The sequence below is a fragment of the Eretmochelys imbricata genome, chromosome 8 (genome assembly GCF_965152235.1).
Source record: "Eretmochelys imbricata isolate rEreImb1 chromosome 8, rEreImb1.hap1, whole genome shotgun sequence".
Lineage (NCBI taxonomy): Eukaryota > Metazoa > Chordata > Testudines > Cheloniidae > Eretmochelys > Eretmochelys imbricata.
This window is the reverse complement of record NC_135579.1, coordinates 11,161,057-11,233,145: the sequence shown is the minus strand read 5'-3', so window position 1 is coordinate 11,233,145 and position 72,089 is coordinate 11,161,057. Positions and strand designations below refer to the sequence as shown.

At 42.2% G+C, this 72,089-nt stretch overlaps 1 protein-coding gene across 1 annotated transcript; it reads left to right on the top strand.

The window, feature by feature from the left end:
* Positions 1 to 25,725: 25,725 nt before the first annotated feature.
* TGFBI (transforming growth factor beta induced) lies at positions 25,726 to 62,614 on the top strand. Its single transcript, XM_077823850.1, has 17 exons — positions 25,726 to 25,871; positions 31,264 to 31,362; positions 44,207 to 44,271; positions 45,904 to 46,061; positions 47,159 to 47,323; positions 48,424 to 48,570; positions 49,384 to 49,525; positions 51,033 to 51,245; positions 51,964 to 52,101; positions 52,417 to 52,562; positions 52,994 to 53,130; positions 53,946 to 54,076; positions 57,528 to 57,652; positions 57,981 to 58,083; positions 58,966 to 59,045; positions 60,224 to 60,248; positions 61,573 to 62,614. Exons 1-17 carry the CDS (start codon positions 25,750 to 25,752, stop codon positions 61,611 to 61,613), a joined length of 2,037 nt encoding a protein of 678 aa, XP_077679976.1. The 5' UTR covers positions 25,726 to 25,749; the 3' UTR covers positions 61,614 to 62,614.
* The last annotated feature ends 9,475 nt before the right edge of the window (positions 62,615 to 72,089 follow it).

The following is a 72,089-nucleotide window of genomic DNA, read 5'->3' as shown; positions in this document are numbered from 1 at the left end:
GAAGAAAAGCTAATACATGGTCGTATCCTGATCCTTGTTGAGAGCCATTTGCACTTCTCCGGTGGCACAAAAGGTTCTTTAAAAAGTCTGCCCTAAATAGTCAGTTGAAGATTCATGGGGAAATGCTCTGATGGGGTAGCTGGCTCTGTGCCATCCCTTCCTGCTTCTCCCAGTGGACTGGGAGAGGATGGTGTGTGTTGGAAGTGTGGACTGGCATAGCTGGAGTATACCATGCTCTGGTAAGAGAGCTGTAAGACGATGTCATCATTTAGACTGCTCGAAATTACGCTGAGGGCAGAACTGGCACCTGTCTGGCCCCAGCCACCTTCAACCCCTTCATGCACTCGTCCCTTCATGGGTATTGAGCCCACAGTTCCCATAGGCAGCTATCTTAGTGCTTCTCAGGAATTTTACATCAGTATGTTTGTTCGTCTGAAAATGTTGATTTGTCGAAACTGAAACTGGTTGTGGGAAAAAGTTGGCTTCAGTGAATTTTCTGATTCAAATTTTTTGACTAAAGTAATTGAAATTGTCAAAATGTCTCCTTTTGATTTTCAAAATGCAAAGGTTGGGGCTTTATTTTTGCTTCTAAGCACATTTTTGTTTCAAAATATTAGTTACCGTAATTTATAGTAAAAGAAGGTTAAACATTTTTAAAGGTCTAAATTGAGACCAAATGTTTTGATTAACCCATCAAATTTTTTTTTCTGCTTAGCAATGTGTAACTATTGTCAAGACTTTGACTTTTCATCCCAATTTGGGACAGGAGAATTTTTTGAAACCTCACAAACTCTCTCACAGGATGGAAACTCTCACATTTCCCTCCTAGCTCTAATTTTACTCCTAAATATCTCTATTGTTACATAATGAATTGAGCGATCTACCCCTTTACAATTAGACTATTGTGGAGGTGGGCACTCCTGCGTATGCTAAAAACAAAACAGAAACCCCAAATCAAAACAAACCCTAAGAAATACAGGAAACATTAGATTTGTGTGTCTTCCAGAAATTACTCTGCAGTGAATTTCCTCTTTGTCACTGTTTCAGTATGAGTCTGCTTCCAAGTTCCGTGCATAGTACTGACAGAGTTAGGACTGGAGGATATTACGAGGCTTCTTAATTATTGTAATTTATGTTGTAGAGGAATAGAATTCCCTGCTTTTAACACCAATCTACAGTCAAGCTTTGGATTAGTCAGCAACTGCAATATCATCCAGGAATATGGGAAAACAAACCAATTAGAATTTAAGATATTTGTGCAGAGTTATGGTCCTAATCAACCTCCTTCTTGCTGCTTTTGCAGGATTTGGATATACATACCTCTGTGAAGTAGCATGTGTTGTAGCAAATAGGAAATGTGAGAAGATATAAAGGTAGGGTGACCAGATGTCCCGATTTTATAGGGACATTTCCGATATTTGGGGCTTTTTCTTATATAGGTGCCTATTACCCCTCACCACCGTCCTGATTTTTCACACTTTCCATCTGGTCACCCTATATAAAGAACTCATCCAGTATTTCATCCCAGAGACATTAGTATTAACCCCCTATTATATTCTGCCTCTATATTTCTGACTCTGATCTTAAATCAGTCCTTTTCCACTTGCTTTACCAAAACCTTGGATCCAATCATGCAAACCCTTTGTATGTGGAAATCCCCGTTGACACCAACAAGAGTACTGTGCATAGTGGCTTTCTTGTCAAAGATCTGAACTTGGGCTATCATTCAAAAGTCTTCAGTACGTGCTGCAAAATGTTTCACTGGAAACGATTTGAGATTCTAAACAAGCTGTGATTGATTACTTCCCCATGAAAGGGAACTTCCAGGGATGTGCACTGGAAGAGTAGAGTAATTCTGGGTAAACTGGTTGGGAGTCTGTGAACCATGAAGAAGGCTGAGAAAACTTAAGTTCCTAGTTTTGCAGACCAATTACTGGTAATCAGTAACTGGAAAATATTCCTCCAACCAAACTGTCTGCGTACTGAGTCTGACTCATCTAAAACCAGACTACTAAGACGAGTCACCTCTCATATTAAAAAACCTGGCTAGCCCAACACATAAATATTCTTTTCAAGTAGCCACATTACTATATCCATAAAGCATGTTCTTCTAAGCTTGCTGTGGGTCATTTTCCATGAAAGCACAACCAAGGCATGATAATCCCAGCTACTATATAACATCTGCTCTACATTTTCACATGGTTTATGTTAACTTATTGCAAACTATATATATATGGATGCTAGCCATAGTTAAAATGCCAGCCTCACATAAAACAACACAGAAAAAATAAAAATTTTGCTTATTACTATAGTGCAATCAAATTTGATGTATTAATTTAAAAAGCTAATTTGTGTCCCAAATTCATGCCAGGCATGTCTAACATTTAAAAAAAATCCACATCAAATTTTTTGCCATAAAAGACTGGGGGGCCAGATGCATACTGAGTAGTATTTTACTCCCTCAGTTAGCCATAGATTTCAGTGGGACTGAAGTACTACTCAGTGTGAGTAAAGATATCCGAGTATTTGACTACTCCATTAAGTTACCTTATTTAGTGTGAACACTCTGGAACCTCTCCAATTATTTTGTGGCTTGTAGGGGTTACGGCATCAGTTTGAATTTATCACGTCTCCACTCACTCCCCTCTTTTTAATTTTATTCTTTCAAGGGCAAATCCTTTTTTATTTTTCCCCTTAAGAGAAAATGTTTTTCTGGCTGGAGGGAAGCCTGAGTTCTATATTAGGGGGAAGTTAAACTCCCACTGAATGCCAGGCTGCCACAAAGAGGGCATTATGGACTGGATTTGTGTTTTCATTAGAATTTTTCTCTCTCCCTGTCTAGTCCTGTCACTCAGGTGGTCTCCTTTTTTGCTGTACTCTACTTTTCACCCTGACTTTTCCAGCTTGAACTTTTTCTCTGCTGCTTTATTTCAGTCTCTCTCTGAAGCAGAATGCCAACCAAATAGCATTTGAGTTAGAGTCCAGTTTTGAACGGTACCCAACCAGCGTGTAAAAGGCAAACTGGGCACTCTTCTAACATTACAAAATTAAAAATCATCGTTAAAAAAACCATACAGAGGAATTAAGTCAGACCTTGAGCCAGATCCTCAGCTGGTGTAAATCAGTATAGCTCCATTAACTTCAATAGAGCAAGGTCATTTCACGCCTGCTCAGAATTATGATGATGATGATGATGATTTTATTATTTGTGTTTTGGTAGTACCTAGATATCACCACTGAGATTGGGGGCCCCATTGTGCTAGGTGATGCACAAACAGAGTTGGGACAGTGGTCCTTCAAGCCCGTATGTAACCATTTGATATAATATACTGATCCAATATCTTGCACAGATGCTGTAACAAACTGTCATGGCAATGCTCCTTGATGACTGGTTTGTGGAGAGCCACAATCCATTTGGTGACCAGCTGCCAGTCTGGGCTTCCAACACTGAATGCAACTGATTGATAACGGCCTGATCCTGCACCCTTTAAGTTGTGTGAGAGAGTACGGTTCATGCAAGGGTTCAGTTGTGCTTGCATTGGATGAGAGTCACCCCAGAGCACAGGTTGAGCACAAGGCCTGTGCATCCAGTAAGTCCCACTCAAGCATTCAAAACTGGTGGCTAGGCCTTGTGTTGGCCTGCACAGGGGTGAATTTTACACAAGTGAGCTATCTGATTGCCTTCTAGGGGACTAATCACATGAATACAATTACTCATGTGACTAAAGGTTAGAAGGGCTGGACCTCAGAAGATCGAGGCTGAAAGCCTGGCCCCACTGAATTCAGTAAGAGTTTTGCCATTGACTTCAGTGGAACTCGGATTTTACCTTGGTTTCTACTTCAAGTTCTGCTGAAGATTTACCTTGTAACTGTAGACAAGTTGCTTAACTTGTCTGTGTGCATCCCCTGCATAAAATTGGGATACTACTTATTTTCCTCAAGAGGACATTGTAATGACATTCCTTAATATTTGTTAGACCTTTGAGGTCCTGGAATGGGAGGTGCTGTATAACTGCAAAGCATGATTAAGTTTATATAGTAATTAAACTGCTGTGATATTTTTCTCCTCCTTTCTCCTGCTCTGTTTTCCATACCGTTAATGTTAACTAGTCTTTTTCTGGTATGATAACATGCTCTTAGACATAATGCAGAAAGCAGCACAGTGGGAGCTTGCATCACAGTCTCGTGTTCCCTTCTAAATGACTCCACTTTGGGATGAAAATTAAAAGCAGCCCTTGCCAAACCGACTTCAGTAGCAGCAAGAAGTTAGCTGTAGGTGCTCAAATGGATTTGACTCACAGCCTGCAATTATGATATGCAATATGTTTCTCATTTTCTTAAGCAAGGCATTTATTCGACACTAGCATAGTGTGCTTTATGCTGAAAGGCAAGAAAATCGAAGTGAAGCTTAGAAGGTGGAATAACAAGAGGAAAGAGTGTCCTTGTTTAGTAAGGGACCTTTTTTACAATTCAGTCTCCTTACTGTTTTTCCTTGTAGGATCAATTTTATGTAACTGGTTTTTGTTTTTCCTCCCTTTAAGCTGACTGGGGGCCTTCCATTGTAAAAATGTTCTGTTATTTAACTATTTTTTTCCTTCAAAAATCTTCAGCTGTGAATGGTAATTATGTAATTGGATTTTAATTATTATACGCAGGCACTTGCCTGCTAAGGATGAGGGATCACAAATGTTTATTTGGAACATGTTAGCAGCTCTTGCTATGAGCTAATCTCCTAGCAAATGCTCACCATTGATGCAAATCTTTGTGCCATGCTTTGGATCCTATAATGCTGCTGGGAGACAGGTATGCCTCCATGTTAAAGCAGAGCCAACGTTTTGCAGTTGAACAATGTATTCAACATATCGTTCTTTACTTGTATTACAATAGTGTCTGGATGCTGCAACCAAGACCAGGCCCTCATTATACTAGTCATCTAATTGCCTATAATACACAGCATTCCTTGCCCTGAAGAGTTTACAATATAAATTGGGAAGCCAGACAAAATCTGGGGAAAAGGAAGTGTTGTTGTTATATCTATTTTACAGGTGGGGGAAGCTGAGGCACAAAGATTCAGTGGCTTGTCCAAGGTCACTTAACAATCCTGTGACACCGCCAGAAATTGGCTCCGGATTTCCTGATTCCCAGTTCAGTGCCTTAAGCACAAGACTAACCTTCCGATTGATGAATCATAGGATTGGAGGGGACCTCGAGAGGTCATCTAGTCCAGACCCCTGCACTTGTGACAGGACTAAGTATTATGCCTGACAGGTGTTTGTCTAACTTGCTCTTAAAAATCTCCAGTGTGCCCCATTTTTTGTTTGCAAATTATCCATGACTAGACAGACTTTTACAAATCTGTATGTTGTTCTAAGTTATTCAAATAGTGGCTTATCAGAACATATTCTGCCTCCGGGTTATATATCAACTATTTTTCACCATGACTATTACAGTGAATATTTTCTATTTCTAATTTGTGCTGTCACGTGGAATTGTTTCTGCTCCCTGGATAACTCACATAATCCAGATTATGAATGCAAATACATGATAATTCATAATGCATCATGAATGCAAATACATGATAATTCATAACACTGTCACTTTTCCTGGACCTTCTGGCTAACGACAGCATAAGATTCATGGAAAGTGAATCACGGGGTTACGAATGCTGTCAAAGCGAAGGTTCACAAAGAATTACCTCCACTCTACTCCAGTCTTTAATTGCTCAGATGTTATTCATTGATGGTTTATATCTTTTGTCCAAACTTGCTCCTAAAAATGGGATTTATATCCAGAGTTAGAGTGAAATTATGTCTTGGATTTTTTGGGTCAGAAGTCAAATTTTCTGGGTAAGTCAGAAAGGAGAAAAGTATGATGTCTTTCCATAACTATTGCAGCAGCACAAGAGGTTGCTAGTGGGATCTTACTCTCTAGCCTCACTTCCCTGCATGACCATGTAGAATGGAGTCACAATCAAGCTCTGATTTATTTTCTCTCAATCATTTGTCCAAGAGCTTTATTCAGATTTCCCACCCCCCTCCAAATCCTGTATTATCCCCTTCAATCCTGCGGATTGGGATTACTCATAACTCACATAATTAGTGATAAACTGAGCAGTTATCTTCTTTGTATTCTTGTGGTGTTATTTTTTACCTGATATTTTCTCCAGCTTCCAATCCAAAGCACCAGTCACCTCAGAATCTCTGCATCCCCAAGAGATACAGACTACTCTGAAGCATGAAAGTTGAGCTGAAATGCCACACATACCATATAATGTATGTGTGAAACAGTTGACAGCACTATTCAGCATTGGTCCCAATTCACCAGACCATCCCTATTTAGCCAAGTACCTAAGAATGTGCTTGAAGTTAAGCACATGTTTAAGTGCTTTGCTGAATAGGGATGGACTTAGGCACAGCTCTGCATAATTGGCCTTTCTGATGAAAAGGTGATGGAAAAATTGTGTAGTAGACATTAACATTGTCCTAAGTTTATACACACAAATCCTGATTTATGTACTTATAAAAAAGAAAAAATAATTCACATTGATAGTAGCCACGTTTGCTGACGAGTGACTCTAATCTTCACATTTGTGCAGAAGATCTGGGAACAATGTTAATGAACATGGAGTGGAAATCTATCAACTGCATGAAAAAACTTGTACAGATACAGACAGACATCATCTTCCTTTCCAAATGCAAACAGATGGACATCGCACCTAAATGACTGAAGGTAAAAAATCCATTACAATCTACATACCACGCAGACTATGCTGACAGCTTGTGACACACGCTCTCAAAGAAACTGCGGAATTACCTGATCAACATCCTCTACAGCAAACAGGGAAAGATTAAGAATGAGCTCTCAAAAATGGATACTCTCATAAAAAACCAACCTTCCACACAAACTTCCTCGTGGCTGGACTTTACTAAAACTAGACAAGCCATTTACAACACATACTTTGCTTCTCTACAAAAGAAAAAGGACACTAAACTTTCTAAACTACTACATGCCACAAGGGGCCACAGCAATGGTTCCCTCAACCCACCCAGCAATATTGTTAACCTATCCAACTATACTCTCAGCCCAGCAGAAGCAGCTGTCCTATCTCGGGGCCTCTCCTTCTGCCCCTCCACCCCCACAAACATGATATAGTTCTGTGGTGACCTAGAATCCTATTTTCGATGTCTCCGACTCAAGGAATATTTCCAACATACCTCTGAACAACATACTAATCCACAGAGACCTCCCTACCAACACTACAAAAAGAAGGATTCTAGGTGGACTCCTCCTGAAGGTCGAAACAGCAGACTGGACTTCTACATAGAGTGCTTCCGCCGACGTGCACGGGCTGAAATTGTGGAAAAGCAGCATCACTTGCCCCATAACCTCAGCCGTGCGGAACACAATGCCATCCACAGCCTCAGAAACAACTCTGACATCATAATCAAAAAGGCTGACAAAGGAGGTGCTGTCGTCATCATGAATAGGTCAGAATATGAACAAGAGGCTGCTCGGCAGCTCTCCAACACCACTTTCTACAAGCCATTACCCTCTGATCCCACTGAGAGTTACCAAAAGAAACTACAGCATTTGCTCAAGAAACTCCCTGAAAAAGCACAAGATCAAATCCGCACAGACACACCCCTGGAACCCCGACCTGGGATATTCTATCTACTACCCAAGATCCATAAACCTGGAAATCCTGGACACCCCATCATCTCAGGCATTGGCACCCTGACAGCAGGATTGTCTGGCTATGTAGACTCCCTCCTCAGGCCCTATGCTACCAGCACTCTCAGCTACCTTCGAGACACCACTGACTTCCTGAGGAAACTACAATCCATCGGTGATCTTCCTGATAACACCATCCTGGCCACTATGGATGTAGAAGCCCTCTACACCAACATTCCACACAAAGATGGACTACAAGCCGTCAAGAACAGTATCCCTGATAATGTCATGGCTAACCTGGTGGCTGAACTTTGTGACTTTGTCCTTACCCATAACTATTTTACATTTGGGGACAATGTATACCTTCAGATCAGCGGCACTGCTATGGGTACCCGGATGGCCCCACAGTATGCCAACATTTTTATGGCTGACTTAGAACAACGCTTCCTCACCTCTCGTCCCCTAATGCCCCTACTCTACTTGTGCTATATTGATGACATCTTCATCATCTGGACCCATGGAAAATTCCGTCATGATTTCAACAATTTCCATCCCACTATCAACCTCAGCCTGGTCCAGTCCAAACAAGAGATCCACTTCCTGGACACTACAGTGCTAATAAACGATGGTCACATAAACACCACCCTATACCGGAAATTACTGACCGCTATTCCTACCTACATGCCTCCAGCTTTCACCCTGACCACACCACACGATCCATCGTCTACAGCCAAGCTCTGCAATACAACCGCATTTGCTCCAACCCCTCAGACAGAGACAAACACCTACAAGATCTCTATCAAGCATTCTTACAACTACAATACCCACCTGCGGAAGTGAAGAAACAGATTGATAGAGCCAGAAGAATTCCCAGAAGTCACCTACTACAGGACAGGCCTAACAAAGAAAATAACAGAACGCCACTAGCCGTCACCTTCAGCCCCCAACTAAAACCCCTCCAACACATTATTAAGGATCTACAACCTATCCTGAGGGATGACCCAACACTCTCGCAAATCCTGGGAGACAGGCCAGTCCTTGCCTACAGACAGCCCCCCAACCTGAAGCAAATACTCACCAGCAACCACATACCACACAACAGAACCACTAACCCAGGAACCTATCCTTGCAACAAAGCCCGTTGCCAACTGTGCCCACATATCTATTCAGGGGACACCATCACAGGGCCTAATAACATCAGCCACACTATCAGAGGCTCGTTCACCTGCACATCCACCAATGCCCCTCTGCCATGTACATTGGTCAAACTGGACAGTCTCTACGTAAAAGAATAAATGGACACAAATCAGATGTCAAGAATTATAACATTCATGAACCAGTCGGAGAATACTTCAATCTCTCTGGTCACGCGATTACAGACATGAAAGTTGCAATTCTTCAACAAAAAAACTTCAAATCCAGACTCCAGGGAGAAACTGTTGAATTGGAATTCATCTGCAAATTGGATACAATTAACTTAGGTTACCTTGCATAATGACTTAGCCACTCCCAGTCTCTATTCAAGCCTATTTCCCCTCCCCCCCCCCCCCCCAGATGTTCTTGTTAAACCCTGGATTTGTGCTGGAAATGGCCCACCTTGATTATCATACACATTGTAAGGAGAGTGGTCACTTTAGATAAGCTGTTGCCAGCAGGAGAGTGGGGTGAGGGGAGGTATTTTTTCATGCTTTGTGTGTATAAAAGATCTTCTACACTTTCCACAGTATGCATCCGATGAAGTGAGCTGTAGCTCACGAAAGCTTATGCTCAAATAAATTGGTTAGTCTCTAAGGTGCCACAAGTACTCCTTTTCTTTTCTTGTTACAAAACAGTTTGCGCAAACACTGATTTGAATTTTGAACCATTCTGCAACTTGATAAACGCTTGCAAATGGGTCTTTGTTCACACTGATGTTCACCCCACTTTGTTATTCATACACAAGCCTGAATTAACATATGGACAATGGTACTTGGGCATGAACAAGAGTGCTAATTATTTGCTATTCTCCTGTTTAAATGTTCAATTAGTCAGGAAGAAACATAGCAATGTGGCTAAGGGTTTATCTACAATGGATATGTTTGCTCACCAATATATCAGCACCAGTCCAATCAGTCAGCTGGGTAGGGGTGCTGCAAATGTTTTCTTCCCGGAGTGGCAAAATACCTAGGGGCTGGCCCTGAGTCCAACCCCCCTACTGAAGCTGTGTTGTACCGCCATAAAAAGTGACTTCCATTAGAACAGCTTCTCCTGGTTTCAGAGAGGTGTGAGCTGAACCAGTTATTTGTATTTGTATAAAGGCTTTGGATTAGGCTAGTATGGGGTAATATGGCATACTGACTCCTCTCTCAAACTGCATTCTTGGCCTCTAGAATCCCAGCTGTGCTATTAAAAAGCCCCATTAAATCACTAGTTGTTATAGTTGTGAAGAAAACCTCTCAAATGTGAACACAGTGTTACCAGTGCAGTAATATATCTGTATAGAGCTTGAAAATTAGCTCTGAGAGATGTGATCTGCCCCATTCATTTCAGCAAGGTGCCCAGTAATGACAATTTAAATGTAAATATTATTCACTCTTTCATTCCTCATGTAAGAAAGGAGAGAGAGAGGATCACAGATCCGCAAAATTTACTGTAAATGATGTGGCATTTGGGTGCCACACGTGGGTGGCATTTGGGTGAGTTGATACCACTTACTTTTTTCTCATCAGGAAAGAGCCAAGCCCAAGATGCCCAACAGAGCCCATGTGCTTATTCAAGCCTCACCAAGGGGGAACCAAGGCCAAAGAACCCAGTGGAGCTTAGGGAACGTGCACAATCATTTTGGGCACAATTTGTGGGGAGAGGTGTCTCACTTTTTATCAAAATGTCTTTAGCCTTTCAGATCTTGCAGAGTTTTCTGACTGCAGCAGTGGCTAGTCTGACTCTTCTATTTATTTCGTCTTCACAATTCCCATTCTTCAGTATTAGTCCTCCAAGGTACACAAATGTTTCCACTTGTTCTAGTTTTTTATCTCTACCTCTTGTCTTCTGGTTGCTACACTTTTTATCTTCTCTGTGCTGATGAGCTTCAATCTGAATTTTTTGCTTTCCTGCTCTACCTCGTCAGTTATTCTCTTTAAATCCTCCTTGGTCAATGCTATGAAGTCAATATTAGTCTGTAAATCTAAGGTTAGTCACTGTCCTACCACCTAAAATGTCCCCTTCCATTTCATGTCTCAGTGCTATAGACATCACTGCTTCCATTACCGAGTTGAACAAATCTGGTAATAGCATGCATCCATGTTTTACTCCTACAGTTGTCCTGAGCCGTTCCATCAGCTTCTTGTCTAGTCTCACTGCACTCACCAACTTGCAGTAGATTTTTTCTGCCAGCTTGATCAATTTTTTGCGGATGCCATACAGTCTCATAACTTGCCATAGGTGATCTTTTCTGTCAAATGTTACCAAAAACCTATTTGAACTCTATAAAGTTGTTGTAACAGGTTCAATTGTATTCTGTGTACTTCACAAATACACTGATCTGTTGGACTTCATCCTAGTCCAGATTTACCTGTTCCTCTGCAAGTGCCAGTTCCACATACATCTTCATTCTCCTTTGCCACATCTTGACTTCTGCTTTTCCCGGCACACTCAGTTAGGTGATTTTTCTGTAGTTCAATAGGCTGACTGGAGAAATAAAACAGAAAGCAAAGGAGACAAATGACTGGATGAGTGAACAATGTGAAGAAGCAGTCGACTATGTGAAGAGAAATGTGACACGGGTTGTCTCTCAGGATAAAAGAACTGAGTGGGATATACGAGTTGAAGATGTTGGCGGTGAAAGACAAATGCAGGCAAATAACTGAGGGCTAACAAGCAGAGAATAAGCCATGCAAAGAATATTTTGAAGACCTGTACAATGTGCAGAACACAGGAGATGAAACAATCCTGAAGATTGCAGGCAGGTTGAGGAATGCCTGATAAATGCGATGCACAAGCTAGTCCACAAGATTTACAAACAAGAGCAAGTGTTGAGTAAAGGGGGAGGGGAGCAATCCGTGAAAAAGGAGATAAGAGTATGTGCAAGAACTACAAAGGAGGATTCATGAAAGCCACAATTTCCAGAAGTGTTCTCTAAGTTTTTGGAGTAGCAGCCGTGTTAGTCTGTATTCACAAAAAGAAAAGGAGTACTTGTGGCACCTTAGAGACTAAGTTTTTGTGCCTCAGTTTTTGCATACCTACGTGAGACACCTTGTGCCTGACTGCTGAGAAACCATAACTCCCATTGACTAGAAGTCAGTGTGGCACAGCTTCAGCTGTGTTAATTGTTATAGCTCTATAATGGAATTATGACAGTTTACACCAGCTGGCCCCTATGTTTGCAAGTGTCCAACCCAGAAATTTTAGGAATAAGGCTAAACAAATTAGCGATAAGACAGCCTATTGCCCCACCAACTCAGATGCTTTACATTAATGCTAGTGGAACTTGTGTGTTGAAGCCACGTGACTAAATCAAGGAGATTGAGGCTATGTCTACACTACCACTGCAAATCGACCTACGCTATGCAACTCCAGCTATGTGAATAACATAGCTGGAGTTGACGTGCCTTAGGTCGAGTTACTGCGGGGTCTACACGAGGGGCGGGGGGGGTCGACGGGAGAAAATCTCCCATCGATTTACCTTACTCTTCTCGTCGGGGGTAGAGTACAGGGGTCAACTGGAGAGTGATCTGCAGTCAATTTGGTGGGTCTTTACTAGACCCACTAAATCCACCGCCGGTGGATCGATCGCAGAGTGTTGATCCCTGCTGTAGTGTAGACAGGCCCTAAGTCAAAAGAGCAGACTTTACATTCTTAAGCCCATCAAGCATAGATCTGAAGGTGGTTATAGTAAAAGCATACTGCAAGCAATCCACTGCTATTTTCTGCTCCTATAAAGCTGCCACAATGCCCATACATGATGGGGACAAAGTTTGAAATGGCTTTCATAAGTCAAAGGACAAGGGGGAAAAAAATCTTTCCAACCAGAACACTAGCTTCATGTTAACAAGCAAACATGACCATTAAAAGAACATTTCTGAAAGACTTGAGCACAAGCCTTGGCTTGGCAGGTCAGGCCAACATCTGTGCCAACGTCTGATGAGCTACTGAATATCATTTTTTTTTCATCTAATGTGGTGGTGGCAGTCATGGTTGGGGAGTGAGCCAAATGGATTTTACATCAGTCCCTTGTGCCACCTGGCCAAGGAACAAGGTTGGAACTCTCTGTGGAAGAAACCATTTATCCTTACTGGCAAGACAAATGGTTCTTAATTATACCTGTTAACTAAGATTGAAGGAAAAAATATAAATGTAAGCCATTTTCATATTGGCTGGCATTTATTTTGATCCAGAAGTGCTAGAAGGTGCCTCACACTGTCTCTCGAGATATTGGGAAGAGCTGAATGGATAATGCAAAACCTAAATGGTGACATGCTGTGGGTAAGCAGTGCAGCTCAGATTTCAAATAACACTAGATTGATCAAAATTCACTAAACATTTTGTCTAATTATTTTTTGAATAATGAAACCATTTGAGAAAATGGTGATGCATTTGCAGGCCTTCCACAAACAGCAAAAGAGGGGAAATTAATCACATCAATTATGTCTCATGAATAACTCATTCACCTCTAATATAGTCAATTCCATGACAGTGAATATGCCTTACAGTTCAATCAAAAGAGTATCATACCAATGGTATGCCGGGTTCACTAAATATAGGAAATAAATGAACCTCTGGAGACACGGTTCACATAAACAACCTATTGCCTGGATGCTTATTGAAATCAGTTCCACACCATACCCCATCTGTTGTAATCCAGGTTTTCCTGGGAGTAAAACAGTTTTGGCAACAATGCTGACTCTCCCTGTATAACAGATTGTCTAATGCCACTGAATGTTGTACACATGGAGCTAAATCCCATAGTCCGTACAGTGGGCCATAACTCCCTCAAATTAGTGTTTACAACACCAATAGGAATTTCTGAAAGTTGTACCTGGCAGAATATTTTTTGGGGAAAATCCTGTTGTCTTTATTCAGGCAAAATTCCCACTGAAACTTCTGGCAGCCTTACCTGGGTAAGGATAGTAGAATTTGTCTCATACAAAAGAATATTCTGCACTCTGTTAATGTGTGTGGTAGCTAACTAATACGCATGGTGTTAAAAAATCTGTTGTTTTAAAATTGATATTAAAATCTTAAAATTCTCCACAACAAAATAATTTATTTATCCAGCACATCTAGGTCTTTTGGGTCAGCACCCTTCCTCCCGGAGCTAAGATCTTTGAACTTAACAGTAGAGACTAAATTTTTCACTCACTGTAGCATAATCCTGCTGTCCTTTTGGTGAAGTTTGATTGATAAGGAATAAATGCTTCCAGCAATATTACTTTAGTGACCTTACTGGGGTGGGAAAAAAAACACACACACACACACACTGTTCTGCCAGGAAACAGTAGCTGTCATTAAGGAACAGGGAGCAACTTGTCAGTAGGTTATGGCAACATGTGATATGTTTGCTGCTGCAAACACCTGGAAGTGGTTTAGCAGAAAGGAGTCACTAAGGTCTGCTCCTCATGATACTGCTTCTCTTTTATTTATTTTTTCTTTTGGAATAAGAACATAAGAATGGCCATACTGGGTCAGACCAAAGGTCCATCTAGCCCAGTATCCTGTCTTCCGACAGTGGCCAATGCCAGGTGCCCCAGAGGGAATGAACAGAACAGGTCATCATCACGTGATCCATCCCCTGTCACCCATTCCCAGGTTCTGGCAAACAGAGGCTAGGGACACCATCCCTGCCCATCCGGGCTAATAGCCATTGATGGACCTATCCTCCATGAACTTATCTAGTTCTTTTTTGAACCCTGTTATAGTTTTGGCCTTCACAACATCCTCTAGCAAGGAGTTTGACAGGTTGACTGTGCACTGCATGAAAAAATACTTCCTTCTGTTTGCTATAAACCTGATGCCTATTAATTTCATTTGGTGGCCCCCGTTTCTTGTGTTATGAGAAGTAAATAACACTTCCGTATTTACTTTCTCCACACCAGTCATGATTTATAGACCTTGATCATATCTCCCCTTAGTCGTCTCTTTTCCAAGCCGAAAAGTCCCAGTTTTATTAATCTCTCCTCATACGGCAGCAGTTCCATACACCTAATAATTTTTGTTGCCCTTTTCTGAACCTTTTCCAAATCCAATATATCTTTTTTGAGATGGGGTGACCACATCTGCACACAGTATTCAAGATGTGGGTGTACCATGGATTTATATGATATTTTCTGTTTTATTATCCCTCCCTTTCTTAATGATTCCCAACATTCTATTTGCTTTATTGACTGCTGCTGCACACTGAGTGGATATTTTCAGAGAACTATCCACAGTGACTCCAAGATCTCTTCCTTGAGTGATAACAGCTACTTTAGACCCCATCATTTTATATGTATAGTTGGGATTTCGTTTTCCAATGTGCATTACTTTGCATTTACCAACATTGAATTTCATCTGCCATTTTGTTGCCCAGTCACACAGTTTTAAGAGAGCCTTTTGTAGCTCTTCGCAGTCAGCCTGGGACTTAACTATCTTGAGTAGTTTTGTATCATCTGCAAATTTTGCCACCTCACTGTTTACCCCCTTTCCCAGATCATTTATGAATATGTTGAAAAGTACTGGTCCCGTTACAGACCCCTGGGGACACCACTATTTACCTCTCTCCATTCTGAAAACTGATAATTTATTCATACCCTTTGTTTCCTATCTTTTAACCAGTTACCAATCCATGAGAAAACCTTCTGTCTTATCCCATGACTGCTTACTTGCTTAAGAGCCTTTGATGAGGGACCTTGTCAAAGGCTTTATGAAAATCTAAGTACACTGTATCCACTGGATCCCACTTGTCCCCATGCTTGCTGATCCCCTCAAAAAATTCTAGATTGTAGATTGTCCAGTGGATTGTTGGGGCATGATTTCCCTTTACAAAAACCATGTTGACTATTCCCCAACAAATTATGTTCATCTATGTGTCTGACAATTTTGTTCTTTACTATAGTTTCAACCAATTTGCCCGGTACTGAAGTCAGGCTTACCGGCCTGTAATTGCCGGGGTCACCTCTGGAGCCCTTTTTAAAAATTGGTGTCACATTAGCTATCCTCCAGTCATTTGGTACAGAAACTGATTTAAGCGATAGGTTACAAACTACAGTTAGTAGTCCTACAATTTCACATTTGAACACTCTGGTGAATACCATCTGGTCCTGGTAACTTACTGTTTAGTTTATCAATTTGTTCCAAAATCTCCTCTAATGACACCTCAATCTGGGACAGTTCCTCAGATCTGTCACCCAAAAAGAATGGCTCAGGTTTGGGAATCTCCCTCACATCCTCAACTGTGAAGACTGATGCAAAGAATTCATTTAGTTTCTCCGCAATGGCCTCATCGTCCTTGAGTGTTCCTTTAGCATCTTGATTGTCCAGTGGCCCCACTGGTTGTTTAGCAGGCTTCCTGCTTCTGATGTACATAAAAAAAAAAAAAATTTGCTATTACTTTTTGAGTCTTTGGCTAGCTGTTTTTCAAATTCTTTTTTGGCCTTCCTAATTATATTTTTACACTTCATTTGCCTGAGCTTATGCTCCTTTCTATTTTCTTCACTAGGATTTAACTTTCACTTTTTAAAGCATGTCTTTTTGCCTGTTACTGCTTTTTTTACTTTGTTGTTTAGCCATGATGGCTCTTTTTTGGTTCTCTTACTGTGTTTTTTAATTTAGGGATACATTTAAGTTGAGCGTCTATTATGGAGTCTTTAAAAAGTTTTCATGCAGCTTGCAGGGATTTTACTTTTGGTGTGAACCTTTTAATTTCTGTTTAACTAACTTCCTCATTTTTGTGTTGTTCCCCCTTTCTGAAATTAAATGCTACAGTGTTGGGCTGCTGTGGTGTTTTCCACTCCACAGGGATGTTAAATTTAATTATATTATGGTCACTATTACCAAGCTGTCCAGCTATATTCACCTCTTGGACCTGATCCTGTGACCACTTAGGACTAAATCAAGACCTGCCTCTCCTCTTGTGGGTTCCAGGACTAGCTGCTCCAAGAAGCAGTCATTTAAGGTGTCAAGAAACTTTATCTCTGCATCCCGTCCTGAGGTGACATATACCTGGTCAATATGGGGATACTTGAAATCCCCTATTATTATTGAGTTTTTTATTTTAATAGTCTCTCTAATCTCTCTGAGCATTTCACAGTCACTATCACCGTCCTGGTCAGGTGGTCAGTAATTTATCCCTACTGCTATATTCTTATTATTAGAGCATGGAATTAGCATCCATAGAGATTCTATGGTACAGTTTGTTTCATTTAAGATTTTTACTTCATTTGATTCTACGCTTTCTTTCACATATAGTGCCACTCCCCCACTAGCACGACCTGTTCTGTCCTTCCGATATATTTTTTACCCTGGTATTACTGTGTCCCACTGATTATTCTCATTCCACCAAGTTTCTGTGATGCCTATTCTATTTGCAGAAGAGCCTCTATGAGACATACATTTATCTACTGTGCGTGAAGATAAAAGTCAGGATGGGTGATCTGGAGAAAATCAAAGCCAGCCTTTTCATGGTGGAAGCTGACAACATCTCCGTGCAGAAGACACATTCAAGCCCTTCCCTGAGCCAAGGACACTTGTCTGTACACACAGCAAGGTGGAAAAGGACATCATAGAACAGAACACTTAACAGGTAATGCTAGTGCGGGTGAAACCAATCAGTGAGGCTTAGTACTCCTTGACTAGATCGATGAGCACAATTATACCTAGGAAACCATATGAACAAAACCCGTAGATGTATATGACGTGGGTTCTGATGCAGTGAAAGAAATCAAAGAAGCTTTAGTTTACACTTTGCTATTTTTTTCGCAGTGCCCTGACATTTCAGTGTCATTGATCCTCTATTTTCTCTTCACATCTGTTACCCCCTTCAGTGTTTCTTTTACTACTGCTCCTTGTGTGCATGCAGTAAAGGCAAACACTCACAGGTGCAAGTCAATCAGACTACTCGTGGTAATAAAGTTAAAAATGTGCACAAATATTTGCAATATGAGGTTCTTAGAAATTAAGTTCCAGGAATACTGCAAAGTATTTACCAATTCAAGGTTCTTCTTTTGAGAAGTAACTTTTCCTCTCTTACTGTGGAGTAAATTGAACAAAACACGCCAGTCTTTAAAGCTGTATTATGTAATGCTATACCAGTCTCCAAACAGTTTCTTGACTTAACATTACTCTGTAACTCAGAATATTTTAATATGGTCCTCAATACGACCATATGGTTTATATAAAACTTTTGGATTACCTCATAAATGTAATCATAAACTCTGGATAATACATTGGAGAATGTACAGTAGGGAACACTCTTGCTCTGGCAAAAGTATAGACTGGATGATCTAATAGATCTTTTCCATCTCTAATTTCAATAATTCCATGTGAAATATATCCAAAAGGAAAGGAAACAGGTGACTGTGAAGATGTCTTGTGGCCACTAAGTAATTATGGACCGAATCAAGCCTTCTGGGTTTTGTGGGGCGGGGAGCAGGGTATGCAGTTATGGGGTGGAGATGGGGAAACGCTTTTATACGTGGCACTGTATCCCTAAAAATCCACATGGAAATTCTTATGCTGAGCTGTGGAGTCCTATCTCTGGAATTTGACTCTGGAGTCCTAGCCAGGCCACATAAGGTGAAATCCTGGCCCCACTGAATTTAATGGGTGTTTTGCCTTGGATTCAATGGGGCCAGGATTTCACTCACAGTTAGCAAGAGCGCAGAAGCAGTGTTCTGGCTAAAATCCATTTCTGGTTATTGGGACACCATGGTTTGCGCATCTTTTTGGCGGGAAATAGTTATCTTCCTTGCATTTCAGAAGAATTTTCAGCCTCTTGTAGTTTAATTAAAGCTAATAAATCTCTTTTTTTTCAGGCAATAGCACTAGATCATAATAAAGTAAAAGAAATCAGATGTCAAAGTTTATCCTCCCAAAATAACAGTCTATAATAGTTTGGCTCAGGACACTTGAAAATTTACTCTATTGCTACATTAAAAAATGGCCTACAGCCAACCACAGCAGATTACCGCATTAACATTGGGCATCTATCAAACATTTAAATCAGTTGCAATGGGCCAGAAAAAACAGCAACTTTCTTTTATCCATTGTAAACTCTGAAGACTCCACTCTCAAAGTGATATGTTCTCCCATGGTGCTGTGGAGTTTTCCATCACTTATGCTGCTAGGCCTAAATGCAAATAAATACAATGATTCAGAGTACATGGTTGTATATTTTCCTTAGGTTCTTGATAGTCTGTTTATTGAAATGTGTGGAGGAATTGAAAAATAAGAAAGAGAAGAGAACAAATGAGCCCTAGAAATGCTTTGTAGGAACTGTTTTCATTCTCTCTCTCTCTGTCTTTCCCCTGTAATTCTATATGAGGTAGAGTGGGTAAGAGGCCCTGTAGCTTCTGAATAGAGCTTGAGTACCCTTACATTAAGACATTGCTAAATAATTGTAATGTATCACCTATCTCAGATACTGGGGAAAAATAGAAAACCGATAAAGGACCAGATTTTTAAAGGGACATCAGCCCAGCGCCTGTACTTGTGCCTGCAAGTTTTTGTCTATTTTCCATGTGTGTGTGATATTGGAGATATCAAAGCAGGCACAATAATACACGAAAGAGAAGCAGAACACTGGGTAACAATTACCACTGAGGCTGAATATCGCAATGCATGGCTAATGGCCTGTCTAGTCTAGGAAAATAGGTCAAGGTTAAAAACTTAATTGCAACATTTTAGCTAACACTTTCTAAGCACTTGTCTGGATAGGGCTTAGCACCTTTAAAAATGTGTTGTGGTCATAGTCAACCCTAAATAGTCCTTAAGGCCTCTTCTATACCAGAAACGTGTACTGCTTTACTCATACTGATATAGCTGAAGCAGTACAACCTCCCCGCGGTGTATGCAGTTCAGCTGGTATAAAGATGCTGTATCTCGGTATAGCTATTTCTACACAAGAGGAGGATTAACTCTACCTGTAAAAGTCACCCTTATACTGGTTTAACTGTGTCCACACTAGGGTGACCAGATGTCCCAATTTTATAGGGACAGTCCCGATTTTGGGGGCTTTTTCTTATATAGGCACCTATTACCCCCCACCCCCATCCCGATTTTTTTACACTTGCTATCTGGTCACCCTAGTCCACACTAGAGTTTTTACTGGTGTGATGAGGTGTACCGACCCCACACCAGCTCCGAAAGGGTTAACTGTGCTTTACAGGCCGTCGCTCCGACTCTGCTGCGCGTGCTCAGCCTGGAGGCGGAGTATAAAAGGAAGCAGCCCAACACGGTCTGGGCAGGCTGCTGAAGCGGGAGGATGCAGACTGCAGGCTCTCTCCAGGGAGTTGCTACAGGCCCCGATTACAGAACCACGGCTCCAGACGGACTCCAGGCTGCCTGATGAGCCCAGATAAGAGACCGCACCGGCAGGAGCTAGGCCACTTGAGGACCCCAGAGACCTGAGGGAGCCATGGAGTCTCACCGAGAGAGAAAGGGTAGGAAGCAGCCCAGGAGACTTAGACTTTTCTCCGGTGAGTGAACCGAGGAATCAGTCAGGGTGTTTCGGGAGGATCTCTGCTGACTTGGTGGTGAGCACCCCCATCCCCACTAGGGCCCTGGGCTGGGACTCAGAGGAGCAGGGAGGGCCCGAGTCCCCTTACCCTGTGCGCCACACACCCCTAAGTGGCACCCCACTTCTCCAGTCGGCCATACGATCCCACAGAGGTGAGTTACTTTATTGCTTCTGGCCAGGACTCTGCCCTGAATGCAAGAGACTCCCTTATTGACTCCGGCCATTAGGCCGCGCTGCCCTGGGAGGAAGGGCTGCTGTACTGACTCCGACCATTAGGCCCCGCCGCCTGGAGAGGAAAGACTGCTTTACTAACTCCAGCCACTGGCTGTACTGCCAAATTTTATAATCAGGGTTATGAACACAGGACCTAACTGGCTGCTATACAGTTTTTTTCCTTCTTCTCACCATACGTGAGCCGGCACACGGAACGGAGTGTGCCTACCCCATGACAACCGGAATAATTATTTTTGTAAAAAATCACACCTCTAACTGACATAGTTGTAGTACTAAAATTTTTAAGTATAGACGAAGCCTAAGAGAATAATTTTTCCCTCAGTGATTGGAAAGAAAATTGAAAAGGGAAAATAATATCATCTAACTTATTTTGAGTTGCTTTGAAAAGGATGTATTTAACAATGAGGGTTTATGTTGCCTTTGTAATGGATCAGCTCTACTAAAGTCAATGAGACTACTTGTGAGAGTAGAGCAAGCAGGATTTGGCCTTGGTTATGTGTTTAAATCCATCATAAGGGGATTGGTGCAGTTCATAATGAAGACACTGATAGGAGAGGCGGCTGCTTCTTCTCAGGAAGAAGGGGGGACTTGGACTGGAGGGTCTCCTGAAGCCTCCGCCTCCTCCTATTTTATGGAGATCGGTGGTCTCTGAGCATGCCTGCTGGGTCGGGCCCCACCAAGCATCTACCTTCCTCCAATTCATGGATTGCAAGTAGAGCTAGGTGCCCCCGTGCATCCTAGATTTAGGTGCCTATCTCCCTGAGGGGAGGGCGACACTCTGGTTGGTGTCTCCCACTGGTTATCTGAGGTGGCTCTCCAGTCTAAGGCACCTAACTCTCTCCGTTCATTCTAGGTGCCTAACGCAGGCTTGGTGGATGGTGGTGGGGTTCATGTGATTTTTCTAGTTGCCGCGACGCTCAGCATCACAGTGCCTCAGTCCCGTCGTGGAGCTGGGCCCTGGGAAGTGCTAGCAGTCTTTAGTGCCTCTGCTCATGATGTTCCTGTTCTGTTAGAGGGTTTTACACAGGCATCTTTCACTGGCATTAAATTAACTACACAAAATGTGTTTCAATTTGGTTTGTGTTCTGGCTTTGGTTTTATTCCCCATTTTTCATTCTACTATTACATACGCGTCTGACCAAAACTGTGAATGGCTTTATTCATTAGTCTGTAACCTTTTTTTAATGGCACTAACTATAAATATATACTTCAAATACTTCCTAAGAATAGGTTGCATTTTTTATAAAAGACTTTATTCTGCAGACTTTTTAAGAGTTTGTAGAGAAAGCTAATATTGCTACATCCATTCCGAACAGATATCTGATCTTGGCATTACTCTATGTAATAATAGTACTTTACATTTACACAATGCTTTATAGCCATGGATCTGACAGGCATGGGGGCATAAATCTAGTCAATTCTCCTTTTGCAGCAGGCTGTGTGTGTCAGGCGCTTGCAGAAGGAAATTAGGATTAACTAGTTTCCTCCTTCAGCAAACTCTGGATACATCATAGGGAGCTGTCTGGAAAGGGAAATTTACTAGGATTATGTGATCCTAATCAGTTTCCTTTTATAGCCAGATCCACTTGTGAAGGCAAGAGTTTGCTGCAGAAGGGCATCTGCATTATCTTTAATACATGGAGCCAGAAAAGCAGGCACAAAGGGGGTGGATGCGCGCGCATATGTTTATGCTTTTGAGATGGAGAGTTTAAAAAGACATGAAAAGGAAAGGAAACACAAAGGAAAAGTGGTGAGAGGCCAAAAAGGAGAATATTAATAAGGAAAACAGGAGAGAGAGAGGAGCAGGGAGAGTAAGAGGATAAGATATTAAATATAAAATTCTGAAAATAAAAATTAAAGATGTGAATATTTTGCTTAAGTTTCTTCAGTGTAATAATATCTGTGGTCTGGAATTTTAAAGAGAGGGCCAAATATGGTCCATCTTATTCATGTAAGTGGTCTTATTGATGTCTGTGGCCCACATGCTCAAATATATTTAGGTATTTCAATGGGAGATAGGCACCAAAATGCCTTTGAGGATATGGGTCTCAAAACTCTCTGAAGTCAATGGGGAGTCTTCCCAGTGACTTTAAAGGGCTTTGGATCAGGCTCCATTATACCCATCAAGTAAGTAGGGGAGTAGGTGTGTGTATGGTGCGTGCGCTAGAAAGCAGAGTGCCAGCCCTTTTTGTCCACTTCACTCTGCTTGATGCGATATCACATTATATGAGTCTTCAAATAGTAACGTGGTTTAGAGCCCGATCCAGCGAACACTTAGTACCTAGCAAGCTTACTGCCATGAGTTGTCCCATTGACTTGCAACTAACTATTTGCAGGATCAGGCCCATGGCACATTGCTCAGCTAGCTAGGTGATCTTCTGCCATCCACAAGACTTTGACTTGTTAAGGGAACATGCCCAGGAACTAGAATTTGAACAGCTGCTTTGTGTTTCCTGAAATAACAAAATAACTAAGACTTGACTTGTGGCTGGCATCACCTCTCTCCAGCTCATGCATTCTGCCGGCATGATGACTTACACAGTCAATTCCCTGTGGAATGGTGAATATGAGAAATGGTCTCCTGTATCACCATCTGTAAGGGGACCATGTGCAGACACAAAAGCTGAAAACTAAGAGACAAGTGTGGAGAGGATGAGGAATTGGCAGGGGATAAACTTAGCCCCAAATTCCATTTTTTTGTCATCTGTGGAGCTTCCCAAGTGAGTAAAGTGAGCAGGATTTGGTCCACATGACCTTGTCAGTTTTATTATTAAACTGGGGCCCAGATCTCAGCTTGTGTAAATCAGAATTGCTCCACTGAAGTGAAATGGAGTTATGTTGATTTAAAATCAGCTGCTTTTTTCTCTAACAGTTTGACTTGATCCTGCCAGGTGCTGAGTTACCTCAACTCCAGTGTTTCACTGGTTAAGTCCCTTTATTTCTATGTTATCTATCTACCGGTTAAATTGGACATTTTCAGAGTCCTCCTTTCCAGAAGCGGCTTTGTCTCACTGTCTAGGAAATGCAGTACAAAAATAGCAAACAACTAAAAAGTAAATCCCTATGGTTTCATTTGGCTGGTTCAATTTTTTGTTTTAGCTTGTTTGTTTAGTCTGCATAGGTACTATCGTGTTTTCTAATTTCCATTGTCACCTGTTGATGGTGATGGGAATTTTCCATGATCTTACAAATGTCCAAAGAATAAAATAAACGAATGTCTATTTAATGGCCTTCCACATCAATTTGTTCATTTGTTAGAATGTAGTCCACTGAAATTAAAACAAGCAGAGCCTGAAAAGTCCTCAAAAATTCTTCAGTGCTACTATACGGAATGAGCTCTGTAACAATGAAAATTGAAGGTAATCTGGGAAAACGTAGCACTTGATGTCAGCACAACTCCCAATGAAGATTAAAGTTAGAGGGAGATTAAATACTTTCTGGAAATGAATGTGGCTGTATTGACTGTATATACTTTATAATTACCGGATTACTAGAACATAATTGTGGCCAGCCATGTATAACTTGTTAATGCTATGCTGTTGATCCAAATTTAGTGTTTTCCATGTCAATTTCTCCAGAAATTGGTTGGAATAGTTTTTCAGAAACTCTCCAGAAGTGGCCACCAACCTCCTGCTCTTCCTATGCAGCTCACACAAAAATGTCAACAATATTTATGATCTAAACAGTTCAATCCTTCCAGCCATCAGATTTGTTTACCACAGAAAAAGCTTGCCAAATAATGTCTTTATTATTGCTAAAGGCTTCTTCTGTTTGGCTTGATGATACCTCTTAAGATGCATTAGATTCCTCTCTTCTGTTTAAGCAGCTGCCCTTTCTAGCCATGGCTTAGTCTAAAAATGTGTATTTGTGCCTTTGTGTGAGTGTTGGGTCATATATGACTGTTTCTAGAGTATTCATATCTGAGTGCATGGAAAGTCAATGGGGAACGTATTTCCATTCAACCTTAACATCTATCTGCATGTCTAAAAGCAACGGGTAAAAGGAGCGCAAGAGAGAATGATGGTAATTTAAAAATAACCCCCCAGGGATGGTTCCAGCAGCTGGGGCTCCCTGGGGCATGGGGGAGTGGTGGCCATTCCTTTGTTCCCGGTACTGAGGGCCCAGGCATGGACTGTCCTAGGAGCTTCTCTACACTGATCCGAACATCCCTCTTATGCATGGGGAGCCACAAAGGGCTGCTATGCTGGCTTTGCACAGGTAAGAGTTAGTAATCAGAAAGTGAGAGGCGACGTCTACACTAAACAATTATGTCGACCTAACTTACGCTGGCATACAGCCACCAGCGTTATTAAAGCGCTTATGTGCCCGCACACTTGACTCTTTGTGTCAGCAGTGCACATCCTCCCTAGGAGCGCATGTATCAATCGGATTGTCAGCGTGGGGCATTGTGGGTCAGCTCCCGGAGGCCAGTAGCAGTCGACCAAGCTAGGCTCATGCTGTGTTGACCTAATTACATTGACCATGACTCTATGTTGCCCGGGGAGGTGATGTTACAGAGGCACTTGTGTCGGCAGGAGCCAAATTTAAGTGAAGACACTTCCCCACTAAGGTTGATGCCAGGCAGCTTATGTCAACATAACCATGTAGTGTAGACCAGGCTAGAGAGAGAGAGAAAGACTTCAAACCCCACCTGCCATAAGTAAAAACACAAACCTGGAAATATATTTAAGGGGGGAAAAAGCCACATGCCAATCTGACCTGCAAGTCAGTGGAAAATGAGGGGCTTTATTGTATGTTACACAGATGCATGCTCAACCTGGCCCTATGTACTGGGCAAGGGAAGATGCCCTGACATCACGCTCAGTGGCAGCTAATCACAGGAGGAAGCTGGTCCAGGAGGTGGGATATAATCGGCGTGTGTGTTTTTTGGCTCTCTTATCACTTCAGTTCTTTCTCCCCCTTGATTGCCAAGCCAGAGCAGGATGCTAACACCTGGTTACATGTTCATATGGCTTGGGATCCGCGGCGGGGGTGGGAGCTGCGCTCCCCGGCCCGGGGGCAGCGCGATCCCATTCCCCGGCCCCGCCCCCTGCCCGGCCCCGCTCCGTCCCTCCGGCTCGTATTTAACCGCGGCCGGCCGCCCGGCCGGGGTCTCACTTGCCCCGCCTGCTCCCGCCCCGTCCCCGCGGCGCGCCATGGAGCGCGGCGTGCTCCTGCTGGCGCTGGCCTGGGCTCTGGGGGTGACCCTGTCCGGGGCAGCCAAGAGCCCCTACCAGCAGGTCCTGCAACACAGCCGGCTGCGCGGCCGGCAGCACGGGTAAGGCGGGCCCCCTCGCTCCGCTGGCCGCGCGTCTGCAGCCCGCTCCGGCCGCCCTGCTCCGCGGCGCCTGGCCGCGGACCTCTGCCGGCGGGGGACGGCGTCCGCCCCGAGCGGCGGGGCTGGGTGGAGGATGCCCGGGCGCCGGGCTCAGCCGGACGGTAGATGGGTGGGCTTGAGGCCAGTGATTCATTCCTGCAGGGCCGGCTGGCCGGCCGGCCTCCCAGGTGCAGTGAGCTGCCTCCCTCGCCGCTGCAAGGCGAGAGAGAGAGACTGACCAGCCGCAAGACCGGTCAACTCCAAGGGAAACTATCCGCCCTGGATAGCTAAGGGGTCAGGGCTTAGTTATCCATCCCCCTGTGTTTGCAAGTACTGGGGTAGACGCTGCTTAGTCGGTTTAATCATTTTATTGGTACAATCAGACTTAGAAGCATACAGTGAAATATACTCGAATGAGATGCTGCCTATAATCAATCAGGACTCTCAGAAGTGAGTGTATGCATGCCCATATATAACATTTTATTTATATAGAGGGAGAGGTCTGTGTACACACCTTTTGAAACTCAGTGCGCTAGGATGAACACATCGGCTACAACCCGGAATAATGGTAGAGACGCCAACATTCAGCTTATCTCCAGTAGTGTTTAGTAATCACTAAAATACTGCAGGATGTACTGTTGTCACCTGTGGACAAGCTTAATCTTTCAGTGCCCCCAAAGTAGGAAAGAATTTGTTGAAAAATATTGACCATAACGACATTTCGATGGGACAACAGGCAATTCCAAAGTTCGTAAGCTGCCTCTCTTTTCCACCTAATGTATCTCAGAGGGGTTTCAATAGCTTTATTAATGGTTGTAAGGCGCCCTGAGCTGCTAAGAGGAAAGGTACTTACATACAAGCAAAGTTATATGGATGCTGTTGTGTTGAACAAATGTTTGCAAAACTAATAATATGATACTGTATATTTATTTAAATATAAACCATAGTGAGAATGTGTCACAAAATAACAATAACAGATTTTACATGTGTCTTATTTTTCCCTTTAGTGCCTTGGTATTGCACGGGCCATTTTAGACCAGTTTACAGTGTTATATTTCTGTACTACTCATAAAAGAATTTCTGTTTAGAATGGCCCTTCATGGCCAGGACTTTATTGTCTGCTTTTGTCTATAAAGACTTTGGTACAGTTCTGATGCTAGACTAGTGGCTCCTTGGGGCAGGGACAATCTTTTATATTTGTGCCTGCAGACCACCAAGAATGTTATCCACATCATGCAAAATCAAGACTACAGCATCTAAACAAAGCATGAGAAAGAGAAGGTGTTTGTAGTGAATTTTACATGGTGTGTTTGCATGATGTTTTAATTTGTCTTACATTTTGTTGATCTGCGGAGTTGAAATTTTCCATGTCTATTTCTGGTTTAATTTTATTTTTACATATTCTGAAGTAATGTCAGACAGATTTTAAAGGACTTTTTTCCCCTGAGCAACTGTAGCATTTCATGAAATCTTTTCAATAGATCTTAAAAGCATTCTTGACAAAAGTAATCCGTTCTTTAATTATATGCTTCTCAAAGAACATCTAAAAATGTGTATAGACGTCTTCTCCTGGATTGGTAACACACTCGGTACTGATGCTGGTTCTGTTGACACAGATGCATTGTTAGCTATAACACTAACTGTGAAATCTGTAGTTTGTGACACTGAGTCACATCTGTCTTGAGATCTGACTGAGAATCTCATAGAATCTTGAAAAGGGTACAAAATTCACATGACTCACCATTGCAACATGATATTGATTAAAGAGAAGCTACAGGTCAGATGGGTAGTTGGAGACAAGGCCACAAAAGGTGGGTTTTTTTGTTTTGCTTCGTTTTAAAGGAAAAAATGTTGACATATTGCAATCAACATGTCACCTGGAAACTAGATCAGCTGTTGTAAAACCAGTATATGAGTTTGTGTTTTAATGAGACCTAGAACCTTAACGATGAGTTCTAGAGGCTATTGCTTGCAGTGTTGCCCTCCATGTACATATGCCTTGAAACTAAACAATAGCCAAATTCTGCCAATAACTTTAAGATGAAAGTGTGCAAATAGGGCTTTAGTAACTTACCAAGCTTACCTTCATTTAATGTATTTTCCCTATGACTCTTCATTTCTGGAGACAGAGGAGAATGTTGTTGCCAGTACAATCATTAGAAGTAGAGGCACGCTTCTTCCACTGCTTTCCTAGCAGCACCGGCATCTCTGAGGGAGAACAAGAAGCGAGTGTTTATGGATGAAGTGAATCACATGCTGATGTAAATCCTGCATAACTAAAAGCAGAATTTGGCCCACTCGTCCCTTTCTGATGGACAGAGCTTTACAAAAGCAGTTCAGTTTTATCAGTATCAAGTAAGAGCAAACTGAGTATTTGGATGCCAAGGTATGGATGTGTCAAACATGTAGCAATAGAGAAACAAGTAAAGGATTCTTGGACATAAAGTACATCCATGTATCGTTAGCAGAGAACTTAAAAGGGCCAGATTCTGTTACCCTTACTCATGTTGTATATCACCTTGCTCCATGAGTAGTTCTATTGAAGCCAATAGTACTAATTGCATAGGAAGATCCTACTCAATAGGAGTAAGGGAGACAGAATCTGGAGCTACAGAAATAAGTGACAACTTTTGCACATTTTTTTAAAAAAGTGAACAGGGGCAGATCTGTGAGTGGGGCTGCAGTTAAGAATTGTGGAAGGTAAATTAACACCAACATAGAAATATTTGCTTGGAAAAAGTATTGAGGGACAATAATGCATTTCCACTGTCATAAAATAGGTAGTGACTTATTCCATTGAAGGCAGGTAGGTAAATCATTATGATCGAACTGCATATTATTTTTGGAAGCATCCACGATGTGCTAGGCTGTTTCCAAACTTTCAAGGCCAGTCCCTACTCCAAGGATATCTGTTAAGGACTGACTGGCGAGAAGCACGTGATAGACGAAAGGAAGCAATTTATATATGTCAACTTGTTTCGCTGTAAATTGTTGCACAGCTAAAGTAAGGGACTTAAGTGCAGAGAGTGTAGAGAACTGGCAGATTCATTTAAATCTAAACTGGGCAGAACACTAGAATATACATTGCAACTACTCCAGCTTTGTTATGGGGATCACGGAAAACACAGAGCAGTGTTTTTTTTGTTTTTGTTTTGTTTGTTTTTCTTTCCTGGGGCTTGATCTGAGCCTGCATGGCATTGTACTGATAAATCAAAACCTGAACAGCAGCAGCATGTAGCTTCAGTATTTTAGCTTTACAAAAGGTAATTGGGTAATATGAAAACAGTACTCGGAGTACAAAGTATTTCTTCACCAGCCTCTTAACAAGTAGGAGACCATTCCAAAGGATGCAGAAGAAATGATAAAACTAGTTCTCCAGTAGCTAGACACGTAAAGGATGAATCCTGGAGGGGATTGACCAATCAAATGGACACTGAAATCTCGGAGCTCTTTGGTTGTCATGTATTAGTAACCAGACTTGCTCACTGCAATATGGGAGTAGCCACGGTAGGCTGAGTCAGAAGGTGCAGTTGTATTTCTGGGGAAGGATCCTCCACTGGTGTCCATTGGCATAGCTGCACTGATGTCAATGAGGCTAGGCCAAGCTACACCAACTGAAGAGCCGGCTGTGTGATTTATTTTTAGTAGTTTTTAATTTTTTTTCCCCTGCATTCTTAACATTTGGCACGCAAAGTGCAATGAACACTTTCAAGCAGAAATGCATTCTTTTTATTGGAAATGGCAGAAGTTATGGAAGCTGTGAGTGAGGCACTGAGAGCCCTCAACTTCCATTGGCTTCAGTGGGTGGCGAAAGTGCCCGGCACCTAGCAGGACTGGGCTCTGTCTCTATAGATGAAAGCTGTGGCGAGATTAAAAAAGACTTACTGAAGAGAAGCCACACTCCCACTGAGACTGGCAGTGGATTTAGCAAACATATAGTAGAACCTCACAAATTCATACTAATGACTGGGAGACCAACCACTGGAGAACTGAGCTTTTGTGTAACAGTGAGAACACGAATCATGCAAGTGGGGGAGGACGAATCAATACTACACCACAACCTCTCCTGTGTTCATTTGGACAAGTAAGCATTGTTCGTAATACCTCCAGAGCATATGTGCAAACAGGCTGGAGTAGTATATTTTGCCGCAGTAAGTCTAAGTAACAGGAGACCACTGTGATTTGTTTCTCCCCACCCCCCACTCCAGGTTTATGGCTCAGTGAATTACAGCTCAGCTGACTCCTGTCAGGTGCAGAGCACCTCTTGGGTGCTGGCACTCAGTGCTCTGCAGGAGTAGGCCATTAGTAACCCGCTGCTGGAATTATTGGGAACTGACTGACGAAAGTAAACAATGTATTTGAGCCGAGTTACATTCAGAGCTTGACCCTGAATGGTGCTGAGCATCCACAGCTCCTGTTAACTTAGCTCTGAGTTGTGGGTGTTCACCACATCTAGGGATCAGGACCCAGAGGCGGTAGTTTGTGGGGAAACATCCCATCCCTAAAGGCAACAAACTCTACTGCCAGAATTCACCATCCTTTTGTCCATATCTTGCTACTCCTGAAATCCTCATAGGTTAGTGTACAAACCTATATATGGACCCTATTCATCAGTTAGCAGGGACTCTTTGGAATGTGCTCTAGCCTGTGAGATGCTGAGCACTTTGGCCCTGATCCATTGACTTCCATGGTACTAGTCATGTGCTTAAAGTTAAGCATGTGCTTAAGTGATTTGCAGGATTGGGGCCAGAGTGCACGGACCCTTGCGGGATAACTGATGGATACTATCAACATGCTCATATTAATCCATACTGTGAAAAAGTTAGTGCTGAAACAGTAGCACACGTTAACTATTAGTAACACGACAATTCTAATTTCATGTACAAAATAGTTCTAGTTTAATCTTCAGCTAAGGATCCTGATATTTTTAATTTAAAAAATTATTTTTTTGGTTACGTTTATTTAAATATCTTAACACTGTTATCTACTCTGTCAAGTCTTTATCCAAAGCTTATTTTCCTTTGCGAGTTGGTGTCCATAGTGGAAACACTGATGCAAGTGTAATTTTAGCTGTCATTTTTTACTGTTGAGGGGATGGAAAAGGTCAGGTTTTTGCATTCCGGAAAGAAAAAGTCCTGGCTTGATGAAGGGAGAGCTCTTTCTCAGTTTAATTTATAGTCCTCCTTATGCATTCTGATCTCTTAGAAAGATAAATTGCAGCTATAAAATATTCCTCCTTCATAAAAATCAAAGTGCTGCTTTCAGGCCTGCTGTCAATGGGGTGTCTCTTAATGTTACATGTCTGAATGAGGGAGAAACTTACAGTATCTTTTCTGTCTTTCTTTATCTATAGCCCTAATGTGTGTGCTGTGCAGAAGCTTCTTGGAACTAACAGGAAATACTACACAAACTGCAAACAGTGGTACCAGAGAAAAGTCTGTGGAAAATCAACGTAAGTACTTGAGAGTATCTAGAATCTCACTAGAAAGCTTCAGTATGGATACACGCATTAGGCTTTTTTGGCTCAAAACAAAGTGTTCTGAAAAAGAAACAGCTGTTGTTAAACATGCTGGACATGGAATTACAATGTAGGGCTTCTTGTTTATATGTACTTCAGATCAGTTTAATTAAATGCTGTTATCAGCATTCTACTTGATTTTTTTAAACAGTGCATTTTGGGGAAAGGCACTCATAATTATCAGACCTTGTATCATGTGCTAATTGGAATGAATGGTCAGACACAAACTACTGCTTGACTCAAGAATTGAGAAGTCATTGGAAAGGTAAGGAAAGGCCACTTGCGCTGAGGCCTTAAATGCAATTTAAGTAGTGTCCTATCCTTGGCACTAATGTGTTAATTTTGCTCTTGGTGAATTAAAAACATGTGGAGCCTTCTTATTTCTTATGCATTATACATTGAGTCTTCAGCATTCATTCCCAAACAAATCTTTCTGACTCATGATTTCCCATCTGTAAAGTTTTGATAGTGATCCTCAAGCACTTTGATATGTTAAGGATGGGAAAGGGCTACATAAATCTAAAGCCCAATTATTTATTATAAATTGGGGTGTATTTTTCTGCATTTACAGAGCTCTCAGTGCTGTAATGAAGTATGTACAGGTGTTACCTGGTACCTAACTGTTCGTCTCCCAGATCTAGAGATGCTTCTATCTAAAGAAGTGGCTCAAAGCTGATGGATGTTGGGAACAACATAAAATGCATCTACATATGTAGATTTTTGGGTGAAGGAGAAAAAATGAAGTGAGAGGGTGCGGTCAGATTAAGACATAGTTTCCTGATGACTCTTTCAGGAAAAATTAATTAGGCTTTCAGATCAGTTCTGTGCCCCAACCTGCAAATATTAATCTTCAACTAGCCGTTGCATAAAGTAATCTATTTAACCAGCCCCTGCACATTCTTTTGAAAGGTGCAGTCTTCACATAATTTAATAACGTGTATGCCCTGCTTCCTGCCGGACTTGAGATGAAGTCTGTCTCTCTTCCAAGAGACACAAACCTTTGCAAGGTGTCACAAGCCCCAGAAAATCATAATTTGGGTCTGAGGTAGCTTCACAAGCTTCTGGAAGACAAATGCTAGTCAGAGGGCTTTATGTGTTCTAGTTCTGGGTTTTCTAGCACCAATGTTAAACAAAGGTTTCCATGCAAATTTAAAATAAATGCAAGAGTTGAAATGAGAGGATTAGCAATTTCTACTGGACTGAACTCATGTGTCGTAAATCATTTTATCAAGAGAACTGACATCAAATCACCCAGATGTTTGTGAGAACATTTGGGAAAGTATTTTACTGCCCAGTCCAGTATGGAACCAAGTCTTTTGGGATGTCTTAACTGTCTCGAGTTCAAATAAAATAAACTCTTTCTTTGCTAAACAGCAAACTCCAAGATCTTTCACAGTGTCTACCTGAATGGACAAACTGGAGTTTAAGCTGGCTTCTAAAGAAAACAGTAGATTGGCTCAACTGGATGTACTGAGCCTCAGTTCGGTTCCCTGTGTTAATTGTATAGTGAAGAGGTCGGAAAACCAGAAATTGCCACTTAACACAGTTTCTGGACTTTCAGCATATTTCCATCTGATTCATCTAAAGGAGGGGATTCCTTAGTCTTTACGTGGAGGTACTGTAACTCATTAAAACTGGAGAAGGACTATATTATCACACTGAAAATATAAATGGTTTCACTCATCTATACCAAAATGTTTACTACAGCAAGAGTATACAATAATGCACAAAAACCTCAGGAAGAGCAAATCTAGATGACTCTCGGGATTAGCAGTGCTACAGCACCTCATGCCTGAAGCATGCCAGCTTAAAAAAGGGGTCGATAACCATGACCATCTGACAGCTACATGGTGGCCTTTGTGAAATGAGTTTGACTTGAATCACGTTCCAAATAGATGAGTCTTCACGTCACCTACCCACAATCCTATTCGATGCTATTGGCAGTTTTAGCGGAGAAAACCAAATCTCTGAGGGCAGGATTGTGCCACACATGTATCTGTTGGTGAGCCCTTATTTCTGTGAGTAGTCCCATTAGAAGTAAATTAAACTACTCCTGGGAATATAGGGTCACCAATGTAAGCATCAACATATCATCACAAGAGGTCTCCAAGTTAACACATAATGTCTGTTGGGGATACAGAGGTCTGATAGCTTTGCTATTAAAGTTTCTGAGTATGAATTCAGACAAGTCACCAGCACCGCTGGGAGGTGAAGACCGACATGGATGTCTTCAACTTTTTGAATGAACAGGAAATTGAGACCCCAGAAATATTAGTAAAGAAAAACTCTATTTGAGTTTGCTAGATCTCCCCAAAAAGGCACTGGAGTAAGGGATAGCTGAACATACCAATGGTTTCATTCATAGCTCAGATAAGACAAGATGATTCTTCTTAACATCGGTCTTTGTGGCTTCACCCAAACTCCTAATACAAAGATATTTTAGCCTGGAAGATGTGGGGGTGCCAATACTAACTGAGGAAGCAATGACTCTATTGTACAAGAAGCATTTCCAGTAGCAGGATTTGGCTCCCCAGACCCCCTCCTCCCCAAGAATAATAATTAAAAAAACAAACACGGTGGGGCAATGAGAAATGTGCATGTGTAAACAGGGCTGACTAGCAGAGTCAAGGTCAGCTGTATGAAATGGAGAGGAAAACTAATAATGTCCATTTTCTATTTTAGCACTGCATGCTGCTCCCAGCCCCCATCATTCTCTGAGAGGTGCAGGGTTTGCTTCCTCCCCAAGTGGACAAAAGGTGTAGGGTCTGTCCCTTGCCTGGCAGATTCTGGGGTGTTTTCATGAGGCTTGTGCCTCCATGCTGGCTCTGATAGCGCCCCTCCCTGGCTGAGGCTCCCAGTGGTTCTACATATCAAAGGCGATGCAGGCTAGGGCTAGATTACACTTTCCCTGGTAAAGTCCATGGGAGGCTAAGAGCCCATCCCCAGCTTGCTCATTCCCACTGACCCATCCTATCTCCTCCCTTCTTCCTCCCACCCTCGCTGTGGATGCTGGATGAATGAAGAGTGTTCCACCAGCTTTGCTGAAGTGGCTGAGACCCCTTAATGCGTGGGGTGGGGTGGGGGCGGGCAAGTTTGATGTGGCTCATGATTAGGAGATATAGAATTATACATTTAAAAGGGAATACTTGTTTTGACGTCCCCTCCCCTTTTTTTCACATAGTAGATGTGACCTCCAGAGGGAAATGTCTTCAGCAAACATCTCTGATTAACACTGTAGTGCTGGACCCAGGTGGGAGAGTGTATCAGGGAAGTAGGCCTCATGCTCTAAGCAAGTTGCATTAGGTGCTTGGATTTTTACCAAACATCGAAATAAGATCCCCGTACCCATCTTGCCAAGCATGTACTTTGGAGAGATGTCAGTTGAAGACCATGTTTCCCAGAGAAAGCCGAGTCAAGATCCTCCGTGTGGATCAGAGAGGAGATTGTCGTCAGAATGAGACAGGTAGACAAGTTGTTTCAGCCCTGAAGTGATAGTAACTTCCACTCCCGGTAGGATAAGCAGGTTTACTTGCTTAGGTCCAGTGGAATGCAATAGTAAAGGACCTGATTCTGCCACCCTTGCCTGCATTCAGTAATACCTGAATTCATGAGCCATTCCACTGATTTCAGTGGGCCTACTTAAGGAGTTGGGCCTGGCGCGCGTGCTCACACACACACACACACACACACACACACACACACACACAGAGTGAGCATCTGTAAGAATACTATAGCAACTGGACAGGAAACATGGCTCTTACTAAACTAACATTACTTGGCACTTAAGTTATCTTTGATTTCTATCGGGGGTAGCCGTGTTAGTCTGTATCCACAAAAACAACAAGGAGTCCGGTGGCACCTTAAAGATGAACAGATTTATTGGAGCATAAGCTTTTGTGGGTAAAAACCCCACTTCCTCAGATGCATGGAGTGAAAATTACAGATGCAGACTTAAATATACTGACACATGAAGAGAAGGGAGTTACCTTACAAGTGGAGAACCAGTGTTGACAGGGCCAATTTGATCAGGGTGGATGTAGTCCACTCCCAATAATAGATGAGGAGGTGTCAATTAGTATATTTATGTCTGCATCTGTAACTTTCACTTCATGCATCTGAAGAAGTGGGGTTTTTACCCACGAAAGTTTATGCCCAAATAAATCTGTTAGTCTTTAAGGTGCCACCGGACTCCTTGTTGTTTTTTGATTCCTATGTAACTTATTTGTGATCTCAGTCATTGGGAGATGAGTGGCTGGTTTATATGGCCAGGTTTCCTGTTTTTACATTTACAACCTCTATTCGACATTGGTGAGGCCTCATCTGGAGTACTGTGTCCAGTTTTGGGCCCCACACTACAAGAAGGATGTGGATAAATTGGAGAGAGTCCAGCGAAGGGCAACAAAAATGATTAGGGGTCTAGAACACATGACTTATGAGGAGAGGCTGAGGGAGCTGGGATTGTTTAGCCTGCAGAAGAGAAGAATGAGGGGGGATTTGATAGCTGCTTTCAACTACCTGAAAGGGGGTTCCAAAGAGGATGGCTCTAGACTGTTCTCAATGGTAGCAGATGACAGAACGAGGAGTAATGGTCTCAAGTTGCAGTGGGGGAGGTTTAGATTGGATATTAGGAAAAACTTTTTCACTAAGAGGGTGGTGAAACACTGGAATGCGTTACCTAGGGAGGTGGTGGAATCTCCTTCCTTAGAGGTTTTTAAGGTCAGGCTTGACAAAGCCCTGGCTGGGATGATTTAACTGGGAATTGGTCCTGCTTCGAGCAGGGGGTTGGACTAGATGACCTTCAGGGGTCCCTTCCAACCCTGATATTCTATGATTCTATGTATTTTTGTAGCTGCAATTCCCAGTGGGTAGACTTAGCATTTACACATGATATGGTGGAATAGTTACATGATGAATGATCTACATTATTTCTGCACATAACTGCAGGCACAAAAGGGGAATCCAGGTTTTAAAAAATCTGGCCTGTAGATTTTTTTGATATATGTATGTTGCCCCCATCCTTCATTTTAGAAATCACATTCTTCTTCTACATTAATGGTTTAAAACACAGCAGTAGTACTATGTTAGGGTCCACTCATGCAAATGTTACTGTGGGTAGTCTCATAGATATCAACAGACTACTTATGGTAGTAAGCACCTGCCTGGTGGCAAGTTCTTTGCAGGCTTTCATTCTTAAGTCATATCATTTGGACCATGGCTGTAAAATACTTGAGCATATATGCAATACACTGTATCTGATTGATAATGGAAATTTCAACACATGTATCAAATGTGACTCCAACCATCTTATCTGCTTCTTTGGTGTTCTACTCTTTGCTAAAGAATTGAATTGTCTTCATTGGAAGAAATGAGATGATGTGGGATAAGACAGTGGGCAAGATCTTCGTGCTGGTAATTAAGCAATTTTCCCCTTTTGGTTATGTAGTTAATCCAAAGGCAAAGGGGTATTTTATTTATCTGTCTGTATTTATATTTTCCTAAATCCAATGGCAGTACTATTAGAGCCTTATGCTTTTTGAATCATGGACATAATTAAACTCCTTACTTTTCTGTTAAGAACAGAGAGAGAGCCTGGATAACTTTGCTTTTTAAATCCTTCAAAAAATCATTGATCGTATGAAGCTGCCACTGACTGCTTTCCCGTGTTCCCATGCTGGTTTAACATTCTTCTTTTGGCTGACGTGATTTCTCCAGCTCAGGAAAAGACCAAGTCTCTGGTTCTCGTTATAAAACACAACATATGAGTTTGATTACAGAAAATTATTACAAATGGATCTTTATTTGGTAATGTATGCTTGAGCTTATTTTTATTACCTTGAAAAATGCACTTATTTTAATTTTGGACCCTAAGAACACAACAGCATGAAACAATGACTAATAAAAATGGGGAAGCTCAGCGTAAGTTTTACTGCATATTGAATTTTACAGTGTAGCCTTTTGAAACTAAAATCTGATTTAATAACTATAAAGATTTTACTTGAAACTACTTGACTGGGAGGGCAGGAAATTGTGGTCAGAAGGCATTAGAGAACGTATGACAAACGCTCTTTGTAGGACGGCATTCTGAGGGGGTTGCTTATTTAACCTGCATAGCTGGCACCAGCCTTGCTGAGATGTAATGAGCTGTAACCAACGCTCAGACATCATAACCCTGTACTGTATTTGACACATTCAAGTGCTGTCAAGTAGCATACCACCGGCTTGTTCTGTAAGTTGTGAAGTGTATTTCATGATTTTTGTTGTAAACTATGTAACGTGTAGCCATATAAGAACAAAACTTAACTGAATGCTTACACTGACTGTAAACACTCATACAGGCTCATATGGGACTATGTACATTATGGGCAAAATTCTGCCTAACTGGCACATGTGGGCTTCGGTGTGGGTTGCATGGATATAACAGAGGGCAGAATTTGGTCCTGTATTTGGAACATTCCATTTGCTAGAAATATCACTAAAACCCCTTGTGTCACACTTAACTTTCTGCAGTTTCATCTGCCTTGACATTAACAGTACAGCTGCCAACAACTGTTGCATCAATTAGCATGGGCACTTTTTTCCACTCTTAGCCAATGTCTCTCCTTGTGTTGTGTATTGTGATTATACTGCAGTCTTCTTCCTTGCCTGCCCGACATGCTGTAGTTTCATTCCCAGTGGCATCATACAAGTGTGACACTTTGCTCCATGATAGACCTCTAGCAGGGTTAGGAGTGATGCAGCTCCCATCCAGTGTATGGCACTGAATGGGTTAAAACCCTATCCCTGATTAGGAGGTAGTTTCATCAAGTAATATGCTCTACCTGGGTCACAGCTGACTGTGGGAGAACATGGATGACTTAAGTGAGTTAGCAGGTCCTAGCTGGGAGATTGCCCAGGCATTTGAAAATGCATCTGAGCTGAGGTGGAAGCGAATGACCTCATTGTGCTGAGCCGCAGGGAGGTTTTTGGGAAGACCTTACCCTCTGAGCACTCATCGGTGTTGTGCGTAAGCAGAGCATGTTTTGTGTGTTTTTTTTGTTTTGTTTTTTGTTTTGTTTTGTGAACAGCCCAGGAGGGTGTCGGGTTATTTTCAGGTCCAGGCACAAAAGACCAAAGATCTCTAGGTCTAATTCATCCCTGGGGTAACTCCACTGAGGCCAGTCGTGTTACTCCAGGGATGGATTGAGCCCACGGTTCTTCACTGCCTTTTAAAATGTGCATATGTGGCACGCTCTAAGCAGAGGCACAAAAATTTAGACTGAAGATCTCATGAGCAAGCAAACCAAGCTGACTCCCTCCCCTGAACAGCTCCACATGCTCCCTGCCCTTTCCACTTCTCACCCCAAAGGCAAAAGCTGGAGGAGGCAGGTGAGTCTTATTCCATACCCTGAAGCACAGAACCTGGCTCTGGTGGACAAAGAGCCAATTTCACAGCCAGAGCCTTGCTCCTAATACCTTCCCTGCTTGTGTAACCTACACACCTCCTGAGTGTAGTGTTCTGTCCCATCTAGTGGCACCAAGACCACGTAGTGAGAGAGATTAATGAGTTTGCTCTACAGCCTTAGCTAAGAGGCAGTTGGCTTTCAGCTCATGCAGTAGAGGGTCATGCACTAAGCTTCAGATCCCGCCTGCCGACATCTGGGGTCTGTCGGCGTTACACTTGCCGCGCCTAGATGCTTAAAGCCAAGGCCCATTAGTTGATCACAACTGCTACAATGATGATCTACCCCAGCTGACCTCCCCATGTGGTCTAGAGGCATCTGCTCAGATAGCCAGGATTTAAACCATTCAGGGCTTTTACAGATGAAAACCAACACCTTAGATTGCTCCGCCCCTGAGAAGCTAACAGGAAGTTAGGGGAGGCTCTGGAGAAGAAGTGCTTTTACTCCAGTCAGTACAGAAGGTGGGCTGTTCAGAAGTATCTAAGAAGGTATTGCGGCAACCCATTTGAGAGGTCACCACGGCATAGATACCAAAGATATGAGCACCATATAAAGACCTAGATTGACAGATATGGCTTCAGCAAATTCCGTGTTGGAGAGGAGGAATGTGCAGCATTTTTGCTTTTCCGGTTGATATGGAGCTGGTCACTCTGCAACAGAAGGTCAAAACTCTGCCCCTGATGGATGGGCATCGATCACATGCTCTAGTCGGTCACCAGTTCCATTGGCCAGTGAAAGTATTTGGTGTCCTCTTGTTGGCTGCTGATGCCCCAACCCTGCCTCCCCAGGGATGTTGTAAGGGTAACAAGTTTAAAAGTCAATATTTTACACAGCCCTGTAACTTTGCATGGTGCTTTACAGATGTGTCAAAAGAGGGATGGCACTTGCCTGGGGGAGGAAGAGAGAGACTCTCTCTCTCTGAGCTGCCCCTAGCGCCATTACCACATTGAGCCCCTCAACAGAGGGAGATGCTAACGGTCCTCTCCCTTGTGGGAAAGAGGCTGCAGCCTTTTCCTCTGATACAACTTCCCCACCCTCAGCAGCCTTTCCATTGCTGGGGGCAGCCTCCAGTGGGGTTTCCCTGGAATGAGTTCAAACCACATTCTGTGATGCGTATCAGCAGTTTCCTGCTCTGTTAGTCATAGCTCATTAATCTCCAGTCATTCTGTAAATAAACCTTTTAACAACTACATCAGAGCTCAAGAATTAGTTATGCTGAGCTTTGGAATGATTTCTGTTTAATCCGCTCCCTGTCTTTGATTATGGTTCTGAACTGAGGAACTGTCTAGACTTGAGTTAGTGTGTTTGGTGGAAAAAGGGAAATCAGAGTTACAGGGGTGGGAAAGAGGAAAGACAAAAGTGTGTGTTACTAATGACCATGGAAAGTAGGAGAACTGAGAGAAGTGGAACAGCAGGGTGTTAAGATCCCAAGTCGTCAAAGGAAGGAATTGCTTTAGGCAAATTCTTTCCCACATGGAATATATAATGTCTAGACAATCAGTCTGGATTTGCTTTGTAATTTTGTTAAGAAACCATGACACAAAATTTATTTGTTGCCGTCACAGAAGTGTGGGTATTTGTTTCATTTACTGACTCCTAATTACCCAGAGGAATTCTGTTTAAATTCAAGGCACTTCACTGTTTTTGTTGGGGTTTTTTTAACAGTGGTCAAATGATGATGAATATCTGAGGGCTTTAGGGTTTTTGGGGTGGTTTGTTTGTTTTTAACCCAGCTCCTTGAAAGTCAGCTCTTGAGGGTCCAATGTTAGACTTGCCTCCAATCCAATTATACTCTGAAATTCTGCAGAGGGGGAAAGAGTATCTTGTAAGAGGAGTGTCTGCTCTTCTTCTTTATGGTGACACTAAGATCAAATTTCAAATTGTTTTGTCCCCTTCTAACAGCTGTAAAGGTGACCATTAAAACAAACTTCAGAGACAAGTAAATTGGTAAATTCTGTGGGTTTTTTGTTGGTGGTGGTGGTGGTGGTTGTTTATTCCCCTGCCCTCCCCACCCCCTCCCCCTTAACATAGACACATTTTCTTAAGGGGGCAGATCTGAAAACAACACTTCTGCCTGCACTTATTTCTTAAACTGTAAAGTGGTACATGCAATGGGCTAGTTCCTCAGTTGATATAAATGGCTATAAGTCAGTGCAACTACATTGATTGACCCCACGTAAGGATCTGGCCCATTGGTGGATTATTTTGTTATAACAGATCAGGCAGGTTAAATGAAACCGACAGTTCTGTAATCAATCAGTGGTTCAGTCCTTGCTATAAATCCTTGGGACTTACTAATTGCTATCGGTGACTAGTTCACAAGTTGCAGTAATTTACACAGCTGCTGTAGATGTAAGTTTGCCACTTCCAATGATTTTTCTGGCCCCGCATGTCAGTGTGTGTGTATAAGAGATTGCAGACTCCATTCCCACTCATTGTAAATAACTGCAGTTGGTGAACTAATCTGCTCTAGCAATTAATAAAGTTGCAAAGTTTTGGGTGTAAATGAGCTCATGGCTTTTCTAAAGGGAAGAGTTGGGCTGACAACAGGGCTGAAAGAAAACACGAGGCTGCTTTGTTAGGGGAAACATGATGGAATTAAAACGTGTTATCCAAACAGTGATTAAATGTGGTTTACAAGCCCAGGAGATACCAGAATAGCTTGTTCTAATGTGCTAAAGTGAACTGGCGTTTGCAGTTTCATTCCTTACCAAGTAGACACAAGGGACTGTTACTGAGTGCTCCAGATATTATTTAAGATACATTAAAACAACAAGGAGTCCGGTGGCACCTTAAAGACTAACAGATTTATCTGAGCATAAGCTTTCGTGGGTAAAAACCTCACTTCTTCAGATGCCCCTTTAAGAGACATTGTAACTCAAAGCCAAACAAAGTAATTAAAACTACTAAAATTTAATAAAAGGAGTTTTCTTCTGCCTCAAATGTGTCATAATATTAGCGTACAGTGTCAATCGACTTATACTTTTCCTCCCCACCCATAGAATTCAGTTCTTGGCTTTATAAAAGAGAAATACAGTCTGAGTGATTATTACTAGTTCTAGAACATATGGCTGCACCTCCTGTGAGGAAGCAACATTGCATGGAGGCCACACTTGAATCCTGTATGTAGGCTTTTGGTACCCTAGTGTAGTATAGTTGTAACTATCTTGGGGTTCATTTAAATAACAAACCAGTGAATGGGAAAGGAATAAAACTTTAATTAAGCAAACTGGCAGGCACCTCTGGTGAACTGCTGCATGCAGCCATGTGCAGTGTTCCCAATCCCTGTCTTCAGGGTACATCTCCAAATTGCTATGTTCATAATACTGTCCCTTATGAGGGAGTGTCTCCTAAATTATAATCTTCTACAAACCTATCTCTACAATAGTTAGCATTGCATGTATCAACTGCCATTGCTCTATTCTCTAGGTGGTTGTTTAGGATGTGATATTTTGGTCGAAAATGGGGTGTCATGTATACTGCACAGTGATTAATTATATGGGATTGTATGAGTAAGGAGTGAAGGTCTCACTTCCCTCCTCCTCCAGTGAATATGTAAGGGCTATAGAGGTGTGATCTGTTTATATAAAGGGACATTGACCGCCCCCACCCCCTTTCACAGTAAATGAAATACACAATGAACCCTTTTAGAGTAGCAGCTGTGTTAGTCTGTATCCGCAAAAAGAAAAGGAGGACTTGTTAGTCTCTAAGGTGCCACAGATTTATTTGATCATAAGCTTTCGTGAGCTACAGCTCACTTCATCGGATGCATTCCGATGAACACCGTGGCCTCCATGAATATGAGAGGAGCAACTGGCTATTAAGGTGTAAGTTAAAGATCAATCAATGCCTGTTTACCATCCTTCTGTTTTTCCCATTGTTATGACCCAGCATTAAGCTACTGAAACTGATGAGACTTCTTAACAATGAGCAACTAAGAGAAGACATTTTGTCAATTTCAGTCCCCTGGTGTGGGCCGGGGAGCCCAGTAGTGGAGCTGTCAGGGAGACCAGATAGAGTATACAGTGTGAACGCATGTGCTTCCAATTTGTGGGCATACACCTACTGTAATGCAGAGTAAGCAAAATCCAGTTGGCTAGTAGACTGGGATAGACCAAACCCAGGTGTGGTCAAGTGAAATATAATTACTTGGTCCCAGCCAGACAAGCGGCTTACCTCTGTTATTAGGGATGATGACCTGCCCTAAGGCCAGAAAAAAAAATTGGTTTCCTGCTTCTATTTTGTGTTTCACCAATTGTCTACTTGGCTAGAATTCTCCTTTAGGGATAAAGTGCACTTGGCTGATTAGGTGAAATGGATTCAGCAGTATATTTCATGTGTCCCTCTCCTCTTTCAAGGACAAAGTGATATGACCAGCACTTAAAAAGTCTGGGTGCACTGTCAGCATGGATGTGCTGAACACGTAAGACTGAATCTCTATCTCCATTTTCTTGCGAATAACATTGAATTGCACGTGTGCTCTGTAGCACACTTCAAGGAATGCATAACCAAGGCCAAATTTAGGCAGGTCTCTTATTGCTATCTCTCTTTGAAAACTCATGTCTAAATTGCCATCCACTGTCACTCATAGATCTCTTGTAGGGTAGGTCACTACATACAGTAGAAGTATGATTTGCATCCAACACACTTTAATTTTTTTTTTTTTTAAATGAATCCGTGTGACTTTTGAGTTCCAGGCTGTTTTTCGGCAAGTCACCTTATTTGTATTTTAAATAAATAAAATAAAAATCTTCATCTTGCTGTAATGGTCGTTGTGTATCAGTCACCTTCTTACTCTACCAACTGGCATTGTCAGATTGTTTTCAACCCTCCATTTGGCTTGCAGTGAACAAACCCTCAAGGGAAATGTTGTTTGCTTTACGCCGAGATGGAAGCTTGCAATCTTGAAAGAGATAATAGGTTTATATCGGGGGAAAATCCACCCCCCTGAACCATAGTGCTGCCTACACTGGGGGTTAGGTCAGTATAACTATGTCGGCAGGAGAGCTTCTCCCATCAATATAGCTATAGCCTCTCATGCTGGCGGGAGAAGCTCTCCCACCAGAGTAGGAACAGCTTCACTTAAGTGCTACAGCAGCCCAGCCGCAACCATGAGCTGCACTGGTGCAGTATTTTAAGTGTAGACCTGCCCAAAGAATAGCTAGTTACATAGCCAGGAAGGATTTGCTTTAGGCCCTCAGCACAACACACATAGGAACTGTAGTCGAATGTAGAGAACAGCAGTTGTCCCTCCACGATTATCTTGGGCTGCCTGGGTAGAAGTGGTATGGATTGAAAAGCTGTTTGTCATTATCTGCGGTGTCTGTGTTCTATTACAGAATGATCAGCTACGAGTGCTGCCCTGGATATGAAAAGGTACCTGGAGAAAAAGGCTGCCCAGCTGGTAAAAATGTGTTCTATTTATATAGATGCTTTATAATTCTACAGCTCTAGCATAGACAGTTATTCAAAGTAAATTTGATTCTTGGGCATTATGTGTGATTTTTGTACACTCCTCTCCATGGAAAGGGCAGACCCACCAAGCGGAGCACTAAGTTATGGGGCCCATCAGCTCCAGTACATGCCAAGTTTTGACAGAAATGTTCTATCCACTTAAAACGATCAAACGCAATTTATTCTAAGTTAAGGTAGTTTGGCTGTTAGAAAATACACATTCCGGTGGGTAATATAACTCTACTGGAAATTTAATATGAAATGATCTACTGTAACACACAGTTCTTCCAGACCATGCTTATTGTTTCAGTGAGTATGAATTCAGCAAGATCTATTTTGATTAGAAGATCCAGTTTAGTGACCTCAAAAAAGGTGGGAAATCCCCTGGATACAGTAACAAATGGTTTCTGGTTTGTCTTTGTCTTTTAATCATTCCCATGGGCGTGACATCCCTACCCTACCTTTTTGCTACTGAGGGAGTTGCAATATTTCGTTTTAAATGCTGCAGACCAAATTCTCGGCTGGCGTACATAGGTGAAGGTCCGCTGAGATCAAGGTACGGTGCCAATTTATACCAGCCGAGGATCTGGCCCTGTGGAATTTGGGGCTCGTGAGAGGGAGAGGCTGCTTGTATTGGATTCAGTCAGGCATATTCATTGATGTGCCCTGCGGGAGGCAAGTTTACCTGGTGGGATGTTGCAGCAGAACTAGGTTCTGCAGTCCCCATACTAGTGGGGTGCCTGCAGTTAGTTAGGTCTGGAAATGGACAGTCTTCGTTAGAGTAGCAGGGGATGCACTGGTTAAGTATATCCCATAGGCAGCTTCTATGAGAGTGAAGGATCCTAAGGGAGTCCAAGGGAGATTAGACCGGCTCTAAGGGAAGGTGGTACCACCGCTGTCCAGGGAGATGCCACCTGAGACACAGTGTACCCGGCAGTTGCAGGGAAGTACAGTTTACATCTCCTAGGACCAAAATGTACAAGATCTGAGCCCCAAAATGTGAACCCACATCTCGAAATGTGAACAATCAAGGAAAAATGTGAAACCTCAGGTCTAATGACAGACCATGTGAAATTGATAAACCTCCTTGTTTCTTGAGTTTCTAACCCCAATTACATGAGGCCCAATTTGGACTGTCGTTTTACACCAGTATAAATCCAAAGTAACACCATTTAAGGTTGTCAATTATAGTGCTGTAATTGTGGTCAGAATCTCACCCAGTTTTAGGACAGCAGCGAAGGATAAACTAGTATTCCAGTACCAACAAATATATGTTTGATGGGGACCATTTCAGAAGAATTCAGGGATGGAGGATGAAGTTGTGTCAGCGTACAGAACGTTGCATGATTTTTATAGTCTATCCTGCTATGTCTTGAGGGAGGTGGGACAAAACATGGGAAATCGAGTGGCACACCTAGACCTATATCAAACGATTCCTTTGACGCCTGAGTTCGCTGACATGTTTCATTTCCAGATACGTTTTTGCCAGCAGCTCTGTTTTCATTCAGCAATGTGCAGGGAGATAGGAATGGCTGCGTGCTGGAACTGCTACCGTGTTATCAAATTTGATTTTTTCTTTCAGCATTGCCACTTTCAAACCTCTACGATACCCTGGGGATTGTTGGAGCCTCCACCACACAACTGTACTCGGACAGCTCTAACCTGAGACCAGAAATTGAAGGACCTGGAAGTTTTACAATCTTTGCCCCAAACAATGAGGCCTGGGCTGCTTTGCCTGCTGTAAGATTAAAATCCACCTTCCTTCTTGTTCTCTCCCTGACTCTTCTAGATTCGCAGCACTGAGTCCTCTGTCCGCATAATAGGTACAACCCTGACCGAGGCAGTGTAAGCTTCCAGCATAGGAACTGCCCTGCTTGATCAGAGCTAGGTCCATCTTGACCAGCATCATATCTCTGACAGCCCCAGATGCTTCAGAGGAAGGTGCAAGAACCCTGGAGTAACCGATCCTGCCCCGTGTTAGGTCTCATGATGATTTCTAACAGGTAGAGGATGTCTGAAGCCCTGAAGCATGAGTGTTAATATCCCTCCCATAATTCTTTGTGGATCTTTAATTAAGATCGCTCTGGATGTTCTTGTTAGCCATATAAATGTCCAGTCTCTCTTTGAGTTCTTGACCTCAATGATGTCGTGTAACAGTGAGTTCCATAGTTCAATTACACATTATGGGAAAAAGCATTCACCACAAGTCACACCAGAGTGCCTGAGCCAGAGAGACCATTCCTAGGAATGGGAGAGAATTCAGACTCTTTCACCTAGTCTGCTAAGACTACGCCAAATGTGTACACTTTAACAGTAAATAAACAGATATTGGGCCAGGGACCATCTTTTCATTACGTGCACCGGCTGTGCCTAGCACAATGGCGCTCCAGTCCTTGTTTGTAGACTTCCTAGGAGCTACCACAATACAAATGATGATCCTAAATGAAAGCTTATGGTGAGACACATACAAAGTTATGGCTAGTTCTACATGAAAGTTATGGTTTTAAAGTCCAAGACAAACATGTCCTTTAGGTTTGCCCAAATTTCATTTTAAGATATTTGAAGTATTCATTCACTGGCTTCTATTTAGATCAATAGCTTTCCTCAACAAAATTTCAATAGACCGATTACTGAAAGATGTTGCCAGGGAACTTTACAGTGGCATGGAATGCTGTGGAAATCCATTTGGGAGTCAAGATCCATGCTGGAAGATCCCTGTGCAATATCAGGGCTCCTGCTATTGAAGAAATTCTGTTTACACTAGATTTAATGACACTTAAAAACTTGCCTGAAAATTACCTTTTTTTTTTTTTTGCTTATTTTTTGCTTATTTTCAGGAAATGTTGGATTCATTGGTCAGTAACGTTAACATTGAACTGCTAAATGCTCTTCGCTACCATATGGTGAACAGACGGGTCCTAACAGATGAGCTGAAACATGGAACATCCCTTCCTTCAATGTACCAGAATATTGATCTCCAGATCCACCACTATCCTAACGGAGTAAGTAAATTACTTGTACTACTGTAACAACGGGGGCCAGATCCCCAAATGGAGTAAACTGATCCAAGTCAATGGAGCTATGCCAGTGGCCCCAGAATTCTTATACTGTATCTTTTTTTTTTTGTAAAATATTAATAATAAAGAGACCAAAAACTCTGAGGAAGAGGGTCCGATACAGGAAGGTGATCAGTGTCCATTGACCTCCATGAGAATTGAAGGCACTCTGCATGTCACATGATTGAGCCTCAAATTACCTGAGCAGATATTGGTGTATAGGTGCAGAAGGTGCTTGTATAGAATTTTTATACACAGATCGATCCATAGATGATGATGCAGTAAATGTTACACTCGGGTAAGCATGCTGATATGTATTTGCTCTTACTTCATACTATAATGAGAGCAGTTTTGCTGAAGTATAATTATGTCAAATGTGTTTTAAGCTTCTTATGACAGAACTATATACTAGGAGCATTTATTGAAAAGTATAACTTCAGAGTCATTACAGTATTAAATATGAAACTAAAAGGCAATTAGATTTATTCTGTAGCTAGCCTTCTAGCATATATGAATTAGTGGTAATTACAGGTATTATAAAGCATAATCACACTGCAGTTTGTCACTATTATAAAGGGTAACCACTTATTTAAAATATAAATGAATGGCATCTTTCTAGATATAGGGCCTGAGCCTGCAACCCTTATTTACCTGCATAATTCTTATTTACAAGTAAACTGAAGTCACTGGATTACTCATTCGAGTAAGGGTGGGGCCTATAGTACAGTACAATTTTAGCTTGGCTGGTAATGTGTTTTTTATTTCCTGTATATTGGGACTGGTTAACCATACTGCATGCTGTTAAGTTTCAGATGCAGTAAACCGTAGAGTTACCTAGAGAGGAATGGTTTGTAAAAGAGCTCCTGAGAGCAGTTGCACAGAAAGACACTGTTGCTTCCTGATGATTAATAGCATGATTAATAGCATCTCTACATATGTTTCTTTAACTTCTCCTAGTAGTAATGCAGTTTGTGGATTGTGGAGTTTTTTTGTTTTTGTTTTTTAATTAATTGAACTCTGTCCCCTCTGGATCGTTTCCTCTGCAGATTGTGACAGTGAACTGTGCCAGACTTTTGAAAGCAGACCATCATGCCACCAATGGAGTGGTCCATCTGATAGATAAAGTCATCGCCACCACAACAAACACTATTCAGCAAATCGTTGAGACCAACGAAAATCTTGAAACTCTTCGGGTGAGTTCATCTCAAGGGTTTACAGCATGTTTGTTCATGCTTTCATTCATGATTTTCAAAGGTGTCCAACTCCCACTGAATTTCAATAGGATGTACATAACCAAGGACTTGTCTGCACTTTGAAGTTTTGCTGTTTTTATCTTTGCCAGCAAACTACTTATGCTGATATAGCTTATTCTGATTTGGAATCTATACCAGTATAAAGCATCATGTACTGGTATAACTGTGTCTACACAGAGGCTTTTACTGGCTTAACTACGTCAATAAAAAAATCACACCGCTTACTGACAGTTATTTTGGTAAAACTTTTTAAATGTGCACCAGGCCTAACTCCCTTATTTCCTTTTGAAAATCCTGGCATTAGATGTTACTGTTCAGAAACATTGACCCAACTGATTTAATAAATGCCAACTTAAAATATTAATTGTTAATGCACGTCTTATACATTGAACTTTAACATTTAAACATAAATTGGCATTTCCCAGTTAACCAGGTTAAGGAGCTGAGCCAGTGCCGTTTGAAGTCACTGGGATCCTTTCCATTGACTTCAATAGGTATTGGAGCAAGCCCTAAGTCCGCCCCTGCCACCTGATGTGTTCCAAAGATTGCCTGCTTGAAGGGTAAGATGCTGCTAAGTACATAGGGCCAGATTTTTAAGAAAAGGTATTTAGGTGCCTATGAATGCAGATAGGCACCAGATGCTTTTAAAAGTCTGCTCCTTAGCCCTTGTCTGGATTCGGGGGGGGGAACGTTTTTCCTTCTTTGTGTTCTTGTTGAGCGCATTCTAGCCTCTCTCTTCCCATTTCTTTAAAGGCTGCTGTGGCTGCGTCTGATCTTAATACCTTGTTAGAAAGTGATGGCCAATTCACACTCTTGGCTCCAACTAATGAAGCCTTTGAGAAGATCCCACAAGAAACACTGAACAGGATCCTGGGGGACCCAGAAGCTCTCAAAGGTAAATGACCGTTTACCAAGTGTGTTGAAAGGTAGAAAAGTAAGAGAGAGGCTGGAATAATCCACTTGACATTATTATTTTTTTTTTTTTAACCCTAGATGGTGCAGCCTTTTCTTTAGGACAAAACACAGGGAACTTAAGGTCCACATGCTGCACCAAGCTGTGCATAGGAGAACTCCTGGGGGGGAAAGAGAGGAAGCCATGCACTCCCCAGAGCACACAGCTGGTTCACAGGGGAATTGAGGCAGAGATTTCCAAAGGTGTTTGGGAATTGGACTACAAACTCCTTTAGAAATCTCTGCCTGAGTGGGGGGAAAAATCAGACACACAAAGCAACCAATCCTCCAGCTCTACCTTACTGCTACAGAGCCAGTGTGTGTGATTGTACTGGGAACTCTGCTCTGTGGCATTAAGAGGGCAAAGGTGCCCCGCACAAAGAGCCATCCATCTATGCCCACACCATGTAGTGGAACTGCAGCTCTTCCGCTGTGTAGGACAGCCTTTGCACCCAGACAGGGATGGGGCAGGACTTGGGCCATAAAAGAATTACTATCTTCGGATCAAAATGAATGCACTCGTTGGGCTGCTGTGTAGAGAGAAAATCGGGTTTCTCCTGCTATAAACATCCAGGCAGCTTAATGATTTTTAGAACATAAAATTATGGGCCACGCTACCTTGCTCATGTGATCAGATCCACAGCTACCAGTCCATTGGAATGGCCATCTGGACACGGATCCTTGTATCTAGCCAAGCCCTGCTTAGTGTAGGACCTGGGGAGTGGGCTAAGATCCACCTTTGCACTCCCTCCAGCCAGTGGCTGCTTCAGTCCCAGGTATAAGTTACAACAGTCTCTGAGCTGCTCGTGGGCCCTCTAGGAGCTGTTATGCAGCCTGGGATTCATGCCATCCCACCCCAAGTTCTGAGATTGAGAGGAAGTAACACTGAGCCTACTTGCGGGGGGGATCCCTAGCTGCATCCCTTTGGGTTAATGGAGTAGCTCAAAGGGGAGTTAGTTGAGGCTGGTATCTGGCCTTTATCTATCACCAGCAGAAGATTATTAATTTTTACTAGAGCAGTTAAATATCTCGGGCCAAATCCTACCCTCAACTATAGCACAGTAAATCTGGAGCAACTCACTGAAGTCAATATAGCTCCCTCAGGTTTCCATTGATGTAACTCTCTGGATAGTGTTTAGACCCATATCTTGGACAAGAATGGAGCCTTCAATTCTAAATCTTCGCTAACATAGCAAAAGCTAGATGGTATCCTGTATAAAAACTCGAGTACAGTGACTTACTCCTTTTGTGCAGGTTTTGTCACTTGCAGGGGTCTTAGTCCATAGGCTGTAAAATCTTATCAATCATTGTAAGCTCTTTTGGGACTGGTCTTTGTACGGTGCCTAGCACGGTGGGGTTGTGGTCCTTGACTAGGGCTCCTAGGCACTACAAATAATTTCCAGGCTGGCTTTCCACACTTCTATTTACCATGTGCATTTTCTCTCTTCTAGACCTGTTAAACCATCACATATTGAAATCAGCCATGTGTGCTGAGGCCATTATTGCTGGCTTGTCAATGGAGACTCTGGAAGGTACCATGTTGGAAGTAGGCTGTACTGGTGATGAACTCACCCTGAATGGAAGGGCTATCATTGCTGAAAAGGATGTCCTAGCTGTTAATGGTGTAGTACATTTTGTTAATGAGCTGCTGATTCCAGACTCAGGTAAAACCATTGATCTGTGTACTGGATTTCTTTTGTTTTTGTTTGGAGCAGTACATATAGTGGGAGAATTTTCACGTGGCAATGTAACAAGCATGCCTGTGCACACGCTAATATGTCTGCCCACCTAAGCCGGTATTTGCACATGCAAATTCGGTAACTATGTATGTCATTAAGTTCCCAATTACCTGACCTGCATGCGTAAATACAGGGTTTTTCATGATCCTTTAGGGAGGTTGACATGCACCTTTACATGGGTGATGTCCTTATGTTCCTCCTCTCCAACCCTGCTTTGGAAATCTTTTTTCAGTAGAATTTTGTATCATTACAGTTTAACAGGGTGTCTAATTTAAAGTTCTAAGCTTCTTTAATGAAGGACTCATTGGAAATAACTCAACAGATGGCAAAAGAGAAGATAGGTATTATATTCAGTCAAAAAAATCAAGGCTGGGACTTTCAAAGACGCCTAAGAGAGTTGGGACATCCGACTCCCTTTGAAATTCAGTGTCTGTTTTGAAAATCCCAGTATGACTGCTTTGGAAATAAGTAGTGCTCGCTCTTGATCCTTTTTTTGCATCCATTTGCTTTCCAGCAATATGCATTGCTCATTAGTATGTACTTCTAATTACAAATAGATGGTAGTCCATGCTGAAACAAATTTGTTGAAGCATTTAATATAGTTTTAACAAGTGATTTCTGTTCCTTTTTTTTTTTTCTTTAGCTAAAACTTTGTTTGAGTTAGGAAAAGAATCTGATGTTTCAACGTCTATTGACCTTTTTAGACAAGCTGATCTCAGCTCTCATCTCACTGGAAATGAGCGTGTGACGCTTCTTGCCCCAGTAAACATTGTGTTCAAAGGTAAACTTTGGAAATCTTGTATACGTTCCATTGGTTCTTATCACAGACCCGCTTCCGGGAGGAACCAGAGTTATATGCCAGATTTTTACTATTGTTAATGATTGCTTTCTTCATTGAGGGGGGGTGTGTGTGTGTGTGTGTGTGTTTGTGTGTGGACACACACATGTCCCCTCTCTCTCACTTAAGCTGGTTTTGCTAGAGTGGCTTTGAAACTGAAGGGCGATCCAGATACCATATTTATTGTTTAGATCCTTGTAGAGTCTTAATGATTGTGTTAAAATGAGTCCCTATGTGTTGAAATGCTTTTTGCTGCAGATGGGACTCCTCCTATGAACCAGAACACGAAGAGTTTGCTTCTAGATCACATTCTTAAAGAACAGCTTTCTTCTAAATATCTTTACCATGGACAGAAGCTAGAAACTCTGGGTGGCAAAGAACTGAGAGTTTTTGTATACCGCAATGTGAGTGTCTGTCTAACTCTCTCTTTCTTAGTCTGATACAGTATTATTGCTCTAGAAGGGCTGTTGCTCTGTTATTAGCGTCTCACTGATAACACATCAGGGGTGAAATTCTGGTCCCAGTGAAGTCAATGGGATTTCTTCCATTGAATTCAACGGGGCCAGGATCTCAAGGCAGATCTGCAAACTCAGTTTGGGATCTGAGAGTCAGGCTGTATTCTTTCTCATCCACCATCTGTAGCAAAGATTCTGGAGGCCAAATGGTGCCCTCCATTATACATATGCAAGCCAGCTAAGGGCTAATTTATATAATATAAAAAAGTTAACTGGAATGTAGTATCAAAGTGAAAAATACAAACAAACAATGTAACAATTAAAATATTCTATCCCTTGAAATGTATTTTAATTTATTTTGTCTGTGTTTATACTTGCAGAACCTCTGCATTGAAAACGTCTGTATTGCTGCCCATGACAGGAGAGGAAGGTTTGGCACCTTGTTTACAGTGGATAAAATGCTGACTCCACCAGTAGGAACAGTCATGGATGTTCTAAAGGCAGACCAACGTTTCACGTGTGTAGTCACATTGCTTAATGCACCTTATGGAAAGTGCTCCGATAGTGTGATGAGCACAATATCAGAACCCATATAGAATAGACTAGGTGGCATTTTGTTCTTGCTGTTAGTCTTGCAGTAGCGGCAGAGCTGTCAAAGCAATTCCAATTAGCTATGGATTGAAGTCATTACTATATAATTTGTTAATGAAAAAGCATCTAAATGCATGTCTTGCTAAATTATAAGCAGCAAAACTTTTAAAATAAAAATGGGGTTTAAAATTATTTTAAGTACCAAGTGAGTCCAGAATATTTCTGTTGTGTCCCCCAATTTGTTCCTTGTTTCAAATTATCAAAGGGCCCTAGACCAACTCAGTGGGAGCTGGATTGGGATCTAAAAGAAGAATCATCTGTAGGTTAATACAGTAAGAATGTGATTCAAAGCCCCAGGGAAAGACTGCCATTGACTTCAGTGGACTTTGGATTAGGCCTTAAGTTTTCAATTACATTATTTGCCAGAACCTATTGTATTTTGTATCTTTAACATTATAATTCTTCTTGAAAATAACCTACAACAGTTACTCTTTAGCTGAATGTATCTGCCATTAGAATAACGATAAATGTAGGTTTAAACTAGCGAAGCCTACAACCAGTGTGTTGTGCCATGGCTTGCTCAGGCTGAGCCCCGACACCTCTGTGCTTGGCAGCTTCTAGCCCTGGCACCTCTGGGCTTGCTGCATCAGTTATGAATGTAAAAAAATTGCTTAAGCCCTGGCACCTCTTTCATTACAAATTAAGCACTGCCTACAACTGTGTTTTGTGTGTGTCTTGCAGTACGTTGGTGGCTGCCATCCAATCTGCAGGTCTAATGGAGACATTAAATAGGCCAGGTACCTTCACGGTGTTTGCTCCAACAAACGAAGCTTTCCAAGCTATGCCACAAGGGGAACTGAACAAACTTATGGGTAAATATCCATAGATATGATTTTTAATGTTGTGTAATGTTGAAGGGCTGACCAGGATAAATATGCCTTCAATATCACATTTTTTGATCCTTAAAATTTGTGTGTCTCCCTATCCATTGAAAGCTCTTGTCCTACATAACCAACTCATATGCCGTGCACCAACAGAAAGCTTGTGATCTGTCCAGCAGGCATCAAAAAGTGGCCTTAAATTTTCTAGTGAGGCAGATACAAGGCCTCTGGGAACATTTGGGATACAATGGCATCTGTTAAGATTGTTCAGAGCATGCAGGGAACACTCCCCTGCCTGGGCTTAGCTCTTCTGGCCAGTGTAGACTGGTTGGAACCATGGAATCACAATTGCTTCCCCTGTCCATGGTGTTTCTAGCAATGCTGTTGGCACTTGAGGTCTCTGGTCCTCACATGCCAGCTGTGCAAGAACTATGAGCCTGCCTGAAGTCTGCATGCCTGTGTGCTGCACAGTAAACGTATATGGCAGAAGGATCATTACGCCCTCTTCTCATGACGCTTTAACAACCAGGTTTTGCATGGGTGTGGAAAGAAGTGTTTAATATTGCAGATGGAAAATGATTCCTATCCAAGCATTTATCAGGCAGAGTCCTACCCCAAACTGAGTGGTGGTTTTTTTGTTTTTTGTTTTTATATTTATATATAAAATAGCAGGGAAAGAAGAAAACAAATCTGGCGATAAGAGACCGATATTTTGGACTAGGAAAAGATAAAGACCGTGAGGAGACTGATGCCCTGTAAAGCAGGGGTTCTCAACCTCTTTCTTTCTGAGGCCTCCCTCAACATATTCTAAAAACTCCATGGCCCACGAGTGCCACAACTGTTTTTTTCTGCATATAAAAGCAGGGACAGCATTAGGGGGTAGCAAACAGGGCAATTGCCTGGGGCCCCAAGCAACAGGGTGCCCCCATGAAGCTACATTCATAGAATCATAGAATCTCAGAGTTGGAAGGGACCTCAGGAGGTCATCTAGTCCAACCTCCTGCTCAAAGCAGGACCAATCCCTGATTTTTGCCCCAGATCCCTAAATGGCCCCCTCAAGGATTGAACTCACAATCCTGGGTTTAGCAGGCCAATGCTCAAACCATTGAGCTATCCCAGAGGCTCAGGCTTCAACTTCAAGCCCAGGTGACAGGGCTTAGGACCTCAGGCTTCAGACCTTTGCGGTGGGGCTTTGGCTTTCCACTCCGGGCCCCAGTGAGTCTAACACTGGCCCTGCTTGGTGGGCTCCCTGAAGCCTGCTTGTGCCCCTCCTCCCCGCAGAGGGCCCGGACCCCTGGTTGAGAACCACAGCTGTAAAGCACAGGCTTGCAGACATGACATGGAAAAAGTATGGGAACTTTTACAGCCATCTTCTGTGTAAGCAACAGAATGTTGTCCCTTTTTGAGTTAAAAAATGGCTGTGGTTTGGAAAGAATGCTAATTATTCATTTAAAACCCAACCAAACACTGACGGCATAATCTGTAAAGCATCTGTGTATGGTAGCTGGCTATCCTTTTAAGTGCATGGAGCAGTAATCTATTACGTCAGCCTGTGCAGTCATTCTAATGTTTATGTATAAATATTTCACATCTGTTTTTGCAACTACTGTAACCAGCTCTACGGGTGAAATATCCCAGACATGAGTGCTTGAAATGTTCTTGGTCTTTCAAAGCAAATATTTAGCTTATGGTTCTGAAGGTGAAGTGAATCGTGCTGGTGAGGATATGAGTGTGAACTGACTTACATGGACCACAGAGGAAAAGATTTGCTGCTTATTGAGATGAAGCTGCTGAAATAAAATATACATCTTGCTAGATGGGCTGCTTTCATTTTGGACCAAGGCCCAGATTTTTAAATGGATTTAGGTGCCTAACTCTCATTAAAATCAGTGGAAGTTAGGTGCCTGAATACCTTGATAAATCTGGCCCTTAGCATCACATGTTCTGCCTGACCTAGAGTTTAGTTGTTGGCATTGCATCTCTAAGGAGAAAATGAGAGAGATTGATGTCCACTATTGCTCCACCCTCTGGCTAACCAGGAAACAGACTGCGAGGAATACACCAACTTAGTTCTTCGAGGGCCTGATCCAAAGCCTAGTGAATTCAATAGAGAGATTCCTGTTTGATGTCAGTGGGGTTTGGATCAGAGTCTGTGATACCAAGGTCTGTAAACTCTGGTTCCGTGAAAATAGTGACTCTCCAGTGCTACAATTTAGCTCATTACGAGCAAGCTTTGTATCTATTTTAAAGTAACATTAGTATCAGCAACTCTGATATGTGAACTAGCAGACAAGATTCTCTGAGTTCCTCCTTTTTTTTTAAACCCAGTCAATACCAGGAAATAAAGCAAATAATATAAAGAAACACCTTAATTTTGGAGAGTTTTTCAGTATGCCCCTCATCTTCTAAGTGACTGGGAGTGGCTCCGGGTTGTCATCGTGTTAGATTTCATAAATTAAGCACGGGCGGGACTGATCTGTACTGGAAGCAGTAGGAAATATCAACGAGTGACCATTGACCCAACACCTCTGCATGGGGTTTGAGGGCACTGCACTACTGACCTATTTTTTGGACCATAAACTGGTCTTGACTGAAGTTGGTTGATGTTTTCCAGCTAAAACTCTTTTTTTTTTTTTTTTAACCCTTTCCCAAAAGTTGCAGTTTTGGGTCGACTGAAAAGTTTTGCGAATTTGTGTCCATTCACCAAATTGTTTAGGTTGAAATGTTTTTTTCACCTTTTTAAAAAATAAAACCTCAATTTTTCAACCGAAAGCAAAAAACTTTGTTTAGAATTTTGCTTCAATTTTATTTTAAAAAGTTTTAGAAAAACTCAAAATTACACATTTGGTTTTGAATCAAGTAAAACGTTTTGATCTGGAATTAATCTCTTTTCATTTAAAAAAAATTTGTTTAAATTGCTTTGAATTTTTTGTATTGGCTCAATCCGAAACACACTTCTTTTTTTTAATTTTTATTCCCCCCCCTCCCCCCCCCCCCAGCTCCATCTCCAGCTTTGGTCACCAGACAGAAAAAATCCGTTGTTTGCACAGCTCTAGGCCTGCTTGTGGTTAAAGATCCCAGGGGCCTTTCTGTACAGCTGAGTGTTAACCCTGAAGTTCTAACCAGTTCCAGCTAGGATATTTACATTTTACCTCCCCAGATTGCCTCTGTACTTTGAACAATCAATGATATTTTCCATTTGATGTCGGAGGTGATTGGATTTCAGTAGAGGGTGAAGTGACTTTATATGCACATGCAGTGGTGGTGTAGCCATGCTGGCCCTGGGATATTAGAGACACCAGGTGGTGAGATGTCTTTTAATAAAAGATGAGAAAATATTATCTCACCCACCTGTATATGCATATGGCATTTACCTCTTAAAACTATGACCGTGTATACGGAAAAAGCTGTAACATTGTTCTGTAAATGTTTCGTCTGGCAGGTAATGCTAAAGAACTTGCTACCATTTTGAAGTACCATATTGGGGATGAAATCTTGGTCAGTGGAGCAGTTGGAGCTCTTGTGAGATTGAAGTCTCTGCAGGGTGATAAAATTGAAGTTACCGCTGTAAGTTTGTGTGTGTGTGGGTTTTTTTCGGGATTTCCTTGTGGGTTTTTTGTTTTCTGTTTTTTTTTTTTTTCAACAATATGGTTATGCTCACTTGCACGATGTCAAAACAGCTTCCAAATGGACATATGCTCTCACTAAATGGCATCACTGGTTCCTAGCAGAGAGATGTGTAACCTCAGGAAGCAGATGGTCTTGAAATAATAACCTCTGTTTTGAGATCTCAGGAAAAGCCTTCTAGGGAGAATACAGGCTAACTTTATTGTAGAGGTTTGGGGGGGGTTGTCCCATCCATTAAATGGTGGTTTCACTTTTTCCCCCCTTCCAGAAAAACAATGTAGTAAATGTCAACAAGGAACCTGTTGCCGAAACTGATATCATGGCCACTAATGGTGTGATTTATGCTGTGAATGCTGTCTTACAACCTCCAGGTAGGTCAACATTTCTAAATATATAAAGCTGCTGGCTAGGAATTTCACTGATGTTTTGCACAGTTTATAAAAGGAAATACATTTTCTCTGCAGAAGCTAAGAGAAGGGGTATTCTGTGCAGGTTTATTAGGAAGCAAAATTTGTATAGCTGTATTTACTATAGCAAATATACTAGTTCTTTAAGTTCTGCTAGCAGAATAGGTACAATTTTTGATACTTTGTGAGCATCTGTGCAATATACCATCAGTCATATAGTCTGTTCATTTTACACAATGCAGTTACACTATAAAATATCCATATCCAGTGGTTTTTAATATATTTTAACCACATATGGTGTCACAGTTGAAATCTGTTCATCTGGGTTCTATTAAGTTTGGTCCTAGTTCAGAAAGCTACATAAGCATGTGCCTAGCTTTAAACATGTAGGCAGTCCTGCTGAAGTCAGTGGAATTTAAGCGTATGCTTCTCTTTAACGTCTCGAGCGGTCCTGACCAGGGATGAATCAGGGCCTTTGTATATTGTGCTCCTGCTCTGAAGGAGCTAATGGTAGTGTAGTGACTATACAGCTATCGGCTACAGTGAACAACTTGTAAAGTGGGACTATCTGTCTATTGTTATGTACGCATCAATTAAAGTACAGTAGAGAATGGGCTGTCACAGGAATAGTTCAAATCAACCCAAGTTACTCAGAACAAGCTGCGGGACCATTGCTTGCTTGGCTATCTGAAGACGGGGGATGACCTAGTAAGTATTATAATTCAGTGGGTGCTGTTGTATTGATGTGTGATTGTGATTTCATGCCTAGATATACAGAACACTAGTAGAGGGAAGCAGGAAATATTCTTAGTCTCTATATTAATGATGATTTAATTACACCCACAGCTTTTAGGCCTCAAGAAAGAGGAGATGAGCCCGCAGATCCTGCGCTAGAAATCTTCAAACAGGCATCTGCATTATCCAAGGTAAACAACATTTAGCCCATGTATTGGGACACTCTTGAAATTACAAACCTATTAACAATTTTTAAGGATCATTATATTTATTCAGTTTTTGATTTAAGAAAATACTAATCACATAACACTCTGGACCCTGAGCAGTCTTCTCTTTCTTGCTTACAATTAAAAAAAAAAAAATTATAACATATTGCAGATAAAATCCTGGTGCTGTAAGACACGTGCCAAACCTCAATAGCATATGTTGTATTCAAATGTAATTATTACACCACTTCCCCTGCTCCTTCGTTCAGATCCAGTAAGTTCTCTACTGCAGGGAGCTTCCCCTCTGCATTTGTTTGTAATGTGCCAGGCACTCCTAGAGAATTGTAGCTGTAGAAGTAATAACCAGAAAGAAACATGTTTAACTTGTTGGCCAATGGAAGATTCTTATCCAACATTAAACTATGTATCATACCCCATAACTACCTCAGACCTCCCCTCAGGAAAATGCCTTGGAGAGGAGATGGACCTGACACTGATCCTTGCCACTTACAGATTGAGGGTTTTTTTAGCGCACTGGGGCAAGGAATTCCATAATTGTGGGACCTTCTGCTGAGAATGCCTTTCCACCAGCCACTTAATGGCACACTCTAAAAATCTCTAACTCCCCAGCTGATCTCTATGGCCCTGGTGGTAGACAGTGGGAGAGGTCTCTCAGGTAACCAGGACCCCAATCATGTAGGACTTTAGAGCTTGATCCTAAAAAGGCAGGTGCTTAACAATTGTGAACAATCATCCATTGAAGTCTCAGTGTATAAAGTTTAAGTACTTGCAGAAGCCTGTTCAGGATTGCTACCTTAGCCATCATAGTCAGTACCTTCCCTTGTACCCAAACAAAGCTAGGAAGTCCGCATTTGTCTTTGAAGAGCTAGTGTAACATGCCTCCTGCAGCTCACATCACTGAACGCAGGATGCAGTTGTATTCTGCTCAAGCTATTGCTGCTGAGGCTTTGATATTCAAGCCAATTTAAAACATGGCTTTTATTTTTCAACAAATCCTTTTTGCTGATAGTTTCAAACATTTTGACCAGCTCTGTTCAGTATACTTGGAAAATATTGATTGATTAAATATTGATTGATTAGTTGCTATCCAATATAGATAAGAGTCAGAATTTATTTTCTTTTTAAATATTCTTTTCTTACAGGTTTCCCAGAGGAGTGCTCGGCTAGGTAAATAACACATCTTCCTTTCTCTCTTGTATTCTCTGGGATATTTCCAATTTTACTAGCCCTCTGTTTTTTTAAACCAATGGAATAACTTTCCCTTTTAGGAGTCAAATTCAAATAGGTCTTCGTTTGCTATTGTGCTCATGGAACTCTACGTGTCACCAACTTCCACTTATCACTTTAAATCAATCCCTCCCCCAATAAACATGCACTTTTAGGCTGCCTTTGACCTATTTCATAAGTGCTGAAAAAAAAAAATCCATGTGGAACCTGCAATAAGAGTTGCACTATCATCCTCTAAAGCAGGTATCGGCAACCTTTGGCATGCGGCCTGTCAGGGAAAGCCGCTGGCATGCCGGGACGGTTTGTTTACCTGCAGCATCCACAGGTATGGCTGATCGCAGCTCCCACTGGCCGCGGTTCGCTGCTCCAGGCCAATGGGAGCTGCAGGAAGCAGCGCGGGCCAGGCCACCTCTTCCCACGGCCCCCATTGGCCTGGAACGGTGAACTACAGCTGGTGGGAACTGCGATCAGCTGAACCTGCGGACATGGCAGGTAAACAAACCGACTTGGCCTGCCAGCTGCTTTCCCTAATGGGCCGCGTGACAAAGGTTGCTGATCCCTGCTCTAAAGGGATCCTTAATATTTTCCTACCCACCGTGATGCTGGTGTGTAGTCACCTACTGTAGGTGTTACAAGGCCAGACCATCCGCTATCGAAGTTTTATTTCATAGAGTTTAAGGTTAGATGGAACCACTAGATCATCTTATCTGACTTCTGTATATCACAGGCCATTTAAATTTCACCCAGTTGCCATTATATTGAGCCTAATAACTTGGGTTAGACTAAGGCATTCCAGGCCTCTGGAGACTAAACTGTTTGTGTGCCACAGAAGAGACCAAGGTGCCACCATGCAACTGCAAGCTTAGTATTACTGATGTTCCAATAAATGGGAAATGCAGATCAGAAATAGCGCGGTTACCTCCTTTTATTGGACTTAAAGGACCAGATCCTTGAGAGGCTTTGAACACCTGCAACTCCCTGTGCAATCAGTGGAAGTTGTAAGTGCTCACTGCCTCTCAGGAACAAGCCCAAAACATGCACTGTGAGCATAACCAAGAGCCTATTAAAATCAGTGGGAATCCTTCTACTGACTTGACTAGAACCGTATGAGCACAGAGCAAAAGCAATAGCAAATGTATATGGCTGGCTACTGATTTCTGTCCAAGTGAGATTTATTATATTGTGTGAATCCAGGGGAAGATGGAATTTAAATGTTTCTGTGCATTGTATTTTTCACATCTGTCTTCTTCCTTTCCCTTTTCAGCGCCTGTATATTCCAGGTTATTAGCAAGGATGAAACAATAAAGTGAAGAACATTCAGCAGAACAATCAGCTTTTGCTGTCATTTTAAGGGAAGGACAGAATTGGTTTTTAAAAACCAAATATAACACTTAAGATTATTTTGTTTCCACTCAAATGGATAGGAGAAAAAAGCCATATATTTTTAAACCATTTTTGCTTCTTTTTGACCTTTAGGGGCTGTACGTTAAGGTGAATGCTTTTCAGAAGTAACCCCTGATTCTGGATGCTTCAAGTTTAGGTACTTGCTCTTGCACTTCTGAAAAGTAAGGCCCACAACTGCCACAGAGCAAGTGCTGATTACAGTTCTGGTTGAGGAAAGCACTTAAGCAAGTACTTGGGTCCGTCCCTGTTCAGGACAGCACTAGTTAAGGGCTAGCCTGAACAGGGACACTTTCCTGAATCAAGACTGATCTTCAGCTCTGACTTCAACTGCAGTTGTGGATTCTAAGCACCTCTGAAAAATCAAGATCTAAAGTATATGGTCTCAATTTGTGCAAAAAATAAAAAAGCATCCAAAGTCTGTGTCACCTTTTCAAAAACATTCACCTAATGACCGGGCCATAATTGTACGTGATCGCCTTTCAAGTAAATAGATCACACAGGTGCCAACCTTACAGTTGGTTACACAGTGATTATTGTAAAGATTATCCTTTTGTTGAACTCACTAAGTGTTTTCCAAGCAATACTGTGTTTTAAACCAAAGAATACATCTTTTCTTTCTCTTCACCCCTCCTTCCCCCCGTCTTTGTTTTGAAAGTCTTCCGTGGAAGTCTGAGTTTGAGGTTTGTTTTTGTTTTAAAAGCCTTCTGTTGATATTAGGGAATTTGCGTGATATAAACCTGCGGTCTGAACTGTTCTAGTTTTGTTTGGTTTTGTTTATGCATATGGATTTGACTTTGCTGTCTCGGTTCACAAGAAGACTGAAAATACATCATATCTGTAATGAGACTTCTCCCTCTCGGAAGCCTTCAAATGATTCATTTGTAATAACTGTTGGTTTTTAAAAAAACAAACAATAAAATCAAAAACATATGACTAATGACAGCAGAATGATTTTTATTGCTCGAGGGTACAGTTTGACTTCAGACTTGCTGGGGACCTAGGTTATATTTGGCCTGGTAAATACTGTGGGCCAAACCATGGCTGCATTAGAGTGGGGAGAAAGAACAAGAGACCCTTCCCCTTTTTGTTTTCTCTCACAGCAGTTCTCTCCCCAAATCCTGAGCAGCCATAATTTGGCTGGTTGCACTGCAGAATGGACTGGAAGATGGGAGTAGTCCTGGCTGCTTGTAGCAGTAATGGTCCCTCTGAATGAGGCTGGAGGCTTGATTCCCCCTGACCATCAACTGGCAGGGCAGTACTATTCAGCTCTGAATGTAAAAAGAAAGGAGAAAAACAATCTGTTTGGAAACTCCCACTTGTTTCTATTTTGCAATCTTGTTCCTCTTTACAAGTGACTTGTTGTTGAAAGGAATCATCTCTAACCTTGCACTTGTGCTTCTCCTGAAGAGATCATCTTGCAGGATTCTCACTCCAGGGTTTCAAGCCTCCACCATGCAACTGGCTCCATTTCCCAAAGCGACAGGAATTTGAAGGGCTGCAGTCCCTTCAGCCCTTCAGCCCTTGCAGTCTGAGTAGTACAGCCCACCTCCACACCGAGATTTTTGTAGCTGATTATGCACTGAGGCTGGCCTTACATGGGACTAGGACAGCTGGCTTGAGCCTCTGTGAGTGGCTTCAGGTGCTACTATAACCCACACACTTCCTGGGTGGGGGTGTTCTGTCCCATCGAGTAGCATCGAGACCACTTAATGCAGAATCATTAATCTCTCTCTACAGCCTTAGCTAAGGGCCATATGGCTTTTAGCTCATGTACTAAGCTCCAGAGGCGTCAGGTTCGATCCCACCTGCCGATTACCAGGGTCTGTTGGTCTTCTACAGTGCCATCAGGTGTCAGTGCTGAGGGTTATACTCTCTCTCTCCATAAGCGTCAGAGGATCGTGAGACCCCCTACGAGCTCTGACAGGGACACACCAGTGGCCATCACCTTGCATTGAGGTTAAAGTCTCTGGAGTCGCCTCAACAGGTTTGGTGGGTGGAGGCTTAAATCACTAATTCCTGCTGCCAAGTGTTGAAGCCTGTCCAAAGGCCATCTAAAAGGCAAAAACTCTCTGGTCTCTCTGTATACCAGCCAGAAAACAGCCCCTGGACCTCTCCACTGATTTGTGGTAGCCAGTGTCTTCACACGCCAACCAATAGCGTATCAGAAGAAATATGAAAAACAAATTAATTAGCATTAACTTTAACGCCTCAAGGCTTCTAGGAGCTTAATGAGCATCAAATCAATCTCCTTCTACTCTGCAGACTTGGGAAGCGGACATAAGGCTGCCTTCCCTCCTGGAGTTCTGCTGCATTTTCTAAACATCTGGAGTTAAGCTTTCTGAAATCAGGATGCCAGGAACGTTTCTTCGCTGAGTTATAGCCTTTATAGTCACTGTTGGGCCCATCTGTTAGCCTGTATAAAACGAATAAGCCAAATGTATAAACATCTCACTTCAGAAATATTAAATCTAGGCTTCTCTTGTTTTCCAAGCTGAGAAAAATGTCAGTTTATTTTTCTTCCATTAAATGCAAAACCAGTTTCCCCGCGCTGTATCTGAACCATGTGTATAATAGGAAGCTGAAAAACAGCCTCTCTCTTTTTGTCTGGGTTCTCGCACTTCTTACTTTTCTGCACGATGAACTTGGTTTTGGGATCTGAGTCTTCTGAAAACAGAGCAGTGACATGGAGCTTTTCAACCCTATAGTCACAGGGGCCTAAGACAAAGGTACGTGTGGGGGGGCGGCCCTGAGCCTGCCACATTCTGTGCACCACATGCAGGTTTACCTCAGTGAGACTGGAAGGATCACAGGAGCAGGCCCAAATTTTACTGGGGGTGGGGGTGGCATTTTTAAATCAAAGTTTTTGTTGCAGGAAGAAGGCTTGAAAATCAGCCAGTGATAGGCAAGGATAGTGGAGGTCCTGACCTCTCCAAAGTGGGTAGGCCATTCTGGCCCACAACTTGAGACTGAGTTTTTTAATCTACACACAGTTCGACCACGGTAATACCAGCATTCCATTAGAAATACTCACCCTTTATGATTTATATTGCAGTAGTGCCTAGGTCAGATCCACAGTTGTGGTCCTGGTCCCACAGTATACCACATCCCGTACAAACACTGAACAAAAATGATCCATGTTCCAAAGAGAGGTCTGCCTAAGATAAGAGGTAGTGACAGGTTTCAGAGTAACAGCCGTGTTAGTCTGTATTCGCAAAAAGAAAAGGAGGACTTGTGGCACCTTAGAGACTAACCAATTTATTTGAGCATAAGCTTTCGTGAGCTACAGCTCACTTCATCAGATGCATACTGTGGAAAGTACAGAAGACGTTTTTATACACACAAACCATGAAAAAATGGGTGATTATCACTACAAAAGGTTTTATCTCCCCCCCCACCCCACTCTCCTGCTGGTAGTGACAGATACAGATGTGGGCACACAAGGAAACGGTGGGACAATACTGGGTAGCAGGAGAGGGAGTGATCTCAGCACACAGAGTGTCTAGCCATTGAGTGAGTGTTTGGTAGGCATTGGGGCAAAGGAGAAACCTAAGGGGCTGATTTGAAGGACAACAGTGAGGTACTTTTGTGGATGTTTGTGCTTTCTTCCATTTTGCTTCGCGTGCATGGGAGAAGTACCTCAAAGGGACTTGTTTGAAAATGTAACAAGTGGGCAATGAAGGCCAGCAATGTTGGTTGGTTGGAGGTGGGCGTTAGCAGCTTGATAGTGCACAGGAAATGATCGGTAGGGTAGGGACAGGGTGTGAAGGACGTTGAAAGTGAAGATACGTCATTTGTGTTTGATGTGCTGGAGAAGGGGAGCCAGCAGAACGATGCAAAGACGGGTGTGATGAGATCAAAGCAACAAGTCCCTTTTCTATGGAATCAAAAATATTAAAGTTAATTTTCAGTCTTTCCATTTCAGATCTTGCCTTTCCCATCACTGACCTGTCCTGCTTTTGTGATTGCTTTATAACAGAGGGCATCTTTGAAAACTCCTATGCTCCTAAATGACCTATATTCCATTCAAAATCAAGGGTATGTGTGCTTCTAGGTTTATGTAGGCCCTTTGGGAAATCCCACCCATTCTTATTCATTCACTTTGGTTTTCTTTTTCTTGTCCCTTAACCATGGATGTCTCCTCCTTTCACATTTTTTGGGGGGTCAACTTTCCCTTCTTTCTCCCTCCCTCCTGCCACTCAATCTTTTATTCTGCTCTCCAACTATTCTTCCTCCTCTCCATCCCTTCTGAGCCTTGTAACCCCATATTTCCATACTCCTGCTATAGCCTCTTTACCCCTTCCACTGCCTAGCCATAAAGCACCCCTTGGCCACGCCATTGTGCCCTGTTCTACTAGGGCTGAAGGTGGCCAGAAGAAAATAAAGACACTGCTCCAATCAGCACTGGTATTAGAGAGACAGGCATGCTCCTTCCTTCTTGTTTCTCCTGTAGCCTGAGCTGTGAGCAGGCATATTCTTAGCTGAGAAGAGCTGAGAGGCTGCAACTAAGAATGGGAAATATTTTCTCTGGTAGCACTTTTGGAAGCACCAAAGTGCTGTTGTGTGCTTGTGTGTCTTTGGAAGTTTTAGAGGGGAACTGCTCTCTTGCTTCCTTGGCCAATGTTATCTTGCTTGTGTTCTCTCTCTGCAGCTGGACAGAGCTTACACAGGTAGCTCAGGTTAGAGAGAGAGCTAAAGCATTGGCTGATCCAAGTCTTACCTGTATTCCATTAACCCTATTTCTGATTATTACTTTGTAAATCTGTTACATTTTGCATGTGTATGAGTGTGTTGCTTAGGTTTTTGAGGAGGTTAAGAGGGAGGGAGTGGGAGAGCGTAGCAGCTGGAGACACAGGGGGAGCTGAGATGAGAATGTTGAACTTGCTCTTTGTTTGCTAGAAGGAAATCATTACATAATCTGGCTAAATAAGGAAGGGAAAGGAAGACCCTTAAAAAAAGGAACTGACCCTTGCTGAGAAAAAACATAACTCTCCTAGGGAAGTATAATTTTAAGAGCAGAGGACTCCCACAGAGACAAAGTCAAGTGACTGACTCTAATAAGTTACGCTGGAAAAACAAATTACCAACTGAGAAATACAGTGGAAAATAAAAATGAGGCCTGTCCAATGTAAACATTCCATATTGCCATCAGCTAAGCTATAGGAAACCAAGTTGGTAGCCTACGTATTAGCTATAGGGGTTTTCAGATACTAGCTGTTTTATAGAAATACAGCTAATTTATACAACTACAACAACATAACAAAGTACATTCACTGCAGTACTAGGTGATGGGACAATGAATCTGCAAAGTTAACCACAGACTCTTACCCAGGTGTTGCCCTACACACCCTCTCATCCACACACCCAAACCTCTCACCTGAGTTTGGTGGTGCTTTCAGCCTAGGCTAGTTCCACCTGGCTGGGGGTGTGAGTTAGAGCCCAGATCCACATTCACTCTGGCTGATAACTCACTCACTTTGCAGTGAGGATGCAGGCTAAATCACTCAAGTGCTGCTGGTCATCCAATGCCTTCCCTCCTGTGTGCCCGGAAGGACAGACAAGTTCTCCCACAATTCACTGGGGAAGAATCATAGAGCAGATCAACTTACTGCAGCCCAAAGAGCCATGGGCTGAGCCATCTGAAGGCCTAGCACCACACACAGGTGAGTGCAGCACCAGTGAGGACACAGTACCTCAGGTGTATCTGTGCAGTGTGGCTGTTGACACCTGGGCTTGGTTAACCCAGATGCTGTGACAGAGCCAAATAACAGGGTGGGGGAGGGGAACAGCTAAAAAAAGAGGAACCAGCACAATTGTGTAACATTTCATACACTTCAAAAGCAAAAAAACTTGCTGCGTGAGTCAACCAAACAAAAGTGAACAACAGTAAAGAAAGAAGGGTGAGCATCTGGCTCCTGCTACATCAATGGGACTGGAATTTTGTGATTGATGTCAATGAGATTAGGATTTCACCCCTAGTTTTGAAATATGTATTTTGCTCTCATTTGGCTCTAAACTAGTCTCATCTAAATGAATCTCAAACAGTGGATTCCTTCAAGGGATGAGGTAGTTTATGCAACTGGATGTGGGTTACAAGTCTTTTGTCTTTTAGAATGCTGGTTCAGATCCAGGCCAGAGCTGGAGTGAGTAAAAACTATCCACTAATGGCTGTTGAGTAGCCTATGTAGAATGGAATGATGGCTTCAGTCCAGTTTCCAGAGAAAAGTTCCATCAAAAAAAATCCCTGCTCTAACACCAATATTTGCTCCTGTGATGGGCAGTGTTAGGCGAAAGCCAAAGGGAAATTCACCCAAACCCTTAAATCTAGAGTTGGTCACTCCAGTCAAGGTTAATTGTCTACGGCAGGTTTTTGTGCACCGCCTCTGAAGCAGCTGATGCTGGCCCCTGTTGAAGACGGGACACTGAATTAGGTGGACTATAGGTCTCATGCAGTGTGATATTTCCTAAGGTTGAGACGCATTGGCAGGGCAATGTGGAGAAATTGGTTTGGCTGCTGCGTATGTTCTGCCCATTGTGTGGATAAACTTAAGACTTTGCTCTTCACGCCAAAAACAAACTAAGCCAATATGATCTCAAGAGTTATTAGTCACTCTAGCCAAAAGGGTATTTCAGGATAATCGGAAAACAGGCTAAAACTTCAAATTTGAGCCCTGTTGGTTTCAGGATGATACTTTGTAGAGCAGGAATCTTTGAATGGCACTTTAACGCATACCCCGGCAGCAATGATTGTGACCTCTACAGAGGCTCCAAGTTTCACCACTGAGAGAAGCTATAAATCCACTTTCACCTTAGTGTATGGGGTGAGCTCTCTACCATTATCCCTGTGTCATAGTCCTTGTCTAAATTTCCATTGGCATGAGTGGGAGTTACATACGCATCAAGGCTTAACCAACTGGGAAAAAATGCAATTTGCTCAGACAGCCTCTGCTATTCTCTTCTCCATGAAAGGAGTTCAGCTATTTCACAGGGATCTCTCAGTGCCAAGTTCAGCACTACTCCAGGCTCCATGCTTGTGAAATATTTCTCTCCTGGCACGGTTACCTGTGACTGCTGTCCATCAGAACACTGTGCTGGAATCTGTTTTAATCTCCAGAAAAGCAATTAACTTCCACAGTCGTCATATTGGCCTCAGTTGTGGCAATATATTGCATATTGCCTTGCATGTGTTCTTTTAAGATTGTTTGGATCTTAACCTTAACATGGTGAGCTTTGGCATGTGAGCTAGATAGCAAATACCCAGCTTAACTCTTCGGGGCTTAATTGGTGAGGCTCTGCATGAGAGGAGGTAGAAGGTAGCATAACTCAGTGGTGTTTAGACTTGTGATTTGTTGCACACTTAAGCAAGGTGTATTGATACAGTGCGTTGATTTTCAGCAACTGTATTTAGATATCTTTATTATCTCTGATGCAATAATAGCAATTGCACATGTTTAAAATGTCCTTGGATGATGTCATTTATCAATGATCATGGATGCATCCACAGAGTGAAAAGTGAAAATCATCAGCTAGAATTTGCATTCTCCTCCAGAACCTGATATGTTGCACCAATAAGCAGTCTGAGGTTTTTCATTTCTCTGGTGTGAAATATTTTTAATAAATAAAAGATCACTCCGAATTCAAGGTTTCCCTCTCACCCGTTCATTATGTGCTCTAAAATGGGCTAGTTTCAGCTGGAAAAAAAATCTCAATCAGTTAAAATACCTCTGTGAAGATAGGCCAACTGATGAGCAAAGATGGACATTCTAGGGAGCCCACTTTTTTTATTTTAGGAAAGTATTTTCACACTGAAAACATGCAAAAATTGCAGTTTCACTTTCCACGTCTTCTCTGTAATAACAGCCTTCCAGTTCAGAAAAACACCTAGGTGAGGGCATGTGCTTATCTGTATTCAAGGACAGCTCTTTGGCTTAACTCTAAGCATACTAACTCCCCTGAACTGCCATGAGATTTAAGTGTGCGTCTATGTGCTGTCCAGAATATGGATGATTTCCTGCATCAGGACCATGGAAAATAAAGGAAAATATGCAAAGGGTTGGAAATTATACAAAACAACAAACATTTTTATGTGAAATGATTCATACAGGGAAGGCAAACGGGGTGTTTTTTCCCATTTGGATTTTGAAACAAGGTCATAAACATAGCAGCTTCAGAGACACTATTTCCCTCTCAAAATCTTTTTCCTTTAAGCCCAGTCTTCTGCAAATATATTTTATACAAGGGAAAAAACAACACTGCTTTACTCCGAGAAAAACTGTGTATGTGCTGGAAAATGTGTGCTCGCTCAACAGCACAGAAACCTTGGAGCAGTGTTTCACTAGTTTACAAAGAAAACTTGCAGTTGATTTGACCCATCTGCTGATATTTGGGTCATGAGTCTAACAAAACCACGCATCGGACAAATGCGGAAGCGCTCATGACCTGTACATGCATCTCTTGAAGGACTTTCACAGATACACGACAGAAGGGTGACGTGTGAGGCCTTTTGATAGCCATAGACAAAGGCAGAAATGAAACCACCCATGTGCCATCACTGGGAAGAATTATATTCCACAGTTTAACTAGATATGTATTTTTAATTGCTACAACTGGCCTATATAAAATGGTTCCACCTGTTAAATTTTTCTCGAAGGGAGAAAGAAAAAGGTCAGAGTTAGTTACTGAAACAGAGCAATAAGCTCCTCTTGTGCTGGTTAGCTGTAGTGCAGGCAACACCTTGGTGTGTTTTAGTTTTTTTAGTGACAAAATGGAAAGGTTTGCAGAACGTTATAAATTCCCAGGGAAAGGTACTTAAGCGGAAGTTTCTTTCAACTCAGGTCAAAGATGTATTAATTTTGTGGAATTTCATATAAGCAAGTATTTTTCAAAGACTCAGAGTTTTGTTTTGTTTTGTTTTTTTAAACATAAGAACGGCCATACTGGGTCAGACCAAAGGTCCATCTAGCCCAGTATCCTGTCTTCCAACAGGGGCCAATGTCAGGTGCCCCAGAGGGAATGAACAGAACAGGTAATCATCAAATGATCCATCCCCTGTCACCCAGTCCCAGCAGCCACCATCCCTGCCCATCCTGGCTAATAGCCATTGATGGACTTTTCCTCCAGGAACTTATCTAGTTCTTTTTTGAACCCAAGTTAGAAACATAAAGACGTGATTTGTCAAAGGAAGAAGACCCCATGAAGTGGATCACAAAAGGTGGCTTTAAGCCTGAAGTCTGCTGCAACATGCATCCAGCTGCTCATGGATCTCCAGGGCTGATAAAGCAGCTGGGGACTGACATCCATGCCGCCCTCCCCCAATTCTTTCCAGGAGTACGTGACTGACCCTCAAGCAAGGTACTATAACTTAAGAGGATAGACAGCCTGCTTTACTCCTTGCTTCATGATTTTCTAAATGTCTAATACCTTCTTCTTCCTTTGACATTTGCTCTTTGTGCTCCCAGGCAGCAGCCAAGAAGCAGGGCCATGGACTCTCAATCTTAGCTTGAGCTGAATGGTGTTTTGTATCTGTACAACTTTGTCATAAGGCTGTATAAGAATGTTCCTGTTCGTATTCAGTCCCTGGTGGAAATCAGTTGAGTTAGGGGAGGGAGGGGAAAAAAGAAATTGACCCGTAATACAGCCAAATGATTTCTTTTTTTTAACCAAGAGCCCGTAGATTTTTTTCTGGATGAATTCTCCCCAGTAAATATACAGGCTCTCCGCCTGCTTTGCAACTGAGAACGAGAAAGACTGATAAGGGCCAGGATTTATTGTTTTATTTATGATATAAACTGCAGAGTTCTAAGAGAGAAACCTTTCCAAACTCACCCCTTAAAATCCTCCAATAAGGCAAATTACGCATTTGATCCTGCATGCTTAACTCACGTGAATAATTGCTACTCCCGCTATTTGTCCATTGATTCCAATGGATGTCATGGGGTTACTCAGAAGAGTGACTGTTACTTATGGGCATATGAGTTGCAGGATTGTGCCCTTATAGTGTTACTGATGATCAGAAACAGCAAAATATATACATCGAAGCAGTGCGTTACTCATGCAGGGCAAAGGGCACCTCACTGTTGGGCAACATTCACTAGTATTGATGCAAAAGCTTCCTTTGAAACCATCTAAAAAAACAGAAGGTGATCAGGGTAAGACCAGCTGTTAGCATTTTAAGTACAGGAAATCCAATCGGAGTTTCTCATGAGCTAAGTGAGTACGGCAGGAAACAGATGCCTGCCCAATTATTAGAGGTTGCTAGTTATTCACTCAGCAATTTCTTTTTCTACCACATGAAAACTTCAAATCAGGAACATGTAAGATAGTCATTTTAAAACTGAGTTTTTTTCCAATGCAAAATTGGTTGGATGTTTCTTTCCTCTG

Excerpts from the sequence above, each read along its gene's own strand:
- TGFBI (XM_077823850.1), top strand. The coding sequence starts at position 25,750 with ATGGAGCGCGGCGTGCTCCTGCTGGCGCTGGCCTGGGCTCTGGGGGTG. Across the intron at positions 52,563-52,993 it reads GAGTTTTTGTATACCGCAAT|AACCTCTGCATTGAAAACGT; the intron begins GTGAGTGTCTGT and ends TTATACTTGCAG. Across the intron at positions 54,077-57,527 it reads GGAACTGAACAAACTTATGG|GTAATGCTAAAGAACTTGCT; the intron begins GTAAATATCCAT and ends TTCGTCTGGCAG.